We start from the raw sequence: 72089 nt of genomic DNA, 5'->3' as shown, positions 1-72089 counted from the left end.
AGGTCCGCCATGTAGAGGCGATTGACTTTTGGAAAAAGCTTTGAAGGAATTTTGGCATAATTACCAAGATTAGACCATGTCTTAATTTGTCAAATTTGATCTGCTTATACCATTCTTTAATTGAAAGTAACCTGAGGTGTTGCATTACGACTTGGAAATATGGCAACGAAGGACTTATACAAAGACTTCAAAAAATCTGTGACAAATTTCATCGTATTTTCCGTCCCAACAATGATAGTTGTAGCAAGATCCCGATATCAATTGAGCAATTGTTCAAACTGGAAATTGGTGTTTTCGTGTTTAAATTTCACAACAATTTACAACCAGATTGCTTCACCAACTTTTTTAAATATGTCAAAGCTGTAGCGCACCCAGCATGGGGCTAAGGGGGCTCAAGCCCCCCCCCCCCAAACCCGCCACTAAAAATGAAGTTTTTGTATGTTCCTCATTTATACATTTTGCTTACAGGCTAGGTATGAATAAGACACAACAATACAACAGGGCTGAGCATTATAACAATATATTTTACATATTTAAATTACAAATAGTTTTAACAGTTGAACGTTTTCGGTTTAACTTAAGCCCTCATCAGGAATCTGAAAATATTTATAAAAATGCAATATATTCCAACTTCTTGAAGGTAAAATTACATTAGGAAAAGGCAACTACATAAATAACTACGAAAAAATTTGCTCCACAGGGAAGGTGATATCCAGTAAATGTTGAAGAGAATGGACTCGCCTCCAGCAAATAATTGTTTGTTTAAATTTGAGTTATAGCGTTTGATTAACAGTGCTTCCTAAATTTTGTGTCAAATTGGAAGTTGTCTTTGCGTAGAATTTTAAATGAGTCGGCAGAGAATTTTCGATCAGAGCAAAAAGAACACTCCATGATATGGTTTTTAATGGCACTTTTCTTTAACTCCCTAAAGTTCAGATACTCCTGTACTCTTGTGGTCAAATGTCTGGTGGACATACGTACCGATGTACCGTACATCAATGCCGAATCACATGGACATGTAAAACTGTATATGACGTTTGAGCAGAGAAACGAAAGCATCTGGGACTTTAGTTGAAAATACGAACTAAATTTGAATGTTTTGTAAGTAGAAAAAACGTCCACATCAAACTTATTTTTTACAAAATTAGTGTTTTGTTTTAAATTGTTTTCGTGCTAGTTGTCGTTTTCGCACTTATTTGTGTTGGCAAACGGAAAGCTACCGTAATTCTATTTTGTCATACATGACGAAAACTTCGAGATCTATAGAAGATTGCAAGAGTGGACGCAGGGATGAGGAAGCTGATGGTGCTAGTAAACATTCAAATATCTCAGCCAGGAATTAGCAACGAAAAAACATAGAGACAGCTTTATTTTGGAAAAATGCCGAAGAAACCATGATCTTATCCTTTTGCTATGCCACCGGACAGCACCATTTTACAGGAATATTCATACCCACATTTTTGTTGAAAATGCTCTCAGAATGCACCAAATTCAAAGTAATTTTTCAAAAATTTTTGCGGGAGGCCTCCTAGACCCCTCGCCACTGGATGTCGTCTTAGGCGAACACACCATAGGGCTTTGCCCGCCGGCCGTCAAACCCCCCCTTTCAAAATTACTGGCTACGCCACTAGCTGTGAGTGCCTTTAAATATTAATCAAAGGGATGGGCATTGGCCTATTGTCACTGTCCTTATTGTCGCAAACCACTCGTACGACATTTCTGAATTAGCCCCCCAAAACTTTTTTTCTGGGTGCGCTACTGTGTCAAAGAGGTTCACAGCCAGTCTACAAGAAACCATGATAATGATTCTCTAAGCATTCCATACTTCTCAAAAACGCTTACTCAACATTCAATAGAATTCACAGGTGCAAAAACATGGAACGAATTTCCTTCTTCAATTAGAAAAACTGATACAAAGTCACTTTTTATTCACAAACTAAAACAACATTTAAGCAAAACGGACACGCAATAGAAAGACAACGTAGAAAGGCTTTCTTGCATTCTTGTGAAGATTTTAGTAGAATTATCATTTCATTGTTTCAAAAAAAGAGATCAAAACGTTAATTTTACAAAGCTACAGTGCATCGTAAATTCGTAAGTGATATGTTATGGAAACCAACTTGTCAGTTTCTTCGGAAACTTGATTATTCTCTGCTTGCTTCATGGAATTTTGTGTTTAGGCCTACGTTATCATCAATATGTTTTTTTTCTGCGTTTGTTGTTGTTGAAGCGCGGGAACGTTTCAACGTTTTATTTTTTCTCTTGTAAGCTTACTTTAAATGGCAAAATCGTAATTTCCGTAGGGTGGCAATTGACAAGTAGCCTAGACCGTATGGTCGTCTCGTTGTCTCCCTGTCGGTATGGGAACTTGTGTAAATTTTGTATTGTGCATATTGCATATTTCAAACATGTACCTATGTTCCTGTTACTGACAAATAAAACTTTGATTGATTGATTGATAGAAATCCGAAATTATTTACAAAAGATTAGGCTTAGGCTACCTAACAATAATATCGATTGCTTGTGCTGTACTTTTATGTTTGTAGATATTAACAGCAAACGCAATACTCCATAATCAACACGACACGTCGCAAAAGGGGATGAGAGCTTCATCAACACCATCAGGACATCATCATCTACCAGCTCATCCATTCCATCACCCACCAGGACAAGAAACAATAACTTAAACAGTTAAACTGGATATCAAACCTCAATCGTTTTAGGCTACTGTGTGATGTGCAGTCTAACCATAGAAAGAGCTCAACACCTGCTCTCCTGGGCCACATTGAAACGGGCTTTTGCCTGAGGATGGGTTTCTTTTATGTCCGGTTTTCTTTGTCCATCCTATTATTATTATTATGACTGCTCATCCACATCAATATTGGAACTGGCAAATTCAATTCACAACACTTTTCATTTGGCTGTCATCCATTACTACATGTGTGCTTCTCTCAGTTTTTGTTTTATTTTTTGTTACTTGTTTTTTTTGGGGGTTTTGTGGCCGTGCTAACTACTGATATATAGCCTACTACATAATTTTTCATTCAGGCACGTTTTAAACCTTTCAAGGTTTTGCCACCTTTTCCCGTTCGTTAACGTGCTGGTAGGTTTATATCAATTTTTGTAGTTAGTATCTTTTTCGTCCCGGATGCGTTAACGACGAAAAATAAAATGATTGATTGATGAAACAAGTCACGAAAATAGAAACATTTGTATTCAAAACATTTTTTTTGTGGAAACTCTGAAGGCAGGTTTTATGATAAAAGTTGAAGAATAGGGTTGCCAGATTGGGCGCTTTTACGCCCAATTGGGCTACTTTTGATTTCTCCAGGCGCCAAAAATTCGCGTTGGGCGCTTTTTTGGTTGGCGCCCAATTGGGCTACTTTTTTTACAAATATAATATAACTTTTTATGTAAAAATTGTATCATGTTTAAGATTTTTACCTAATTCATAATTATTTCATTGAGGAGTAGCGTTTTTGGAGGCCTCGGTCAGGCAGGGTTACCAATTTGGTCCGTATGATGATGATTATGTGCCTGATCTGATACAGACGTTGGCGATCATGGTCTTCCAAACTTCTCTGTCATTTGCCATTCGTATAAAATCGTTCGTTTTAACTGTTGTGTTTGTGGCCCATTGATTCAAGCTGTTTAAATAAGTTAATCTTTGTCGACCTCTGCTTCTTTTTCCCTGTATCATCCCCAATAGAGCTAATTTTTCCAAATCTCCATGTCTGTGAATATGACCTACAAATTGCATCTGACGCCTTCTAACTGTTGTTATTAATCTCCTTTCTGCATTTGCCAATTTCATAACTTCGTCATTACTCTTCTTTTCAGTCCATTTAACTTTGCTGACAGTCGCATTATGACGATCGGGTGCCACCTGTCGCACATGGCAATCCCTTCCGAGCGAGGTGTTTACCTTGTAAACCCCGTTTACGCTGTTCATTTGACTTCTTTTTATTTGTCTGACCATAATTTTCTTTGCAAAGATAGCACACAGTGGTTTGCAGTTGCCTTCTGTGTGGGCAGTGTCCTTACAGGACGAGGGTCCTAGCCATTGTACCTTGTTCAGTATCTTCTGCCTAGCACCGTGAGAAATAAAACCAGTTCTGAAACCATATCAGCTGCCTTTACTCCTCATCCGTCACCTGCTTACCATGACTTCCGTGTCCCTGATCGGGGGGCAAGGGGTTTCTCATACGTGCCCATGGTACGACCCCAGACTGCGGAAGGGAGGAGCGTCTTACACCATCCTCCATGGGTAATCCACAGGACAGTGTAGCCTACCCATGCCGCTACCCAATGCCGCTACCGCTACCCATGCCGCTAAGTGATCCAGGTTTTCATGAAAATGCAGTGGACAATTGGACATCAGTTCAGCTTGTTTTTATTTCTGACGGTCACAGCGAAAAACAATATATTTCAAACATAGCAAGGGTCTAGAAAAAGGTAGAAACAACAAAACACGGACGCTATAACGTGCATGACGCCAAAGCAGGACAATCAGTTATGGCATGGTCGCAACACCTTAATAAAGTTTTTACAAATGTAGAAAGATGAGAAAAGAAAGGCTAGTGAATTTTTTTTTAACAATTTATATGAGTAAAAAAAAGATAGTTTCTACGTTAATCGACCAAGGTGAGTTATCAAAACTGTTGATGGTCTTGAGGGGAACACTCTTGATGCGTTAGCTCATCACGAAAAGCAATTAAATCATTTTTTGTGTTGCTTGGTGTGGAACCGGTACTTGTTTGTAGTTATTTTAACAAACAGTTGAGTGAATGCATGGTTGCCAATCTGTCTGAAAGATGTGAAGAACTGGAAAAACACTTATAATTTGGGACTGATGATCAAGCGTTCTTGAAAAATTTTCTATAATAGCCTATTTCTTTGCTTGGGCTCCAATTTGGGCTCTATTTTAGAACCCCAAAAAAAAATTGGGCTACTTTTGGGCTACTTTTTGCATAAGCTTGGGCTCTTTTTTATATTAACCTCTGGCAACCCTATTGAAGAACCAAACCAGCTCAGTGGCCGAGTGGTTTCGCCTTTGGCTCTGGTGCTGGTAGATCTGAGATCGATTCCAGGTCGGGTCAAACCAAAGACTTTAAAAACGGTACCGATTGTGTTCTATCTTGCATAGCGCAGTGAGAATGAGTTGGGTAATAATGTGGTATAACATCGTAAACCTGATACAAATTAAAAATGAGCCCTGTCGCTAAAAGACCTTAGCTGTTGTAGAGCGACAATAAATAAAATCATAACATTATTATTATTGAAGAACCAAGTCTATGATCCAGTAAACTGAATAAAGAAAAAAGAGTACTGTAACCTACAGATTTTACTTTATGTTCTAGCCTCTGGTATAGCAAGCCCTGTTGTGTTGCATAGCCTAGGCCAGGGTCCCGAACTACCAAGTCGTCAGAACACTCAATCATCAGCCATAAAAGTTACTAATTACACTGAAAGTAATTGCAATCTTGCCTCTGAGGTTATTTGTTGCAGTATATCTCTCAAAGCAGTTACGGGTCCAGGGAGAGGGAATTTAGTCACATGCTCCCCAATAACAATTGAACATCAGGGGAAAACAAGTACATTTTTTTAAAATTTTCTTGCTTGCTTCCCTCGCTCTATCCACTGTCATTCGCCTCACTACTAGTGGCATTGAGAACTCAAGCTTTCGGCAATACTGTAGATTGAGGGAATAGAAGCCAACCGGTAAAGTTTTCAAGAGCCCCTTAAAAGCTAAGACACTGATAACTAAAAGTGTGTTTAAACCTCTATAAAAATTAGACTTACAAGGAGATGTCAAACTTCGTTTTTCCTTTTGCCGGTCCGCAAAGCTATTTTTATTTTAAAATTGTTCCGTGATAGAAAAAAAGGTTAGGGCCACTGGCTTAGAGTACCGTAACCTATGTTTAGAATAATGAAAGGTACTGTGCTTAAATTTGATGTATGATTTCTCATATTCTGCTCACTGTGCAAACCAGTTTAGTTCATATGAAAAACCTGAAACTAAGAGGCGATTGAGTCAATTGACTGGGCTCAGACTATTTTGTTGCAAGTAGTAATGAATCGGAATTTTCTGTGATACAGTGTGTTGTTTTTTGATTAGGACATTAAAGTGCAATTAGATATTTCTATAGCCTACAAATGTCATGTAGGTTTGGTTGGTTAAGAGAAGACTCAATTTTTTCGGTATTTGCTTAATTAACTTTATTCATTCACAATTGTTTAGGTATGTTTGAATAATTAATCATTTTGGTTGTTAACATGCTTTCTGGCAGAATTCAAGTTGTCACATTTTATAATGTACTCCTTTTCAATGCTGTGCTTTCTAAAGATTCACCAAGTCAAACTAGTCAAAATACTTTTTTATCAACTTCCTTTTATACATCGCCTGCTCTGAATATGTCACAAAAGCACAACAGTAAGCCTATGGTGGCTGAAGATTCGGCATGCACGGGAAACTGCAGTTCTTTGCCTGCATCTTGTTATGATTGTAAAATATCTGACAATTGCAAATATGGAACAATTGTACCGTTTAATTGCACTGTAATAAAAAATGCAGCTTGTAAAGGAAACAGAAGTGTGTTAATAAATTTTCAATGTCGTTATTGCTTTTTAACCAAACCAAATGAAGAGCATATCTGTAAGCAAACAAATGTCACTTGCAAAGTCAACGCTACTCCACCACAAAGAGTAAGAGGCAGTTGTTCTGTGAAACCCCATGTGTTTTGTCTTGGAAATCGCATGTTTACTAAAATGATGCCATGCAGTTGGACTTCTGGTTACAGATGGTCTGTGGCTTTCACTCTGAGTATTATGTTGGGAGGATTTGGAGTTGACAGATTTTATTTGGGTTACTGGGAGGAAGGTCTTGGAAAGTTATTTAGTTTTGGTGGATTAGGTGTGTGGACACTAATTGATGTTGTTTTAATAGGCTCAGGATATCTTGGGCCTGCTGAAGGATCTTTGTATGTTCATTAATGCTTATTACCATCACAATTATATGGTAGCTCTTACAAGTCTTGGTAGCATTGCATTGTGATAACCTACTTATATTCAAATCACAACGAATTGAATTTATGCTTATTATTGTTTTATAAGCACTGGATTAGCAAAAAAAGTTATTTTCGTACTGAGATGGAGGACGGAGGTAGTTTCATTGAATGATCAATAAAAAATGATTGTTTAACATTACTGCACTGTGCTTCTAAAGTTTGTTTACATTTTATTAAGGCAGTGGCTATTTGACCGGCGCCGGTCTTTGAATCTGAAACACTATTTAACCGGTCATGACGTCACTATATAGACACTTTTTTTCTTTTTCTCTTTCAAAGCAAAAGACGAGAAGTGCCTATATAAGTTCTAAATTCAACAACTTTATTCATCTTAATCCGTGGCGCGTATGATATTTCTCCGGTTGCTATTCCAGAGGGAATGAGTTCGATACTACCCGGAAGCGTTTCTTTTTTTTATTTTTGTTTTATTTTTTTTAACTAAATTTTGACCCAAAGTGCATTTTTTAGTCAATTTTTAATTTGAGTTGCCTGAAGCCCTATTTTTTATGTCTTTTCAAATGTGAGTAATAAAGTTAGAGTTTTTTTAATTTGCTGGAATTTGAGATTTTCTCTGGGTATGGTAATTTTCCGTTCGTCATAAGAGGATGTGACCGTGTTTGCCGAACGACGCATTACATTTTTGCTCTCAACAAGTTAGTTATATACAATGCTTCTTTTAAAAAAAATGGTAATGGTATGTAATGCGTCGCTCGGCAAACCCGGTCACATCCTCTTATGACGAACGGAAAATTACCGTACCCAGAGAAAATCTCAAATTCCAGCAAATTAAAAAAACTCTAACTTTATTACTCACATTTGAAAAGACATAAAAAATAGGGCTGTAGGCAACTCAAATTAAAATTGACTAAAAAATGCACTTCGGGTCAAAATTTAGTTAAAAAAATAAAAAAAAAGAAACGCTTCTGGGTAGTATCGTACTCATTCCCTCTGGAATAGCAACCGGAGAAATATCATACGCGCCACGGATCGAGTTGAATAAAGTTGTCGAATTTAGCACTTATATCCATAGGCGCTTCTCGTCTTTTGCTTTGAAAGAGAAAAAGAAAAATAGTGTCTATATAGTGACGTCATGACCGGTTAAATAGTGTTTCAGATTCAAAGACCGGCGCCGGTCAAATAGCCACTGCCTTTTATTAACGTATAATATATATATGTAAGTATCACAAAAGATTTAATACCATCGTCCTTGTGTGATTTGAATCTTCTATGGTAGCCTATGCCATGATACACGGGAATGGCCCGTTTCGGTGAGTCCGATTCGGTGAGTCCGATCCCTTAACGGGGGATTTTTTCAATTTTTTTTTTAAATTATTGGGTACCGCAGCCTAATTATCATTGCCATTTTTAGGGGGTTGGGGTTAGGGTTAGAGGTTAGGAACTCACCGAATCAGACTCACCGAATCGGACTCACCGAATAGTAGCAGACCCTGATACACCTACTCAGGGCTGCGATTTTTGCCTTTTTCGGTGACGAGGTCACTCGACACGCGCCATCACTATTCGACAAACGCCGTGCCTTACGAAAAAAAAAAGGAAAATAAAAAGGCAAAAAAAAACTGAGAGAGAACTAAACGTCGTCAGGTCGAGGAACAATCGGGGGGGGCATCACGTGATGCAATCATAAGAGTGCTGACTTACGTAAACTTTCTTGCGCCAGGTACTTCAAAGCAAGGTCTAAATGTGACGCTTCACACGAGAAACTCCCAAGGCGTCAGCGCCGCCATTTTGAACACTGCGGGAGAATGCTTTGATCGAAGTTCCAACGCCTGGCATCAAACATTTCGCCACACACGTTTTGTGCTATTCGACACAACGGGTTTCTTTTATAGATAAAATAACCGAAGTAGGCTACTTTAATTGTCAACGTGTTTGCAAGTTTGTATTTATGTCTGACTTATGCACTTGTTTCAAGCTTGCAGAAATGTTTTGCAATGTGTATAAGAAATAGCAGACAGATAAACACGGTTGCAACTTGACTTCCATCCACTAAAAGGTTTTCTGTGATTACATAATGGGCGATTTTGCATTTGCATTCACAAAAGCACACAACCCAGCTGGCAAAACCCGTCGTTTTTACATTGATTCAACGTCTGCAGACGTTGAATCGAAAAAACGAGAAGCGAAAAATATACTAGAGTAGTCTATCACGAGTCACGACCGCACTGTTTGATTTGTAGTGATGTACTGTACCAAAAGTAGCGATACGCACGCTGTTACGTTAAATAACTCAGGGGGAAAAGTAAGTTAATTTTGGGTTGATTCAACATTCGAGTCCGCACAAATCTATTTAATTTTCTTGGCGGGTTACATTGCGTACCCAGACAGCAAAAATCATCATTTTTACATTGATTCAACGTCTACAGACGTGAAGTCAATGCAAAAATAACGAATTTTGCTGCCTGCCTAACAATGCCCAAGAAGAAATTTACGTTTGTTTTACATTAATTCGACATCTAGCGACTTTGAATTATCATAAAATAACGTTAATTGTTCAACCAAGTACCGGTGACAAATTAATATCTCACTGCGAGATGATTGCCTCGATTTACGTTTACACTAACATAATTTCGGCACAACTGGGATACTGCGAGCAAACACGAGTCTGTTTGATAAAGAACTAGCTGTCAGAATCGGAATCATAAGACGCTGTATGGGAGGATGAAGCTGTCGCATCGTCACTGGAATACTTGAAGACGCAAAACTGCCCGTTCATGAACGCGCAATGCCATATGATCAGAAGCATTATTTTTCTTTTCTGCCGAAGAACCGTTTATCTAATTTCGTATTACTTTTTTAACTTGACCCCGTAGCTTTTCTAATTCCGATTTGTTTCCGTCATAAAATTCTTTACAAATTTTGCAAAATACCACACTAACTTTTCCTTATGTTTGATAATCTATAGCAGGTAAATTCCACTTTTTAACTGTATTTTCTTTCACGATGATTTATATTCGCAACGACACCGGTAAACAATAAGCATTCGATGAAAGAATAACATTTGCGTAACAATTAAGCCAGTATTCATAAGGTGGCAAACTTTTTACAGTTCACAAGAGCATTGTCATCACATAAAATAGCTTGCGTGATGTTCTGGGCTACCGCCGTGTGACACGCGATGAAGAAGCGCATAAAATTTCGTTTGATTAAACATTAAAGCATACGGCAATTGTCGCAGCAATCTAAGGTGTGTTGATTTGGCGACGGCAATGTTTTTGCCGTCGTAGATGGAATCACTCAACCAGCGTGCGATTAAAAACTTAAAGTAAGTGACTCTGATACCACACAACTTGTGCGGTAACTCGTGGCCAAACGCTTATAATCTGACTCTTGTGACGTCATATTACTATTCGACAAACAAGCGTAGAATTTTTGGTCGTTCGACAAGAAAGAAAAAATCGCAGCCCTGCACCTACTATTCCTTTTTCGTGGTATTCATTGTTGAGGATGTGTTTCTGCCAAGTGTTTGTTTGTTTCTTTAATTTAAAGTATAACTCGCAGTTGTGAGACGAGTGCTTATTTTTGTATCTAGTACCAAGTTTTTTTGTTTTTTTTTCACTTATTATGAATATCAACAATGATGTGAGATCTCTTATTGTGTTCAAATGCTTGGTTCATATGTATAACGCTGCATATAAAATTATGAAAAAGACTTTTAAAAGTTTTGAATAAAGTAGTATTGTAACTTGTAAGTCTTCAGTCTTCCTTTGAAAACCGATATCTAGGCTTATTTGGTATCGCACATACGAAAGTCTATTTTCTCAAGTGATATGTTTTTTTTTAAACTTAGTTTCCGCATGGTTTTAGTTAACCTCAAAATATGTTTAAGCAGCATTTACTCCAGTAAGACCTAGCCTTATTCCACCAACCCGTGCAAAAAAACTTATATTTCTTGCTGAATGCTCAACAAATATAAATACTAGAATAAAAATCATGCATTCATTTGTACACATTTAACTGTGTGCTTATTTTTATGGTTTGCATTGTTTTGCATTTGGTTTATCCTATGTATATTGATTGATTGTAGAGATGCTGAATCAATGAGAGAACCGATTTTGCTAGCTGTGTTACTGTGCGTTATAAAAAGCCACCTATGAAAGATAGTTTTGACATATTTGTACAGTGGCGGCTGGTGGCCTCCTGAATTGGGGGGGCTGCAAGGCAGCATATCCAAGAATTGTTGGAGGGCGAACCTTGCGGGCGTGTCGCCGAAGGCGACACCCACGGCGGGGGGTCTGGGGGGCCTCCCCCAGAAAATTTTTTACAATTACATTTAATTTGGTGCATTTTGAGAGCATTTTCAAAAGAAATTTGGGAGTGGAATAACAGTCAAAAATGCTGCTGTAGAGCTTGAAAAATACTAATATTTCAAATTTTTATATTCAAAATCAGTGCTAAATACAAATCAAACTATGTTCTATGCACTTCGTCGTTTTCTCAATAGTTCGCTCAGTTTGTTGTCTGCAAATATTTATTGTCGATCGCCGGCATCGGACACGATTGTCCACATACGATCCACACAAAAACATACACAGAAACAAAAGACAAACAGAAGTACATTCACAGGAATGACGCTGAAGTAAGCAATAAATTTATTAATCAATCGTCCATTTCAGATCATGCGATCCATATCACACAAATTAAACATGCGAAACAAAAATCAATATTCAAAATGAAATATCATACTTAATCTGTTCAAACACCCAACTATAAAAAGAAATTTAAACTTTATCAATCGATGAATGTTGATATCACTGCTGTGCCATAGCAGCCATCAAGGCTAGGTAACGGCATAGCCTACATAGTGGTATTATAATGAAGGAGGTAGTTTGAGTTACGATAGCAGTCATACCTTATCAGGGAATCAACAATAGAGTTTGACGATGATTCACATTACCCAACAAAAAAAGGCCCTTTTCCGTTGTAATGCATCAAATGTTATATGACATACAATGTTACACAAGACTTGATGTTCACGTAGCCTACGCTATAATGTTTGGGCAAATGGTGAATAATTCTAAATGCATTATTGAATGCAACACGCAAGCGATTAATTCACGTTGGTGATAATTTTCCCATGGTGACATGCATACATTGGGGTACAATATGAACGGAAGAGAACATTTTTAACTTCACTGGAGCTCTTGTAAAATTTTAATTTATTGGTAAAACAGTATAATGATCGTACTTGTCGGTTTATATCCTTGTCATCACACATTGCCGTGTCAAGAAATACACCCAAGTATCTGACGCTATCTACAGATTTGATTTGACTTCCGTTGAGCCGTGAAATTGGATTTAAATTTAACTTTAAGTGATTAGTTAGAAAATACATAGCAAACGACTTTTTGCAGTTAAAAACGATCTCATTACAAAGTACATAATCTTCGCACACACACAGTTTATTGCAGTATACATGTAGTATAACCGTAGCTACATCTTTTTTGGAGCACCCTGCATGTATGCACCCACTGCTCCAGAACTAAAAATGCTTGGAAGTTAACATTTTTTATTCTTTCCTACAAAAATTATCTTTTGCCAGCTGAAGCCAGCTAGCAACCCTGCATGTATCACAATACAGAAGGACAAAGACAAAATCTCAATTCTATCACAAGTATAAATGCCCACTGGATGGCAAGTATAATTCAGTTCAATTCAAATTATTTTTCTTTGACAGAATGCAAAAGAAATGATATTGTAAAAAAGAAATACAGTAACAAAACCAACAAAAGGAAAAGGTGGCAAAACCTTAATGGTTTAAGACGTGCATGAAAGGATCTAATATTGCGGTATATGCATCGATAAATATAGTTAAGCACGGCCACCAAACCTGACACTTTAAAACAAGTAGATGAATTAGTTAAGAATCAGTCGCCTCCTCATTCCAGAAACAATTGGAGCGCCAATTCTTAAAGCAATGAGAACACGACTGAACCTAACATTACAAAAACAAACAAATACACACACACATATTGTAATTATAACCATTGATCTCGCTCAAGCCATAGGTGCCACATTTACTCTTTGCTACACATTACTGAGCATCACATATAAAGGACAGCGGACCTTTATTTATAGATGAATTCCATTCGGCGACTTTTTGCCATGGCAAAATGGTCAATTACCCTCTCGTTGAAATCTTTGGTTTCAGTTATTAAGCGATTTTCTATTGACACCATGGCTAATGCAGAAAGTCTTTCAGTACACATGGTGCTGCGGGAAAAGGTTTTAATCCTTTTCAGTGATGAAAAGCAACGTTCTGGTTCTGCTGTTGACATTGGAGTGGTAAGTAGAATTTTAGCTAGCTTTATTACTTCAGAAAAAGTTGATTGCATTCCTTCCAGGTTTAGCAACGAAAGCAGCTGCACAAGTCCACTCACTGAATGCATGTCATTTCTAGAATAGAGAACAGACAGCTCCGGTTTGAGCTTGTCTTTGATTAACATAGGGTATGCTTCACAACATTTTTCTAAAGCTTTTTCTGGAAACTGTCTTGCATATTGTGAAGCATTTTTCAAATTAAATAAAGTGCTTGCTTCAAGATGATTGGTGAACTTGAACCTTTCTTGACACTGCATTAAGACAACATCACATACTTCTTTAGCATCAATGATTTGGGATTCAGGCATTCTCCGTGTGGGTGAAGGTGACTCATTGTCTGCAGCAATGCCTTCCCTTATTCTTTGTATTGCTGACAGAAAATTATCCAGAGAGCACTGCACTTTGAATGACTCAAGCTCCACAGACTGCAGCTGAGCAAACAGTATGTCAACATGAGGCATGATTTTCGAAAAGAAATCTAACCAAAACACAAATTTTGGATCTATGAGCATTCGTTTTATACCAGCAGCAGCAAAGCCAGTCACCGAAGAGTTGCTTTGTTCCAAAGTTGAGCAGCATTCTATAAGTGCGTCTTTTACCTCCGATACAGCATTCACCGTCCTGCTTTTAAAATTCCATCGTGTTGCTGATGGGCGAGGAATACGCCTTTGAGCAACTTGGTCCAAAGCAGCCATTCTTTGAGGAGATTTGGAGAAAAAACTTGGGATTCCCGAAAGACTGTTAAAAAAGACTCTGACACTGGTATTCCAGCCCTCGAAATTAGCTTCCATCTACGACGGCAAAAACATTGCCGTCGCCAAATCAACAAACCTTGAGTTGCGGCGGCAATTGCCGTATGCTTTAATCAAACGAAGTTTCATGCACTTCATCGTGTCACACGGCGGTAGCCCAGAGTATTACGCAAGCTGCTGTATTTTATGCACTGACAATGCTCTTGTGAACTGTAAAAAGTTTGCAACCTTACAAATACTGGCTTAATTGTTACGCAAAAGTTACTCTTTCATCGAATAAATGGTTCTTTGGCAGTAAAGAAAAGTAATGCTTCCGATGATATGGCATCGCGTTCATGAAAGGGCAGTTTTGCGTCTTCAAGTATTTCAGTGACGACGCGACAACCTCATCCTCCGATGATTCCGACTCTGACTAGTTCTTTATCCAACAGACTTTGTGTTGCTTGCAGTATCCTAATTGTGCCGAAAATATGTGAGTGTATACGTAAATCGAGGCAATCTTCTCGCAGAGAGCTATTGATTTGTTACCGGTACCTGATTGAGCAATTACATACCGTTATTTCATGATAATTCAACGTCGCTAGATGTCGAATTAATGTAAAACAAACGTAAATTTCTTATTGAGCATTGTTGTTACGCATTATAACCCACCGGCAAAATTAAATCGATTTGTGCTGACTCGAACGTTGAACCAACCCAAAATTAACTTACTTCCTCCCCCCCGTGACTTATTTAACGTGAATCACCGTAACAGCGTGCGTATCGCGTTGTTCGCTTTATTGCTACTTTTGGTATTATTACATCACAACAAATCAAACAGTGCGGTTGTGATAGACTATTCGAATATTTTTTTTCTCTTCTCGTTTTACATGTTTTGGTACAATTTTTTCGGTACAAATAAATTGTTTTGGTACAAATAAACGTTCACAGCAATTGCCGAGGCAATTTCAACTTTTGCCGTTTGACCTCATCAACGTTTTTGCGAAGTAAAAATATCCTAATTTCGAAGACTGCGTGAGTGCTCACAGCAAGTAAAATAGTCCGAGGTGAGGTATTGGTGCGATGTTTCTGCTGATTAAACTCACGCTGCGAGTAAATCAAATAGGAAGAAACTTTGAACAATTTTTGTCCGAATTAAATGCTTATTTTGCGACGGCAGTTTCATTGCTGTAGCAGAATGGCCATTATGACGTTTGCGGCGGCATTTACCACGGCAATTGCCGTGTGCCGCCGCTAATTTCGAGGACTGGTATTCTGCGAAGTGGCTTTTTGTATAACCAAGTTTAGCTGGTGTGCATAACAATGGACAAAGTGTGCATTGCTATATATAATACTTGCTTGATTCTTGATTGCACACCATTTCTTGCACCACTCATAGCAGCAGCACCATCATAAGTTTGTGCTACAAGTTTGGATGTATTGCTCCCAAGCAAAACTTTAAGTTCCTGAAATAGGATTGAAGACAGAGCTTCTGCTGTCTGGTTAGCAGGATTAAAAAAACCCCAAAATCTTTCAACAGGCTTCCCATGACTTTCATACCGTAGTACAATCACCATCTGTGTCTTCTCTGAGATGTCAGTAGTTTCATCACACATGATTGCTACAAATTCAGACTGTGATATTTCTTCTTTAATTTTGCTTTTGCAAAGCTCAAGAATCGTTTCCAAAAGCTCATTTTGAATAGTTTTGGATGTACCTTTGAATACCTTTGCAGAATTAAAATGATTTTGGAAGCGTGAGTCAAGATTGGAAGCAAAATCAATTAACCCCATGAACACACCAGGATTTTTTGAGCCTTGACTTTCATCATGTCCCCTTAATGGCAATTCAAATCTGCCACAAAATTTTATACAATCTATAATCTTTGACAATACTGTTCTGTTCTTCGTTACTTCTTCATTATGTTTAGTAATGGAGAGTTGATATCCAGAATCTATAAGTGTAGCAATATTAACTGCCAAGCACTGAAAGACTCAAAGTATTGTTCATGTGGAAAGTTGATCTACTATGCTTCTCTGTCTTTCTACTGAGATGTTTCAGGTCTTTCACACCTACTTTGGTCCAGGAGTGTTCTTGATCTCCACCAAACAGTAAACAGGGAAAGCAAAAGAAAGCATTTTCACTGTTGCAGCCACACAGCCAGTCATGATCATCATACACATTTCTGTTAAACTTCCTTGCATAAGGGTTACCTCTACTGGTGGATGATTGGGAAATGTCAAGGTTTGGAGTGGGTCTTCCTTGTGCTTTGATGCTAAGTTTTTCTTGCAGAGACAACTGGGAAAACCTAATTTTTTTCAATGACATTACAGAATTATCCATTGTATATAAATTGCAAAATGTTCCAATTAAAGTGTAAATTATTATAGCATAAACCTGTTAAGACAAATGAAATCATTGTCAATTTTTTTAAATGAAGGTAGATTCAGAGTCAAAATAAGAGTATCCATATATATATGATATTTTTTTTTTATTTATTTGCATCAGACTCAAGATGAAAGTAGAAACAAAGCAGATACTCAACTCCGAAGAGCTGAGTCGTAATGTACCAAATATAATACAAAGATTGAGTGTAACAGTCTGTTCGCATTAGTTCATATATCCATTGGTTGGAAGACAAGTTACAGCGGGTTACAAACTGATATAATTTTTTACAAATGAAAGCTTGAAAAATGGTGATATTGTTATCAACGAATGCAGAGGTGATGCTGCATCGTCTCTGCAGATTAAACAACATTCTGTAACAATTATTGTATCCAACACGTAAGCGATTACTACTGGATAGAAGATAGTTACACCATAGTTGACAGGCATATAAAGGCATACAATAGGAACGAAACAACACATTTTTAACAGCAATCAAACGTTTGGAAAACCTTGCTTTTAACATGTTTTCAGAACAATACAATGACCGTAATTGTCGTTTCATGTCTTTATCATCAGGTAGAAGCGTTAATTATTACTCCAATATATTTCAAGGGTCTCAAAGCAGATACGATTTTTATTTAAATACCGTATTATATATGATCGGATTATAGCCAAATTTCAACATCTAGGCTTTATATAAAACACCAACAGTTTTGTTGCAATTAAATATAATGTCATGAGAAACTACATACATTTGACAAACATTGATGAGTTTCTGGAGTCCCTTGACACTTGATGCAAAACAACACAAGCCTTCAGCATACATTAAATGATTGAAGACAGGAGTTGCCAATGCAGCAGCCAACAGAAAGACCGTTTAATTCAGAAGATAAATCATTCATGTAGATGCACTTCTGCAGCATACCGGTACTAGACCTAGAGGGCAGACACTAGTGAAGCACCTAACTTAACTATCTATCACTCCTGACGGATCACTGAGTGGAAACAATTATCGTTCCTTGCCCTAGAAAATACTATACCAACCCTCAGCAGCATGGAGTCACATGCAAAGATCAAAACTGGGCAAAGATCAAAACCCTAACCTTATTCCTAACTCTAACCCTTACCTTAATTAACCCTACCTAACTTTAATCCTAACTCTGGCAACACCTGATTGTAACTATGGCAACAAGTGTGTAAAAATAGCCACTTTGTAATAACAATAATAGGATGGATAAAGAAAACCGGACATAAAAGAAACCCATCCTCAGGCAAAAGCAGGTTTCGATGTGGCCCAGGAGAGCAGGTGTTGAGCTCTTTTTATGGTCAGACTGCACATCACAGTCACACAGTAGCCTAAGACGATTGAGGTTCGAGATCCAGTGTAAGTTATTGTTTCTTGTCCTAGCACTATTGTTTCTTGTCCTAGCACTGTTGTTTTCTTGCCCTAGTACCGGTACATCCTATAACCTGTTGAATACCCTGATCCTACAGCTATCACATTTACAGTCATGTCTCATCGCTACTCTGCGAAACAAAACTTAACTTTAAAAAGTCTGTAGAATTATTCGGTTAGGGGGGGGGGGCTGTTTTCCATGCAGCCCCAACAGATTCAAAAATTGCTGTTATGTATTCTGTAAAATACCAAAAGAGGTGGAGCTTCAAGGATATTTTTTAGCCAATCAGAGCACTTGAAATCCAAAATCTGGGGCTGCAAAGAATGTTGTCCCAAAGCCATGTTTCCAAACAAATTTTTAAATATTTTAATTTTCAATCCGCAATCCATAAGTGAAAAAAGTAATCGGGTCGGACAAACACAGAGGAAAACATATCTTCCCTTTTTTCTCTTTCTTTCAGGGGGGGCTGCAGCCCTGCAGCCCCATGGCACGAGCCGCCACTGTATTTGTAGATGTGTTTTTTTCACCCTAGTTGCCATAGTTTCGATCAAAAGGCATTGTTTCATGGCAGGTGTTCCCTGAGTTATTGTTCCAATATTTCTCGCTGCTCAGGATTTCAAAATTTTTCAAATCACAAGTTTTTGTCTTTAACAGGTTTACACTTTTCTCAAATTAGGGTGGAATTTCTTGTCTGGCAACACTGCTCCGGAAAAAATAGGCGCTGCTTATATTATTACCTCGTCTAGTAGGGAATCGCTAGTTTATACTAATTAAAATAAATTGTTTAGTTTTGAATAGTAATATTTTTTAACTGGCTTATTATTTATTTGCATCAGTTCAGTTGTTTTTTATTTCTGGCCATCATATCAAAAACAATACACGTCAACATAGCAAAGTTCGAGAAAAAGGTAGAAGCGACAAAACGCGAACGTTAAAACGTGCTTGTGACCATCAGATAACAATGTCCATATTTAAATCATACACAAAAAAGGCATAGGCTACAGTAGTATACAATACACCCTGCTGCGGCGCAAAAATTGAAGTGGTTCTGATGTCTTAAGGTGTTTATGCCTGGTGGTTAAAGATTTAAAATAAATTGACTGAAAGCCAATATTCCTGTACGTTTACACTTGCTATGAAGCATTGGTGCATACATTGCATAACTTATTAGTTGTTAAGGTCACGACTTTAAAGTTCCTGTGCAGTACTGTTATTATTTACCGGTTATCATGTGTTGATATGTCTTTGTGACAGTAAGATATTGTGATCCTTTCCAAACAAAAACATAGGCTACTGTTGTGTGTTTCTTGTTGCACTTGCCTTTGGAAAGGGCTGCATAGTGTATATAGCCTTAGTAAGCTACTGTACTGTTCCAGTTGTTTTGTATTGTTTGAAAACATTAAAAATGTTCAGAAAACTAGATGTTTTTGTTTTATGTAGCCTACGTGTAATATCGCATTGGTCATCTACTCTATCCTACTGGCAGTCAGGGCTGGTCGGAAAACAATACGAAAAATGGGCCCCAAAAAGACAATTTTATCAAAAATAGAAGCAACGAATTTGTATCACACGTTGTATCATGTTCTAAATGCTGAACTTCGTCGACTTTCCTCACTGTTAAGTTGAACTCCTTTTACGTTTCGATTTTAATAACGTTTCGAAATGAAAATACCTTTTCACGTAAAAATCACTCAACTACACTAACTTACATTGCGGCAAATGTGCCATTGTTGCTAACTATTTTGTCTAGAAACATTTGAAAACACACAATACAGGCAACAAAAGTTGCTCAACGAATCATTCAATTCAATCCTCTTTTGACCTTTTGCAATGCAGAGTTACGCATCACAGCATCAAATGATAAAGATTTTGCAAAGTTTGATGTGGTCCACAACATGCATGGGCTGTTCAATCGGTTTTGAGCATGGTTTTGAGTCATTGTGGAGCGCAATCTGTTTTTACAAACTACTTGTTTTTCTTTCACTATGTTATACTAGGGAGAAAAGTTTCCCGACTTCCCTCTTGAAGCCTCTGCTTGCAGTGCAAGGATTTGTTATGAAAGTATTGATTGATTGGTTTATTTTGTTGTGCAATATTATAACAGCAAAATCATTAAATGATGCAGCAAATGCTGATTACTCTAAAAAATGCCTTCTGAATTGCCTAACTGAAATTGTTTCACATGCCTTTGTGGAGTTTGCCTTCAAAAACTTGTTTTTTTACATTTTCATTTTACATTGATTGAAGGCCTGAATACGTTGAATCTATGTAGACGAGTCAATATAAGGTTGAACCCCAAAAAAATTGATACAAAAGGTTTTTCAACGGATTCTGTTACCTATGGGCCTACTAAATAACATACTAAAAGTCTACCAAAATCGGACCTCCAGAAAGGGGTCATTTTCAAGATGGCGTCCAAGATGGCCGCCGAGATGTTGTATTGCCTATATCTCATCCTATTGCAACTACAAGATTATCTACTGAGATACGTATGATATGTATATAATATACGACCTGGAGGAGCCCGGGGACATTTCGGACGCAGCGATAGGCCAACATCAGACAGAGCAGAGCACGATATTAGCAAATTCACTTGAGGCTTGAGATAAACCGCAAACAAAATCATCTTGACTTCCATTATGTAACACAAGCTTGAGAAAAGTGGTTTTCCAACATCCAGTTTCTATACTTTTGGCAGCTTGATAAGCCGAATAGTGGTAAAATTTTCAGAGACAACTCCTCACTTTTCATCTGAATAAATTCCATATGTATTGGTGCAAAACGGTTTCCAGTAAACTTTAAAATAAAACGTTTTTTTCGAAAACAAAACACTCGAAAATCCGTCCGTAGTATCCCCAATCTCCCCTAATAAGATGGAATTATCATAACAGCATATTACATGCGGCATAACAGGTACTATCAATACAGGCATCTAAGAAAAACTGCAACCAACAGGAGGCTCATACTTGGCCTCCTACAGCAGATGAATACAGGGGATTAATCTGTTCTAAAGAATGGCGTACCATTAAAGTCTGGACACAGACACATTCAGAAAATTATCGGAATTACAACAGTAGGCTACAAAGGTAAATCGTAAACCAGGGTGATCTACCGGTTTGTTGTCTTATTGCCTACGGCTGTCTCTATTCATCATCTTCCGACTCGTCTAGAAGAAACTTGTTATGTGGATTGTCACATTCTTGCAGTTTGCATGGTCCACATGCAGCGGTACATGGTAGTCCGTATCCTCTACAGGAGCAGCGGAGTGTCTTACAGGCAGTGGAGCAGTTGCAATGAATGACCTTCAAGAGACTGTCTGGAGCAGCCTTCATTTTTGACATAAGTGGGATGAGCCGATTCTTTTGCAGGTTCCACCCCCAATTCATGACATCCATACTCTCTGCTTTTCCTATCCAGACCATTATCTGGTAGTAAACTCGACGACATTGAAATTGGGTAGCAGATTTAGTTGGTGGCAGACTCTCGGGCGTTACAAATGATGAAGCAGAGACAACTTTCTTGCTGAAGGTGTTGTATCGCATTGTCGCAAGGGAATCTGTGCTCTGGCCATCAAAGAAGACAGCCATTACTTATTGAAACTTGGCACCCAAGGTCATCGATTATCTCTGTGGTCTGGTTTGGGGCAGTGAATGCTTTAGCACAAGACCGAAGAACAGGATCTCCATGCACAAGTTTCCGAAAAGCAGTTTTTTTGCAAACACCGAATATCCGAGACGTAGTGTCACAGCCAGTCATGGCATGGATAAATATCAACTCAGAACACATGTCATGTCCAAAGATTTTTTTCAAACGGTTGATGTTGTATACTTTGGTACTGCCATCAGCTTTGGACTTGTCTGACCTGAAATAAAGGCCCTTATACTGTCTTGTCCCCGGAGTACATGTCTATCATTGGCAGATACCTTACTAAAGACTGGCCTGGGTGTTCCTTTCCCTGATAAATGTGCGTCATCATCCTTTCCCTGATAGATGTGCATCATCCCCTGCCAGCCTGGCGTGGCCTGCTTGAAGTTGAATGACAACTCCCAAAGCAAATCAACCATGTTGGCACATGCAGTGAGAATCGGAAGTTCTCTGAATGTGATGTCTTGTCGAATATGTTTTGCAAAACGATGCTCAATTATCGCAACCTTGGACGTCTCTACAATGTTCAGTTTTAACGTTTCGTGCCTTGGGATAATCTGGCCTGTTTCTTGTCCTGGTGTCAAGGCGGCTATCACGCCCATCCCGTGAAACGTTCCTTTCCCATCAATTGTGAGAATGTAATGATCTACATTGTCTGCTGCGAATAGCAAGTTGTTGTCCAACACATCAATATCCTTACCAAGCATGTTTGGTGCAGAACAATTTGCGGCATTCATTTCAAACCTCTGCATTTCGCCATACGAAGAGCAGAACCCCATCTGACACAAGCTATCCAAAAGAAACCGCGATCGATTTAGATGGTGCAGTTGCACTGAAAGGCCAATTTGCAAAGGGGCAATAACAGCTCGTGGTCGGACTGCCTGTATGATTGCATGACCAATAATAGCAACTTTTCGCTGTGTGCCTTTACCTACAAACAAGGCATTGAACACAACGTAGAGTGATTTTGGAATATAATCAAGAGCCGCCTGGATTTTAAGTGTCTCTGTAGTCGGGTACTGGTCGTTAACGGATGGCACATTTGTCTTGATGTCACTCTTTATGAGCCTGGCAGCTGCTTCAAGTAATGCTCTCTTCTGTGACTCTTCATCACCTTCTTGGTTTGTGCTTGCGAAGTATGACCTGAGGATGCTTCCCGTTTTCTCTCTCAGCGTCACTATGTCCTCTAAACCTTTTCCTTCTGCAATAATTATGGAGTTTCCATACCGTTTCTTCAGGTGACTTTAGGTATTGATTGCCATAAGGGAGGGAACCGTCCTCAGATAAATACTCTTTCATTTTACACCTTAGATCAGAAACAGTCAGCTGTTTTTCATCATTCATGGCTAGGTACGCACACATCTTTGTGAAGGCTTGCTCTTGATCCTCATTCTTTGGCCTTCCAGCTTTCCTACGCTTTGAATCGCGATTAGTCTGAAACTGCAAGGGGACATCACGGCTACACCTGAAATGGCTGCTACATACTTTGTGATATACGCAGTCTGCAGCATGTAGATCACCACAATAGTATTCAATTCTACCTTTGACTTTCAAAGACCACTCATCATGACGGTTTTCACTGCAATCCAATATTGCCTTTGCGAAGATATCAGTTTTCACATAACTATAGTCTTCACTTCCATCATGAACATTATTTCCGCAGAAAAGGCAATCAGTCTTGGTATTGAACAGACCCTCAGAGTCCCTAGTACCGGTACTTCTTTTATAAGTGCTGGTGGAATAAATCTTTTCGACTTTAACAACGATAACTTTGCTTGCATTGTGATGCGACTATGCACGCATTCCTGTGATTATGATGTCACAAACACAAGAACAATAAAAACTTGAATACCACCATCTACCCAATACGCAAAATTATTTAGAAATATGCCATACATTTCCTTGAAAATGACCCCTTTCTGGGGGTCCGATTTTGGTAGACTTTTAGTATGTTATTTAGTATGCCCATTGGTAACAGAATCCGTTGAAAAACCTTTTGTATCAATTTTTTGGGGTTAGGTGCCTTTTTTCCGTATATTGACTCGTCTAATGTAAAAGAAGCTGATTTACTGTTTGAAGAACAAGATCTGCCATTTGAAACTCGCGCAGTAAAAACTCTTGCCCGATCAACTGATTGCTAGTCGCTTGTGACGTAGACTGTATGATCGCACGCTTCGCTGCTCAAGCCCATTCCGGTTTTGAAACCTCTGACAAAAGCACGCGCGCAATGGTGGTCAGACTGCAATGGGGCCAATTTTTTTTCAAAATCGTTTTATGGTAGCATGTTAAACACAAAGAACGTGGGAAATCGCCAAGTCAGGTTTTTCCTTTAGTATGACTTTAAGAGTAGAAAACACATTTCCGCACAAGTAACTGGATTATAATGGAAGAAGTGTGGGTATAGCCACTGCACCCACACTCTTGTAAATGTCTGTACATGTTTCACCCAGAACTCAGTTAGTGTCTGTAGCGGACGCGGCAGTTAACACGCGCGCTCATATGCAGCCGTCCATGCTGACGGCGACATTCCTGGGCAGAACTGGCGAGGAATGACCAGGACACGATAGTCTTCTCCACTGCCTTATTTATCAACTGGTTTGACAGAATAATACTTGACCACAAGATAGAATTCTTTAAGACTGCGTTATTTATTAGCTCGACTTCTAGCTTCAGAAGAACAGAATCCGCACACATCAAAATGAGAACACCGAACCACTGACAATCCCACTACCAAAACACTAGCATACTGGCGTATTACATTATAAACTCCATCACAACGAAAAGAACTTCAACTTCGGGGTAAAAGGAACTTCGTTTACGACTGCATCATCCAGAGAATGGAATTTTACATATTACCTTTTACAAAGTACATTCTAGAAGCCGCAGAAACTGTCATATTCTGTCTGTTTACTGGTGTATTATATACAGAAACAACATGCACTTCCACTTTGATTAATTACTGACAACAGAATGTACTTCCGGGATACTTGCCAGGGTTGCCAAAAGATATTCTGGTAACCGGTCATAAGCATAACATAATAATCACATTTCAATACACTACATCCCTTCCTTCTCGGATTAAAACGTAGTTTTCAAAGGCATTACTTATTTGGATACAACTCATTTTACATTAAATGATTATTAAGCTACAGGTGATGAAAACCATGAGCACTTGAACCAAACGACGCATCATCATTAGGTTTCGTTTACGTAAGCATCATTCATGCAATCTATGGTATACACAGATTAACTTTAAGTACCAACATTTACTGTCAAAAGCAATATAGCCATACACCAAAGATCATGATTAGCCTAATACGTTTGCTTCTACTTTTCACACTTTGATCTTGAAATTGTAGTGACGAACAATTAAATAGATTACCACTCAATTGACATGACATTTAAGTAAATAGACATGCGTTCCAGAGCTAGTCTTTATAACGAAAGAACAAAAGGAATCATAGGCATACAAGTCTGCATTCTAGTCACTTCAAGTTACATAATCGTTAAAGCGAGCAGGTTTACTGACATTACGTGTCGGACGAGTACGTACAGGTATTGAGGACTCATTCAAATCAGCGTTCACGGTCATGTCAGCAGGAGGTGAGTTTACATTTTCATCACTGGTGTTCAATTTCTTAAAAAACGACGAATTTCGTGTCAATTGAACCCCTTTATTGTTTTGTACTGTCACTTCCCCCCTTTCCTTCCTAACTACCTGTTGGGTAGCGCTATCAAAATTTGCAGAAAGTTTATTTGATTTTTGACTTTTAACCAAAACTTCATCTCCAACCCGAATATCTGAGTCGACAGCACGTCGCTTAAAGTCAGTATATAGTTTACCGTCTATTTTACCCTTCCAGTCTCTATCTCGAATCCCTTCATCAAAGATCTGAGGTTCTCGGCACAGTTCAGGTAATTTAGACTTCATTTCTCTGCGAAACATCATATAATAAGGAGTAGAACCTGTAGAAACTTGCGGAGTTGAACGATATGCCATTAGAAATTTGTTGATCTCATACCGCCAATCTTTCTTTTCAACTTGAGCAACTTTGATTGCCTTTAACAATGTTCGATTTTGTCGTTCCACCTCACCGTTTGCTTGAGGCCATAATGGTGTTGTTTTGCGGTGTATTACTCCATATTCTTCAAGAAAATTCTCAAAATCATTCGATACAAATTGTGGACCATTATCAGTTCGCAATGAGTAAGGTACTCCAAACCTTGAAAACATGGGCAGAATCGCTTGAATCAATTTTTCGCTTGTGATTGATTTCAAGATTGCAATTTCGTAAAAACGACTAAAGTAATCTACCACTACTAAAATGTTCTCACCACTTGGTAATGGACCAAGAATATCTGCCGCACAATCTTGCCAAGGCCCACTTGGTGGCAATACCCGAGCAATTGGTTCTGGTCTGCAAAAGTCGCTGGTGACTTGACATCCGTGACAAAGTTTACACATCTTTTCTGCATCAGCATCGATCTTTGGCCACCACACCTTTGTGCGTAATCGATTCTTTGTCTTGACAATGCCTTGGTGACCCTCGTGTGCCAAATTGAGCACTTTTTCACGCAATGTAGCAGGTATAACGAGTCTTGTCCCTCTGAGCAACAAGTTTCCATATGTACACAGTTCATTTTTTACATGCAAAAAGCTTGTGTCTGTACACTTGGACCAATTTCCTGAATGAATATAGTCCCTAATTTCTGACAACTGTGGATCAGCAGCTGATTCTTGTTCAAGTTCTTCTGTAGATAAAGCGACTGGCATACTTTGAAGAACAATAGATCTCACATAATCATAAGGTTCTTTTAAATCTCTGCTTTCTTCATAGGGCTCTTTATTTAGCCTTGACAATGCATCAGCAATGTTAGTTTTCCCTGGACGATAGATAACACTAAAATCAAACGATTGTAAACGCAATACCCAGCGTTCTATTCTTGCTGATGGTCTTGATTTCTTCGTGTAAATGTATTGCAGGGGCTTATGATCTGTTTCAAGTTCAAAATGTCTTCCAAATACATACAAATTGAATCTTTCACAAGACCAAACCAACCCTAGAGCTTCTTTTTCCGTTTGGCTGTACTTCTTTTCCACATCTGACAAACTTCGAGATGCATAAGAAATGACTCTCCACATTCCATCTTGTAACTGTGTCAACACAGCACCTAGACCAACTGGAGATGCATCTGTCACAATTCTTGTCTTGCAGTCATTCCGATAATATGCCAATGTATCAGCCTTTGTGATCACTGTTTTTAATTTCAAAAATGCATCTTGGTGTGCTTTATGCCATTGAAACTTTGCAGTCTTTTTGGTCAAGTCTAGTATAGGCCTTGCAATGGTTGCTAAATTTGGGATAAACTTAGCTGAAAACTGAACAAGACCCATGAATGATCTGACTTCACTAGCTGAAGTTGGAGGTTGTGCTTTTTGAATAGCTGCAATTTTCTCTGCACTGGGACTTACCCCTTGTTGGTGCAAGTCATGTCCAAAAAATGTAAGCTTTGACATTCTAAACTGACATTTTGTTTTATTCAAAGTCAATCCAGATTTTAACAACTTTTCCAGTACCACATGTAATCGACTGTCATGTTCTGTCCTGTCTTTTCCATAAATGACAATGTCATCTGCAATGTTAGCAACACCATCGCAGTTCTTCAATAAATCCCAAATAATTTTCTGATATTTTTCAGGAGCAGAACTCAGTCCAAACATTAGCCTTTTATATCTGTATAGACCTCGATGTGTAACAAATGTTGTAATATGGCGGCTCGTTTCATCCAACATTATTTGATGAAAGCCCCATTTTAAATCCAACTTACTGAAAACAGTACTACCATTGAGTTGATACAACAGTTCTTCAACAGTGGGAATTGGATGTCTCTCTCTAACTATAGCCTGATTGGCTTGTCGCATATCAACACAAATGCGAATGTCACCATCACTCTTAGGTATGACTACCAATGGAGAGATCCAACTTGATGGTCCTTCTGGGACTTCTTCTATAATATCAGCATCAAGCAGTTCATTTAACTTTACATCTACCTTTTCTCTCAGCGGAAATGGTATTCTTCGAACAGGTTGAGCTACTGGCTTAAGAGAATCATCAATATGCAATTTTAACTCATAATCTTTTAACAAGCCAACACCAGTAAATAAACCATCATACTTAGACACAATGTCATTATCAACTTGAGGTTCAACATTATTAGCACCAGATTTAACACCATTTACATGTATTGGACCAACATGCAACAAACCTAAAGTCTCTGCAGTGTCTTTGCCCAATAGTCTGTGTCCATCGGTATCTGCTACAACAAAGTCAGCAACACATACTTTTTGTGTAACTTTTGATTCAACTTTTGCCGTAAATGTTCCTAATGTTGGAATTGGCTTCTTACTTCCATACGCGTACAATGTTTTAGCAGATTTCCTTGTTGTTGCATTAATATTACATGTCTTCAGCCATTCCCAAGTTTGCTTGTTCACAATGTTGCATGATGCACCGGAATCAACTAACATGTCTCCCACAGACACACCACCAATGTTTAAACTTACACTGCACAGCCCATGTGTTGAACTTTTCATTGAAAAGACATTAGTTGATGCTCCAAATTCATTTTCACCCAATCCTGAATTATCTATTTGATTGGCATTAGATTTTAAAAAGGTTTTAGATTTTGCATTTCTTTGTTGATAAAACTGTGTTGTATTCCTTACTTTTGATCTGCATTTCTTTTGAAAATGTCCCAGATTTCCACATTTGTGGCACTTCTTCCCTCTTGCAGGGCACTGCCTGTCAAGTTTGAAATGACCAAATAATCCACATGCAAAACACTCTTGTGTGTCTTTTCCCTGTTTTGACTTAATGGTACTCTTTCTTTGTATAGGAACTGAATTTACTTCATGCTGCATGCTAGGTTCTAATGATTTTCTTTCCATCATCTTAACCTGTGAATTAACTGCTTCATGTGCTCTAGCAATAGCTAATATATCATTTAACTGCACATCTCCTTTTTCCAAAAACTTTCGTCGTAAATGATTGGAATGACATTTATCAATTACTTGATCACGAAGTTGGGTATCCAATGAATCACCAAATTCACACATAGCTGCCTGTTGTCGCAGTCTGCAAACAAATTTGTTCACCGGCTCATCATGTTTTTGCATCAATTGCCTAAAAACATGGCGTTCAAAAGGTACATTAGCCTTAGGAAGAAAATGATCATCCAACAATGTTAAAGTCTCTTGAAGAGTTTTACCTTCATTGTCTGGAACCAAAGAAAAATAAATTTCTTGCACATCCACACCAGCAGTATGTAGAAGCAGAGCCTGTTTTTGTTCATCACTGGTGACACCTTTTCCAGTGATATACAATGAAAATGCCCGTTTCCATCGCTTCCAACGTTGTCCCTGGTTTTGTGCATCACCATTGACATCAAATGGTAATACAGCTGACACCTCGCAGGTAACTGCAGCTCCATTCATGATGCTCACTAGTAGTTTGGACAACACGATAGGAACAATTCACTGTCTGCTTGGACCTCTTGAACTAATAGGCTACAGATTTAAATATTTTCCTCGTCGCCAAATGTCATATTCTGTCTGTTTACTGGTGTATTATATACAGAAACAACATGCACTTCCACTTTGATTAATTACTGACAACAGAATGTACTTCCGGGATACTTGCCAGGGTTGCCAAAAGATATTCTGGTAACCGGTCATAAGCATAACATAATAATCACATTTCAATACACTACAGAAACCAGCTTGGTTACAAAAGGGATAGTAGCCCGAATAGTCTGAATAATAATAATAATGTTATGGTTTTATTTATTGTCGCTCTACAACAGCTAAGGTCTTTTAGCGTCAGGGCTCATTTTTAATTTATATCAGGTTTACGATGTTATCACATTATTACCCGACTCATTCTCACTGCGCTATGCAGGATACAACACAATCGGTACCGTTTTTAAAGTCTTCGGTTTGACCCGACCTGGAATCGATCTCAGATCTACCAGAGCCGAAGGCGAAACTACTCGGCCACTGAGCTGGTTAGTCTGAATCGTGAATAGTTGCAGTTTCTTAAAAAGAACTTTAAGTTTAATTGGAGAGGCGCATCCACAGGCATTGCCAATTCTACATGCGACCATCTAACGTAATATAACGGTGGACTTACGTGTCGATGAATTACGGTGGGACTGCGATTCAGGCACAATGCAAAAATTGATTACAAGACTGCATTCCTGGAGCACGCGGTATTTGTTAATTGGAAAGGAAGGTTCTAGAATTCGACATGACGTCATGGAAATGACGCGCGCTACGTCAGAGAAAATGGCTCTCTAGCGCCACAAACAATGTTCTAGAATAGGCCTACGGCTTGACATCATGGAAGTGACGCGCGTTGCGTCAGAGAAAATTAGCTCTCGGGCGCCACAGTGTCATTGCTTTAAAGTCGTCCTTTTCAGTAGAATTTCATGTTAGCTCCAAGAATTCCTCTTGTAAATTGTCTGTGAGGTTTCTTCTCCCGAGCTATCATGTGAGCAATTCCGAAAGACGCTTCTACAACTTCCGCCGACGACGATTGGGGAAAGCACTCGCTACTTGCAATCTTTATTCTTTAAAAGAGTCTTTCTTGCATTCGAAAAAAGCTAAAGGTTTATTTTGATGGTCAAGGTGTTTTTTTTTTTCAAGATGACGCTGCGAACGAGTTGGTCTCAAAGCGTCGCTGCTCAGATTTTGAAAACACATGACGCATTGTGGTACAACTTGGTTATTTACTATGGCATCTATAAAGTCAAAATTTAGATAATGTTCGTCATACTTTCTATTTTTTTCACTCAATTTATGTCTATAGAATTGATTATTCAAAAATAAAAACCGTTGTGTTACGAGAGTTAAGGTGTCGCAGAAACATTTAGCAACGTCTAAAACATCACAAAGAATGCGAGATGTGACAACAACACGCTCTACAAACACTGGTAGGGGAAGGCGGGGCAAGTTGAGCAAGGTTTTTTTTAAATCTATTTTTTTTATTTCCTTAACTTTTTCGAAGACTCTAGTATTGCATTTCAAAAACATGCTAATAAGCCAAGTTTTAAGACAAAAACTGGTTGGTTTTATTTATTATTTTGTACTGTACCGTAGGCCCATTCAAGTTTAAGTAACGATTGCACAACTTGCCCTGGATTGTTTTTCCTGGGCAAGTTGTGCAGCACCATGGGCAGTGGTGGGCACTAGTTACTTTCAAAGTAGCCTAACTGAGTTACAGTTACTTCACTCAAAAAGTAACTAGTTTCAGTTACAGTTACCGTTTTTAAAAAAGTAACTAGTTACTAGTTACAGTTACTAGTTTTTTGTTTTTTTTTCAATTTAATTTATTTTTCTTTGTCAGAATGCAAAAGAAATGATATTGTGAAAAAGAAATACAGTAACAAAACTAACAAAAGGAAAAGGTGGCAAAACCTTAATGGTTTAAGACGTGTATGAAAGGATCTAATATTGCGGTATATGCATCAATAAATATAGTTAAGCACGGCCACCAAACCTGATACTTTAAAATAAGTTGATGAATTAGTTAAGAATCAGTCGCCTCCTCGTTCCTGGAACAACTGGAGCGCCAATTCTTAAAGCAATGAGAACACGACTGAACCCAACATCACAAAAACAAACTAATATACACAGTTACACACACATATTGAAATTACGTAACGGACTATCAAAACAAGGACTATTTACAGATTTCATACAGAAATAAAGTGTTCGCAGCAACGATATTAAGTAGCCTATATATTGCAGAACAAATACATAATATGGCAGCTCATTATCAAGATAAAATAGTTAAAAAAGCTTTGTTTTTTAAATTAATTTCCTGCGCATGTAGGCTAAGAGCATAAGAAGCATGATGATATAGCAGCGTGTTTTTGGTATTTCTAATAAGATTTGAATCATCTTTTATAGCGTCAATGAGGGATGGAGAAGAAAGAAGTTCTTTTATTTTGCATCATCAGCACATGTGAAAAAAAAAACAATACAGGATTATAATGTGTGCTAAGCATTTTGCTGATGATGATGGGAGTGGCAGAAGGACCGACTGGTCATCAAGTCTGCCACACCCGTGTGGTGTTTTAGCTTATTTGACATTGAACGGTGTCGGAGTTAAAGTATAGGCTACAACATAAAAAAAAAAAAACCAAAAAAAAAAATAGACATGCGAAATTTAACAGTACATTATGAAAATAGGAGTACAGAAATGATGTAGAAATACAAAGTGGCATATACAATATACATACAACACACAACACAGCATACTGGTAAGACAAAAGCGAATATAGGCTACAATAATTAGCGAAATACGGTGACAATACGCAGAAACAGTTTGATGGTATTATATTAGTTACTTATTCCCAGACATTAAGTGCAGTTTTAATTTTTTAGAAAACATACTAATTGTTTGAGCTTTTCTTAGCTGTTCCGGTAACTTGTTCCAAGTGTTTGTTCCAAGAAATTTAATTGAACGTTGGCCAAGCTTTGTATGCATTCTTGGTTTAAAAAGTAAATCTTTCTTAGCACCTCTGGTGTTATAGTTATGAGTTTCATTACTAGGACGAAAGTACTCAAAAAAAATTGTTGGTAGATGTCCTTTATTGCATTTATAAACAAACTTACATACTTCTATTAAAAATATGTCTTCGACTTGTAGCAAGTTGATTTTATTGAAAAGAGATTTGGTGGGAATTCTGTCCTTAATCTTGGTGAAGTTTAAACAGCGAATGATGCGATTGTGTACCAGATTTAAAGGATACAGTTCCGTTTTGGACGCACGACCCCAACAGATTATACCATACATTAGGTGAGAGTGAACTAGAGCATAGTAAACTGCTCTTAATGTCTGGGAACTTACGCACTTTCTCAATCGATATAGAGCACCACAGCTTTGAGAAAGTTTTGTTGAAATTATATTGATGTGCTGTTTCCATGATAACGACTCATCAAATGTTATTCCTAAGTATTTGTAGGTGTTTGTGCGTTGCAAACTGGTATATTGAAAAGTTATTTCTAGATTTGAATTTTCTCGGACAGACTTTGACCCAAACAACATGTATTTGGTTTTGCTTACATTAATTGTTAACTTGTTTGTATGCATCCAGTTTTGAATCATTAGGAGGTTAGAATCCACTTTTTCTTGCAATCTAGTAGGGCTTTTATCCTTAATACATAATAGTGTATCATCAGCAAACAAACGAGTCTCAAATTCTGAAGCGTGATTAAGGTCATTAATGTAGATAATGAACAACAGTGGACCAAGAACTGAGCCTTGGGGTACACCACATTTGATTTCTTCATATTTAGAGTTTGTAGTACCAATCTGCACAAACTGGTAACGGTGATTTAAGTAAGACTTTAATAATTTGTAAGCATTTCCTCTGATGCCATAATAATCTAGTTTCTTTAAAAGGATTCCATGGTCAACAGTGTCAAATGCTTTGGCAAGATCTATAAATATACTACATGTAGTAAAACCATCATCACAATTTTGTAGTAGTTGTTCATAGATATCCGTAGCAGCTAATGTGGTTGAATGTCCACCTCGGAAACCAAACTGTTGCTGGGACAAAACATTGAATTTTTCAAAAAAATTTACTAACCTTTTATGAAGGATTTTTTCAAAGATTTTAGAGAAACATGTTAAGATGGAAATAGGCCTGTATTGACCAACTTTATTTTTTGCTCCCCCTTTATGAAGGGGTATCACTCTTGCAGTTTTATAGCTATCAGGAAATTTACCAATTGTCATAGATTCATTTATTATAGAAGCTAAGATTGGGCTTATGACATACTTCAATATTTTTATTGTTTTAATAGTGATGCCATCTGGACCAGTTGCTTTTTTGTTATTTAAGTTATTGACAATGCTTAAAATTTCCATTTCATCAGTATCTTCTAGGTGCATGGAATTGAGAAGTCTGCCTCTCATCAGGGACAATGGATTAGAAGTGGTTTTTGGAACTTTAGCTGCAAGTGAAGGTCCCACTTGAGTAAAATATGTGTTAAATGCATTACTTATTTGCACCGGGTCGGTTGTAACTTCATGACCATTACTTAATGAAAAGTTGGTTGCATATTGTATATTATGTTTTTTGTTTGTACGGCCAGTAATTTCATTTGGAGTGTTTTTGGTATTGTGTTTTTGGTAGTTTTGGTATTTGGAGTGTTTTTGGTATTGCTAATGAGAGGTGGAGATTCTTTGGTAGTGCCGATGAAGGATGCAGTGTCTGAGTTGTTTCAAGCATCTTTTCCAAACCAACCTAAATAATAATTTTACGAAAAGTCAAGCGATCCTCTGAACGAACATAATAGCTTATAATAATCAGGGAGTAGTTAGATGCAAGCTGGTAGTAACATAGTGATATATTCTTATCTGGCAAATACAGTATTAAATTATACAAAATGGTATAGTAGCTTATTCATGGAAGAGTAAAGATAGTAGGCTAATCATCATCCTTATCCGGTCGGGTGTAATATATAAGATATACGTATAGTAAGATATGTTAATGTATAATATAGTAATATATGATATGTAGGATAAATTTACAAAAGTGGCATTTGGAAAGGCATGCTATACCAGGATATGGTGCAACAATCAATAATACAGTCAGATAATTAAAGAGTTACAGCATAGGTTGTTAGAGGTTAATTTTCAAAACGCAAGTGCTTTTTCAAGTTACTGCAAAATATTGAAAAGGTTTCAATTTCAGTGATGGTTTTCGGGAGATGGTTCCACACTTTAACTCCACTAAACTCAATGGATTGTTGAGTCAAGCTTTTGGAGAAGTAGGGGAGGAAAAAGTGATTGTTGCTTCTGGTTGATATTGAGTGCAAATTGTTATTAAGTTGAAATAGAGAATTAAAGCATTGGGGTAAGTGATTGTGTTTAAGTTTGAACATAAATTTTGCAGTTTCTATTGTGTATAGTTCGTCAATTGTGAAGAAATTATGGGATTCAGAGTGATTTGATTCATGTTTTGCAATCATTTTTATAAATTTGTTGCAAATCTTTTGAAGCTTTTTTAAAACAGTTACATGACCATGCTTCCATACACTTATGCAATACCGGAGATTGCTTTCAATTAAGGAATGATAAAGGCAAATCAAATTGTTGGTGTTTAGGTAGGGCTTAACCTTGCAGATAACTCCAAAGTTTTTGCGAAGTTTTTGCAGTAAAGATAGCATGTGGGGTTTCCATGACAAGTCTTCGCTCAGCAAAATGCCCAGAAAACTAATAGTGTTGACACGTTCAATGGGCTGATTGCACATAGACAGTGTGTAAGAGAGGTTTGAAAGTTTATTTGTATTATTGAATAACATGTATTTTTTTTTTTTTTACATTTAGTGATAACTTATGTGCTGCTAACCAATTTGTTACTCCTGTCATTTCCTCATTCGCCATTTCGAAAAGTTTATCATAATTTTTACTGCAAAAGAATAAATTGGTATCGTCAGCAAACATTATAGATTCAGAGTGTACTAAACATCTCGAAAAATCATTAACATAGATTAAAAATAATAGTGGTCCAAGGATCGATCCTTGTGGTACTCCATAACATATTTCTCTTTTAGCAGACATTGAGTGAGATACTTCTACAACTTGAAATCTGTTTTGTAAGTAACTTCTGAACCAGTCATGGGCTATACCCCTAATACCAAAATAGTAAAGTTTGTTTAGCAGAATGTGGTGATCGATAGTATCAAATGCTTTGGACAGGTCCAAAAATATACCTAGTGTTGTTTCTTTTCTTTCAATTGCATTTGAAATTTTATCAACAAGATGTAATGCTGCATGACTTGTTGAGTGATTTTGTCTGAAACCAAACTGCTGACCATAGAAGAAGTTATTGCCTTCTAGAAAATTGTATATTCTATTGTACATTATTTTCTCAAGTACTTTTGAAATTGATGGTAATAAACTGATAGGTCGATAATTACTGCAGTCTTCTGCTTTCCCTTTTTTAAATACAGGTATTACTTTAGATGTTTTGAATGATGATATGAATTTGCCATTGGTTAAGGATAGGTTAAATATATGTGCAAGTGCAGTAAGTATATTGTCTGGGGAAGCTTTTATAATTTTTGTTGGTATTTCATCAATGCCACAACTTAGTTTGGATTGAAAGGAAGAGAGAATTTGCTTAATTTCAAGAGTGGTGGTGGGCTGTAAAAAAATTGATTTACTAATAGGATTGGAAAGGTATTCTGAAAACTGTGAAGTTTTGTTTGGGATTTTATCAACTAGCTTTGAGGCAATTGAAGAAAAATATTCATTAAAGTAGTCAGCTTTATCTTTGTTGTGAGTTAAGATTTTATCTCCAGCAGCCAGACAGTTACTAGTTACAGTTACTTTTCAAAGAAAATGGTTGCACATGAGTACTGATCTACAACTACTCTTCTTTGCATGAAGTAGCCTACAAGTTGAAAAATACATGATAAAGGGCAAAATGATAGGCCTACTTTGTTCGTATCTGTTGCCTAACTACAAAACAGCGACCACTCTTCTAGCTGTCCACATACTATTTCTATAATGCTTGTAAGATTCCATAATCTAACCCCAAGTCGTCCGCCTACCAAATATGAAACAATAAATAATCGAAAAAATGACATGTACAGAACCAGTACCGGTCTTAGGGTATTTCGGGCCCTGTGCGGAATATGCTTTGCGGGCCCCAATGACAATTATCCAAATCATCCAATTCAGTAGCGTAGCTAGGTATTTTGAAAGGAGAGGGGGTTTGACGGCCGGCGGGCGATGGCGTGTGCACCGAAGGCGACACCCAGCGGCAGGGGGTCTGGGAGGCCTCTCGCAAAAATTTTTGAAAAATTACTTTGAATTTGGTGCATTTTGAGAGCATGTTCAACAAAAAAATTGGGTATGAATATTACCGTACTGTAAAATGGTGCTGTCCGGTGGCATGGCAAAAGGATAAGATCATGTTTTTTTGGCATTTTTCGGAAATAAAGCTGAGTATCTATGTTTTCTGCATTTTCTAAATTGTGGGCCCTCTAATTTGCTGGCCCTGTTCGATTGCACGGTTTGCACACTCTAAAGACCGGCACTGCACAGGATATTCCGAGATAAGCAGTAGGGGGTGTCAATATTTTTATACGGGTACGTATCTAAAATGAACGAAGAGGCACAACATCAATTTCTTTTCACAAACATCAGTAATTTCAAAATGTTGATTGCTAAGTCCAGCTTGCTTTGGCTTCAAAATGTCCTTTCCAAGGGAGAGCAGTCTTTCAACAGCAGCACTGGAGGGGATAGGGGTATTGTATTGCAAGAACAAACGCTTCATGGCGTCGATGTTGAAATTGCTATGGTTCTGTAATTGGTTAACAATTTTGAGATGTAGAGCCGTCTTGATTTCTTCACCCTTGTAAAGCCAAGAAAGTCGGAATTGTGGGTGAAACGCAGCAGCTAGCTGGCGGTCGCTATCATCAAAGACATGGCCAAATCTGTTTTCCAAAGATTCCAACAATCGGGTAAGTAATGGCAGGCAGACAGCCATCTTGATGCTGTTTCGAAGTTCTTATAGTCTTTTCCTCGTCATGCCCATATATGCCTTCTCTTCTGATTGCAGAATGTCCAGAGATTGGCATGTTGGTCGCATTACCAGTGGGGTTTGTTTCAGTCTCAGATACTTTCGACAGAAAATTATCCATTTCTACTTTTGACTACTGAGTAGGCTACTGACTACCTCGTCTACCTGTGCTCAAAGCCAGTGGCGGCTCGTGGCCTGTAGAAGTGAGGGTGCTGCAAGTGATATGTCCCTGCAGAGTTCGCCAGAGCCGAACGTTCCGGCGGGGGGTCTGGGGGGCCTCCCCCAGAAAATTTTGACAAATTACATTGAATTTGGTGCGTTCTGAGCGTATTTCCAGCAAAAATTGCAATCAAAATAATCGAGATTAATGTATTGATAACCTTTACAAAGAGTTTTCACACACATAAATTTCCATAATTAAGGTGCAAGTAGATTTTATATAACAAGAAGTCTCAAATACAGGTGGAGTAGCCCTACTGTTCTTTGAAAAACTCCATGGTGCTATGGGATGCTGGGTGTTATGACGGAAGTTTATTAAATTTCTTCCAGCGCATACAAACAACGACCAAGTGTAAACACACGAAAATAGCACTAGAAACAGCAGCCAAACGATGATCGTTAAAACACGCATAGGAAAGTGTGTATTACTGCAGCGAAATAATATGCATGGCTACTGCACCTGAAATGAAACAAAGGCCTTTACAAAACATATACACAGCTCGGACAGCTGTAACTTCAGCCAGGGATACTATCTGGTAGGCTACTACACCTTGCCCCAAGGAGCAACGACAATTAAGAGGTAACACCATTCTGCCTCAAAGTGAAATTTCTGCTGCTGGTTGTAGTTTATAGTAAGTACCCAAGGACCAGGACTACATCACATACGGTGATATTTAAAATAAACAATTTTTCTTTGTTTATTGGGGTAAAGTCACTTGTATTTACTTTATTTTGTTGAGCAGCCAACCATAGACTATAATAGTTTGGAAGATGTAATCAAACAGTAATGTCGAAGTGAATGAAGAGACCAAGTTCAGATAATATACTGACATAGTTCTCGTAAATTTTGCCTTGAATATTATCGTTTGACCGTGTTTTTCGATACAACCCTTTTGACGTACGAAGGAAGGCGAGGGTATTGCAGCAACAAAATTGAGAGAACAACATGGCAATGACACACACAGCTAACTCAGGCAGATAACAAACCACATAACACATTTAGAGGTGTGCTGACTTGCACATTTAGGCGATAGTATCTACAGTCGGTCCGGTGCCGTAAACCATGTTGTTACGAGGGCTAAGTACAAATAATTTTCACGCATAATAATACTAACATTTATATAGCACCACATCCACAGTGCAAACTATGCTCTTGGGCGCTGTGCATGACAATGGTGATAAATAATACGGTACTTTCAGTCATAATATTCAGTGCAATAGAACGTTTTCAAGCGATTTTTGAATTCATTTAAATTTTCAGCTTCTTTTACACAAATAGGCAAACAATTCCCGCAACTGGCAGCAACAGCTGGGAAAGTGCGATTTCCATACTGTGTCTTACATGAAGGGTTGCACAAGAGGAGCAATGTTGAGAACGCAAAGTTCTGGCAGGTTTATAATGAACAAGCAAAGTGTTCAGATAGTTCTGAGCAAAACCATGGAAAACTTTATAAATTAATAGACATATTTTGAAACGAATACGATACATTACTGGAAGCCAATGCAGGGATTTTAGTATAGGAGTAATATGCTCATGTTTACGTGTTAAAGTAATTAGTCGAGCGGCAGTATTCTGAACTCTTTGAAAACGCAAAATAGCACAATGTTATTTAACAATGGATTTGAATAATCAAGCCTGGATATGCATGAGTTAAAGTTTTACAAGCATCAATATTTATGAACTGTCTGATGGAACCAATATTTCTGAGATGAAAAAAGAAGATTTAACAGTGTCACTGACAAATTTTTCCAAACACAAATGTTGATTTAATGATACACCATTACACCAAGCACTTTAATTGAATTAGAAGAAGAAGGAATAATATTACTCAGGGCAAGGGTCATGTCGTTAAACTTTGAAATACACCGTTTTGGAGAAAATACAATAAACTCACATTTTTCTTGATTCAGTTTTAACATATTACGGTATAGTACACCCAATTTGAAATATCAACCAAACATTTTTGATTTTTAATACAACACAATGAATCTTCATCAGTAACATGCAAACACAATTGTATATCATCAGCATATGAGTGGTGTAGTAAAACTCTATGTATGAAAGCCCATGTCGCTTCATGATGTCAAACAGAGGTTTGTAGAGGCAAAACCAGACAGGGCCGAGAACAGAACTCTGAGCAACTGTACAAGAAAGGAATGTTGCAGAAGACATTGAGTTTACAATTGCTACAGATTGAGTTCGGTCATGAAGATAAGGAGAGAACCAGTCAAGTGCCATTCCTGTAATGTCAAAATCTGATTTGAGACGATTTATAAGAAGTTTGGGAGCTGGTATACAAGTCCCCCCCTCCCCTTGGTAACTCATGACAAAGAGGAATTGACGAAAACATGTGGATTGAAGTGTGTGAACAGTAAAGCAAAGGTAAAGTAGTTTCACCCTATATGTTTGGTCGCGTCCTGTCTTTGTCATGAGTTACCAAGGGGGGGGGGGGGGGACTTGTATACCAGATCCGAAGTTTGTGATCAATGGTAGCCGATCAAAAGCAGCTGAAAGATCAAGACAAAGTAGAACAATGCTATGATTACAGTCAAGTACAGTAGCAATATCATTATGGATTCTTAGTAAAGCTGTTTCTGTGGAGTGATGTTGACAATAAGCAGATTGATTGATATCAAATAAATTTTGCCCGCATAAGTCCAAATAAAACTTCCAGCATAAAACTTGAGATATAGCATTTACTAAAAATTGTATATTTAATGGTACAAAAATTCAAAAATTGCAACTAACCTCAATTGGAATACATGGACCGTTGCACCACTCATAGTAGTCACCATGCGAATGAAGCGATTTCAGAAAAATTAAAAACAGTTACGGTAATACAGCAGGCATGAACTCTCACAGAAGTAAAATCACAGCGTTGTAAGAATGAGTGCTAAATGGTAGCCTATGTAGCAATAAAAATTAGCTTAAGAATGGCTCTGAACATAATGAAAAGGTGCTTAGAAACCTAACAAGGAAAAAAACAAACTAAAACCTAAATCTTAGTGTAGCTATCACTTTGCAAGCAACTTCTTTGCAATAATGGATCGCTACCTCATCATGACCTCTGAGGGGCAACTCAAATTTTCCACACAATTTGATGCAGTTGATAATTTTTGATAAAATTTGCCGATTTTCTTTTACTTTCTCATTGTGGCGAGCAATTGATTATCTGCATCCAGAATCAAGCTGGGAAGCAATATTACCTGTACACCTAAAAGAGGTAAATTTACCATGTTGTTCAAATGAAGTTGGGATTTATCATGTCTTGCAATGTTTTTATTGATATGATTTAAATCTTTAATTCTAGACTTTGTCCATGATGTATCACCACCAAAAAGTAAGCATGGAAAGCAAAATAATGCACTTTTTGCATTGCAGCCACATAGCCACAAATTAGTTTTGTATAAATGTTGATTAAAATGCCGGGTATAACCTTTAGCCTACTACTGCTGGATGGTGCTCTTTGTGAAATTTCAAAGGGAGGCGTTGGCGTACCTTCAAGTTTAATATTGATCTTTTCTTGTAATGATAACCTATTGAAAGTTGTACTTTGCAAATATTGAACAGAGTTGTCTATGATCAGATCAAAAAAGCTTTAACATTCAGTATAATGATGATAGCACAATTTGAACAATAATCTTACATAAGCTATGTGTAGAAAAAATGAAAGATAGTCAGGCAGTGTAGCCAATTTAGCAGCTTAGTTAATACAATATGAGTTGCCGGTATGGTACTTATTTGTTCTACCTGTCTACACAATTAACAATTCAAAAGGGATAAGACAGTAGGAACTAGAAATATATCAATAGCAGTACTCAGGCTATAATACTTCAGACTGGTTCAACATCCCACAGGTTAGTCTTAAATGCCCTACCTGCCTATTGCTCTTGCAACCCTGTATGCTAAAAATTGCTCACTGCAGACTGGTAGCCTATAACAAAGTACTGATATGCTATAAGGCAAATCTAGCCAATGAACAGCTAATTATAGGCTAAGTTATGTCAAATAATAAAACTTTTCTGCGTTTCATAGTCTATCATCAATGACCGGGAAGCTGTCTAACGAAACCAGCAGTGTATATGCTGACCTGAGCAACATTGGAACACAGTCAAACTGTTGGGAGCACAGCTCCCAGAGGCTATGAAGAGTTACCGCTTTTGCCTGCGTTTGTGTTCGCGTCATTGGGGTTTTCCCAAATCGTCATAATAGAAAGAACACCCTCGTGGAGCTTCTTGGGTGCTCAGCTCCACAGAGTTTCCATTCAAATTTTAAAAAAGAATGCTAAAGAGTGAATATGTAAGAACAGCGAAGGCAAGTTGAATCATCACGAGGACGTCGAGGAAAATTTTTGTAAGGGTATTTTCATCAAGTTCTATTTGGATGTCAGATCGCAGAGGGAGCTGCAGCTCCACAGCTCCCTTTAACGAGCCGCCACTGCTCAAAGCTATATAATTACAATCTACTGTACAAAAAGAATCGCTTTACAAAAAAGGAGAACCTGAAATTTCTAAAAACAGACAGATTAGTGGGGGAACAAACAAAGGATTGTGGCGTCACAGACATCAATCTTTATAGAACACTGCGAAATCCTACCTCGCAGTTTACGCGGCCTCCTTTTTGTCGCTTGTAGGCTACACCGCAAAACCCTATGTCGCAGTTTACACAGCTCCTTTCTGTACACAACCTCGCTTCTTGTCGCGAATGCCTATAATCTCTTCCAAACAAATAATTTGACCACTACAAATAAACTGCCATAAACTGAAAAACAAACGACCAATTTTTGTTCGGGAAATCAAGTAACTGTAACTAGTAACTGTTGAAAAAAGCTAAAATAGTAGCTAGTTACTGCTTATCTTTACTTTTTCAAAAAAGTAACGAAGTTACAGTTACAGTTAACTCAAAAAGTAACTAGTTAGGCTATGTACGGTAACTAACAGTGATGTATGTGCATACAAAAAATATTGACGTCGTCAGCGTTAACGCAAACGTTCGAAAAATCATACGCCGCATGCGTCAACGCAACTTGTAAAAAAAGTTGGCGGCGTCAGCGCATACACTAGCGCAAACTCATTTTGTTTGCTAGGTGCCAAACATTCACACGGTATAAACCACTCGAAACAAACAAGTTTTATTTTGAATTTCCACGAAGAAACACAAGCATCTGAAAGTGTTTATCTGACATTTTGCTGTGTTTTGATTCCAATATGTCTTTGCCCATTGAAAACATTCTTTCAACTGCAACGCTGGAAGGTATTGGCGTGTTGTAGCGAAAAAAAGACATTAAAAAGTATGCGTTGACGCTATGCGCTAAAAAAACGCGAAGACTTTACGGCGTAGCCTCAAGCGCAAACTATCCAAAAAAATGTGGCCGCAAGCGTTAGCATAAACAAAAAGTCTACGCCGCAAGTATGCGGTGTAGAATTTGCGGCGTATACGTACATCTCTGGTAACTAGTTACTTTTTTAACTAGTTACTGCCCACCTTTGACCATGGGGCAAGCTGTGTAGCACCATGGGGTAAGTTGAGCAACATTAGGGGCAAGTTGAGTAACATATTACGGCCAGCAAAAGTAGCCTACAGACAATTTAACAAATCAGCTATTTTTACATTCATTTACTATCTCCAGACATTGAAACTATGTAAAAATGGCTAATAGGCTACAACATTTGTGAATTAACAAAGGCGGTTTACAGAAACAGTTACACAACTTGCCTCATCATCAATTGCACAACTTGCCCCAATTATTCTTTTTTAAAAGAACAAAATATTTCAAGAAAACTAACAAATGTACGAACAAATTTTACCTGCGAAAATACAACTACCTACATCATATGTCTACTGACCCCTACTGCTAAAGTTTGACTAGTTCTACATTGCGTCCAAAAAATCAAAATTTTGTTTGCATCCGAATTTGGATCCTAAGACCTAAACACCTTATATCGTTGATCAAGCCTAACCTGCCCAAAAAAACTGATAACTGCAATTCACATGCTTCGAAGGCATTATAGGTAAAATAAATAATGGCGTTAAAGATTCATTACGCTCTTTATTTTCTTTTGAACGGGGACTTGCACAACTTGCCCCGCCTTCCCCTACAGTTGTAACACAAAGTTTCATCTTCAATAATCGACTGTCCAGCGTAGTTGTGAAGACATGTTTAGTTATAATTCATGCAGAGTTTTTCAATTTCTTGCGCCCCCCCCCCCCCCCAGTTTAAGAACCACTGGTCTAGACCTCTGCTATGTTTGGCATATATTGTTTTTCGTTGGGATAATCAGATTGAGATTTGTTGAAGTGGCTTAAGAAAAATATATTTGGCAACACTGTTTGTGATGACAAGTCAACAGCTACAAATAAGTACAAGCCAACCTGCTCCCACTAAAGTCGAAAAACAAATTTCTCTCAATTCAATTTAGGCAGTGGCTATTTGACCGGCGCCGGTCTTTGAATCTGAAACACTATTTGACCGTCATTACGTCATTGTCCAGTCACTTTTTTTCTTTTTCTCTTTCAAAGCAAAAGATGAGAAGCGCACATATAAGTTCTGAATCCAACCATTTAATTCAACTCGTTATGTGGCGCGTGTGGTACGTCGCCGCTTCCTATTCTAGAGGGACTGAGTTCGATACTACCCAAAAGCATTCATTTTTTTTAACTAAATTTTGACCCAAAGTGCATTTTGTTGAGAGCAAAAATGTATTGCTTCGTTCGGCAAACACGGTCACATCAATCAATCATTTTCGTCATTAACGCGTCCGGGACGAAAAAGATACTAACTACAAAAATCGATACATATAGACCTCCCAGCACGTTAATGAACGGGAAGACGTGGCAAAACCTTGAAAAGTTTAAAACGTGCCTGAATTGAAAAATTATGTAGGCTATATACCGTATCAGTAGTTAGCACGGCCACAATCGGAAAATTACCCAGAGAAATTCTCAAATTCCAGCAAATTACAAAAACTCTAACTTTATTACTCACATTTGAAAAGACATAAAAAATAATTAAAAACTGACTACAAAAATGCACTTCGTGTCAAAATTTAGTTAAAAAAAATAAAAAAAAAGAACGCTTCCGGGTAGTATCGAACTCAGTCCCTCTAGAGTCGGAGGCGGCGACGTATCGCATGCGCCACGTTACGAGTTGAGTGAGATGGTTGGATTTAGAACTGATACGCGCTTCTCGTCTTTTGCTTTGAAAGAGAAAAAGAAAAAAGTGACTGTATAGTGACGTCATGACCGGTCAAATAGTGTTTCAGATTCAAAGACCGGCGCCGGTCAAATAGCCACTGCCTTCAATTTATTGCTTTGGGCGTAGTGCAATTCGGCTACAGTAGGCTAAGTCTTTCACTTTGCTTATTTCAAAGGAATATTTTTTATTAAGAAAATTGAATTTAGAAAAAATTATGATATTCTTGGTTTTGTATGGTAGCTACCTGAATTTAGTGTTAGGTTTCCTTTGTAGTACATTGAAGTGAGGAAGAAGCACCTCAATGCTTATAATCATCAAAAAACATATCTTTGTTTACATTTGTTACAAACACTTTCAGATGTCTGATAATGGTTTATAGCGAAAATTTTGACTGTTTAAATTATTTGTAAATATGTTTAATTATTTAATTATTTGTAATTATTATTTTAATTAATTATTTGTAAATATGTCATTTATTTTCTTATAATTAGGGCTATTTTTGTCACTATCATTACGGTACTTTTTTGGTTGGACCAATTTACAAAATAAATGTAGAACCAAAATTTCATGGTTGTTGGGTTAATATTTAAGAAGTTATAAAGTTACCAAAGTCACTTTTTGTGCTTTTAGGTTAATTTTCATTTGTTCGGTCACTTTATTTTGCATACTGTTTTGTCTAATTCCTCTATTTATTTATTTTTCATTGCTACTGGAGAAATGAATTTACATTCTATGTAATACGAATACTTTTAATATGTCTTCTACTATGGTACGGATTTTAGGTAAATTGCACAAGCCTATGCTTGTTCGTATCGCCTGTATTTCCTGCAAATTCGGGTGCTGGTTTAGGATCGGCCGCCTTGGTCAGTGACGTCACAAAAATCTGTGACGTCATGCAAAAAAACGCAACTACTTGTAGAAAGGGTGCAAAAACGCGGAATAGAAGTAAAAGCGGAAAGCCTATTGATTTTTAAATATTTGTAGGCATTATTATTGGTCTAGCACTAACTTAAACTTTACTATTTTGTACCAATTCTCAGCAATTCATTTTTACAATAAAAATACTTGCTTTATTAACGTAACAACTTTCACGTTTATATGTTATCTACAAAACGAGCAATCGTGGTTCAGTATAAGCCGCCCACAGTTTGCTGTGATCGATGAATACTGCCTCCACCAAATATGCTGTAGCTTTCTCATTTCTGCTTGGATTCTAACAATTTTACTATCGTTGGATGGCATTATGCTTCATCTACCCGAATGGATTAATTGCCAATCTAAAGTAGGCATTACATTTATGTAGTGCTAACTTAAACTTTACTATTTTGTACCAATTCTCAGCAATTCATTTTTTGCAATAAAAATACCAAACCAACACAAATTAAAAGAGTATGTCTTGCTTTAGTCAAATGTTAACTTTCACATTTATATCTAATCCACAAAACGAGCAATCGTTGTTCAAACGTAACCGCTCGAAGAAGCTTTTTACCAAAACAATGCAAACACAAAGCGATCAGTTTCCAGTGTTCATTACAAGCCGCCCACAGTTTGCTGTGATCGATGAATACTGCCTCCACCAAATGTGCTGTAGCTTTCTCATTTCTCCTCGGATTTGAGAAATTTTACCATCGTTGGAAAGCACGATACTGCATCTATCCGAATTCATTAGTTGCAAGTTTAAAGTAGGCATTATATTGATCTAGCGCTAACTTAAACTTTACTATTTTGTACCAATTCTCAGCAATTCATTTTTTACAATAAAAATACCAAACCAACACAAATTAAAAGAGTATGTCTTGGTTTATTCATATGTTAACTTTCACATTTATATCTAATCCACAAAACGAGAAATCGTTGTTCAAACGTAACCGCTCGACTAAGCTTTTTTCCAATGCATTTTTCAAGGCGATTCGATCGTGGTCCAGCATAAGCCGCCCACAGTTTGATGTGATCGGTGAATATTGCCTCCACCAAATAAGCTGTAGCTTTCTCATTTCTGCTCGGATTCTAACAATTTTCCTATCGTTGGATGGCATTATGCTTCATCTATACGAATCAGCTAACCCTAATTCACAAATAAACACTGGAGCCATTAACTGATGGTTTAAACTTTACTATTTTGTACCAATTCTCAGCAATTCATTTTTTACAATAAAAATACTAAACCAACACAAATTAAAAGAGTATGTCTTGCTTTATTCATATGTTATCTTTCACATTTATATCTAATCCACAAAACGAGCAATCGTTGTTCAAACGTAACCGCTCGACGAAACTTTTTACCAAAACAATGCAAACACAAAGCGATCAGTTTCGAGTGTTCATTACAAGCCGCCCACAGTTTGATGCGATCGGTGAATACTGCCTCCACCAAATATGCTGTAGCTTTCTCATTTCTGCTCGAATTTTAACAATTTTACTATCGTTGGATGGCATTATGCTTCATCTACCCGAATGGATTAATTGCCAATCTAAAGTAGGCACTATATTTATGTAGCGCTAACTTAAACTTTACTATATTGTAACAATTCTCAGCAATTCACTTTTTACAATAAAAATACCAAACTAACACAAATTAAAAGAGTATGTCTTGTTTTATTAACCTAACAACTTTCACGTTTATATGTTATCCACAAAACGAGAAATCGTTGTTCAAACATAACCGCTCGACGAAGGTTTTTTCCAATGCATTTTTCAAGGCGATTCGATCGTGGTTCAGTATAAGCCGCCCACAGTTTCATGTGATCGATGAATACTGCCTCCACCAAATATGCTGTAGCTTTCTCATTTCTGCTCGGATTCTAACAATTTTACTATCGTTGGATGGCATTATGCTTCATCTACCCGAATGGATTAATTGCCATTCTAAAATAGGCATTACATTTATGTAGCGCTAACTTAAACTTTACTATTTTGTACCAATTCTCAGCAATTCATTTATTACAATAAAAATACCAAACTAACACAAATTATAAGAGTATGTCTTGGTTTATTCAAATGTTAACTTTCACATTTATATCTAATCCACAAAACGAGCAATCGTTGTTCAAACGTAACCGCTCGACGAAGCTTTTTACCAAAACAATGCAAACACAAAGCGATCAGTTTCGAGTGTTCATTACAAGCCGCCCACAGTTTGCTGTGATCGATGAATACTGCCTCCACCAAATGTGCTGTAGCTTTCTCATTTCTGCTCGGATTTGAGAAATTTTACCATCGTTGGAATGCACGATACTGCATCTATCCGAATTCATTGGTTGCAAGTTTAAAATATGCATTATATTGATCTAGCGCTAACTTAAACTTTACTATTTGTACCAATTCTCAGCAATTCATTTTTTACAATAAAAATACCAAACCAACACAAATTAAAAGAGTATGTCTTGGTTTATTCATATGTTAACTTTCACATTTATATCTAATCCACAAAACGAGCAATCGTTGTTCAAACGTAACCGCTCGACCAAGCTTTTTTCCAATGCATTTTTCAAGGCGATTCGATTGTGGTCCAGTATAAGCCGCCCACAGTGTGATGTGATCGGTGAATAGTGCCTCCACCGGCTACGTTTGAACAACGATTTCTCGTTTTGTGGATTAGATATAAATGTGAAAGTTAACATTTGAATAAAGCAAGACATAGGCTACTCTTTTAATTTGTGTTGGTTTGGTATTTTTATTGTAAAAAATGAATTGCTGAGAATTGGTACAAAATAGTAAAGTTTAAGTTAGCGCTACATAAATATAATGCCTACTTTAGATTGGCAATTAATCCATTCGGGTAGATGAAGCATAATGCCATCCAACGATAGGAAAATTGTTAAAATCCGAGCAGAAATGAGAAAGCTAAAGCATATTTGGTGGAGGCAGTATTCATCGATCGCATCAAACTGTGGGCGGCTTGTAATGAACACTCGAAACTGATCGCTTTGTGTTTGCATTGTTTTGGTAAAAAGCTTCGTCGAGCGGTTACGTTTGAACAACGATTTCTCGTTTTTTAGATAACATATAAACGTGAAAGTTGTTAGGTGAATAAAGCAAGACATACTCTTTTAATTTGTGTTGATTTGGTATTTTTATTGTAAAAAATGAATTGCTGAGAATTGGTACAAAATAGTAAAGTTTAAGTTAGCGCTACATAAATATAATGCCTACTTTAGACTGGCAATTAATTCATTCGGGTAGGTGAGGCATCATGCTTTCCAACGATAGGAATATTGTCAAAATCCGAGCAGAAATGAGAAAGCTACAGCATATTTGGTGGAGGCAGTATTCATCGATCACAGCAAACTGTGGGCGGCTTATACTGAACCACGATCGAATCGCCTTAAAAATGCATTGGAAAAAAGCTTCGTCGAGCGGTTACGTTTGAACAACGATTTCTCGCTTTGTAGATAACATATAAACGTGAAAGTTGTTAGGTTAATAAAACAAGACATACTCTTTTAATTTGTGTTGGTTTGGTATTTTTATTGTAAAAATTGAATTGCTGAGAATTGGTACAAAATAGTAAAGTTTAAGTTACCGCTACATAAATATAATGCCTACTTTAGATTGGCAATTAATCCATTCGGGTAGATGAAGCATAATGCCATCCAACGATAGGAAAATTGTTAAAATCCGAGGAGAAATGAGAAAGCTACAGCATATTTGGTGGAGGCAGTATTCACCGATCGCATCAAACTGTGGGCGGCTTGTATTGAATACTCGAAACTGATCGCTTTGTGTTTGCATTGTTTTGGTAAAAAGCTTCGTCGAGCGGTTACGTTTGAACAACGATTGCTCGCTTTGTGGATTAGATATAAATGTGAAAGTTGTTAGGTGAATAAAGCAAAACATACTCTTTTAATTTGTGTTGGTTTGGTATTTTTATTGTAAAAAATGAATTGCTGAGAATTGGTACAAAATAGTAAAGTTTAAGTTAGCGCTACATAAATATAATGCCTACTTTAGATTGGAAATTAATCCATTCGAGTAGATGAAGCATAATGCCATCCAACGATAGTAAAATTGTTAGAATCCAAGCAGAAATGAGAAAGCTACAGCATATTTGGTGGAGGCAGTATTCATCGATCACAGCAAACTGTGGGCGGCTTGTATTGAATACTCGAAACTGATCGCTTTGTGTTTGCATTGTTTTGGTAAAAAGCTTCGTCGAGCGGTTACGTTTGAACAACGATTGCTCCCTTTGTGGATTAGATATAAATGTGAAAGTTGTTAGGTGAATAAAGCAAAACATACTCTTTTAATTTGTGTTGGTTTGGTATTTTTATTGTAAAAAATGAATTGCTGAGAATTGGTACAAAATAGTAAAGTTTAAGTTAGCGCTACATAAATATAATGCCTACTTTAGATTGGAAATTCATCCATTCGAGTAGATGAAGCATAATGCCATCCAACGATAGTAAAATTGTTAGAATCCGAGCAGAAATGAGAAAGCTACAGCATATTTGGTGGAGGCAGTATTCATCGATCACAGCAAACTGTGGGCGGCTTATACTGAACCACGATCGAATCACCTTGAAAAATGCATTGGAAAAAAGCTTCGTCGAGCGGTTACGTTTGAACAACGATTTCTCGTTATGTAGATAACATATAAACGTGAAAGTTGTTAGGTTAATAAAGCAAACCATACTCTTTTAATTTGTGTTGGCTTGGTATTTTTATTGTAAAAATTGAATTGCTGAGAATTGGTACAAAATAGTAAAGTTTAAGTTAGCGCTACATAAGAATAATGCCTACTTTAGATTGGCAATTAATCCATTCGGGTAGATGAAGCATAATGCCATCCAACGATAGGAAAATTGTTAAAATCCAAGCAGAAATGAGACTGTGGGCGGCTTATACTGAACCACGATTGCTCGTTTTGTAGATAACATATAAACGTGAAAGTTGTTACGTTAATAAAGCAAGTATTTTTATTGTAAAAATTCAATTGCTGAGAATTGGTACAAAATAGTAACAGTTTAAGTTAGCGCTAGATCAATAATAATGCCTACAAATATTTAAAAATCAATAGGCTTTCCGCTTTTACTTCTATTCCGTGTTTTTGCACCCTTCCTAAAAGTAGTTGCGTTTTTTTGCATGACGTCACAGATTTTAGGCGGCCGATCCTAAACCAGCACCCAAATTCGTAAACGTTAAGTAATTTTTTTCGATGAAACTGTGTTAACTATATTCAGCCACTTGCTTTCTCTTCATCAGCTAAAGTGTTTGATTGACGTTTTTCTATAGAATTGCAGCGGTACACTACATGTAATGTTTGCTTGTTTCTATCTCTTTTTTTTCTGGAATGTCAGAGAAGATTTATGAATGTTGCCAGAAATGATTTTTGTTTACTTTTGTCTGATGTGGCCAGATAGCCTACATGGTAGCTGAAGGACGTATTCTGAAAAACATATAGGATATACCATTGGTCCATTATACCCCCAACTTTTCCATGTCACTTGTGCAGCCCATCTTCTTCATAATTGCGCACTGCTTGTAAAAGCCAAGTACCCAGCAATAGACAATCGTATTGCTTGTGTAAAAGCAGCAACAATTATAAACAAAACTCGACAGGTTATGTTTGCAGCTATCGGAAAGCCACCCACCTAGAAACTATTGAAAATATTCAAATATAATTCTATTTGAATAAGATTGAAGCGATTGAAAATATTCAAATATAATTCTATTTGAATAAGATTATACTGAAGAAGCCACACATGTGTGGCAAAAGCTCTATATTTTAATAAATTGATTTTTATGATGTTGTGTGATATTGTTTATTTTAAATTGAGGTTAACCACATCATTTTTATGTCTTTGTGAAGTCATAATGGCTCTGAAGTCATAATTGTTATCCTTAACTTCACAATAGCTTAAATACAATCATTAGCTTTCAATGGGTATGCTAACAGTCAATGTGATAAAAGCACTTAGAGAAAAGTTCAGTGAAAGATTTTCAGTTTCTTGGTAACTAAACAATCACTTTACAAAATGGAGCCAATCAGAAAAAAAATTATGCAATCATGGGGGAGTGGGGGGGCCTTAAAGTTTGAGGAACTTTTTAAAATTAACATGAAGATTTTCATATCAAGCAATCGTTTTTTTGATATTTTAATAGCATAATTGAATTCCTCACCCATGAGAACATGGGAATAGACACTTTGTTCATTATAATTGGACAAGAAATGGTGACTTTAGAGCATTTTCCCAAAATGTTCTCACGCACAATGGCGCCACTAGTGGCAAAAATGTGAAATTTTAAATCGCGATAACTTGAAAACGATACAAGGTATCAAAAAAATTCCAACAGTTATGAATATTATTCTAAAATATGTACTAAATATGTAAAAATGAAGAAAATCTAAGAGGTGGTAGTGTTCACCATTTGTTGAATTATAATGGAATGACTCTGCTGTAAGAGATATTGTGTTTGGATTTGAAGGTTCTGGTCTTTTAGTTGAAAGAGCTTAGAACAGTGTCACTAAGGAAGGTCTATCTCAGGACTGGATAAAAATTAAAATAGAGTACAATTGGTTAGCTCGCTTAGTGCTAAAAATGAAAAATACAAAATACACCATCAGAGCAGTCCATAATGATTTGACAAATCTTAATTTTGGTAACGACAGCTGTGGCATTGTATCTTACATCACCAAAAGGTTGAAAAAAATGATTTGATAGACATTATGGATATGAATCGCCAGGAAATTGCTCCAGCTGTGTATGGCTTGCCCAAGAATGCCAACCAACAATGCCTTTGTTGGAACGATGCTTTTACATGCTCGACAAGCTACTAGCCAAAGACAGAAACTTCCTTCCAGAGAATATAAAACATTACATATGTACAGGGTGACCCAAAAAGATTCGTACCCATGTTTTATTCGACCTTTTCACACTTGGAACACATCTTGGGAAAGCCATAAATTGACTAAAAATTGACAGAAAAAGCTAAAACTCTAGTCAATGGTCTTCCATAAACTGAATAATGTGTGGTTGTAATTTGAAATAAATAGCTTTTCAATCAAAGTCACAATTGAAATTTTCATGGGTACGAATCTTTTTGGGTCACCCTGTATAAAGTGTATATGCATTATAACTTGAGCACAAATTGAAGCTAATTTAGATGCTTTTTATGTTGAATTGCTACTATTTCTATCGCTTTCTTGTTTTTGTTAAATAAAGTTAATTTTTGGCTACTTTTTGCAAAATTAAAGTCACCTTTTCGAGTTTTTTATATTACAAAAAAATCGCCCTATCTATAATGCTCTGTCTTGTTTTATTATTTTGCCTTTCCCGCCGGTGGACGGTGGTACACCAATACATGAAAGCTAACTCTTTCCTTAAATTATATTTTAGTTTTATAAAGCTGCAGATAAAAACGCATTGTCTTTGATTACCCTAGTTTGGATGATTTTCTGCTCTGGTTGACATGGTCTGGCAATGTACTGTCTAGTTTTTACTTTATCTTGGTTTTGATTTGCTTTTAAATTTTGGTTTGTTTGGTGCAGTGGATTGATGAAGGTGTCTGACTTGGAATCTCCACACTGTTACAATTTCATGATAAAATGTGAAAAGCTGACTGCATGACTGTGATTCTTCTCTGGTTCTTTTGTATACTTTTTATGCATCTTCTGCTGAGCTGTTAAATTATTCAGTGGGAATGCAGTTCTATGTAAGTTGTCATGATGGATATCAAATAAAACAACCATTATTTTTTATAGGTGATATCATTGCTAAGTTCTAGTTGTGATAGTTGTTTAAGCTAAAATATTATTCTCCAGTCTTTTCTGATGGAAGAAGGTTCCTCTTATAAGTTTAAATTGCTACCTAAGCAACTCCCTACTTTTTGCAATAAAGACTTCAAAGTGTACTTGGAAAAATGGTAACTTTAAGAAATTGGTGCTAAGTTTAAAAAAAGTAGTAAAATTGTATTAAGTTTATCAGAATTAAGGTATTGTTGGTTGGTAAATTTGTTATGCTTTTGTATGCACTTCATGAATCATGATACAGAAATCTAAAATGAAAAAAAAATAGTGACAAGCATTATATACATTATCTTAAAATATGCCATTCATGGATGTTTCACCTGTCCATGCAAATGAATTAAGTTGCCTTTTTTATATTAGGGGGCTATCGGCTCCCTCAACTTGTATCATCCACTGACATCACAAGGGTACATGTCCAATTGTCCATCGTCCAATTACTGAAAACATGGTGCTAGCAATGTCCACGTTGTCAACTGGCGATCCCAGCTGCTTGACTGTGGTCATGAACAGTCAGTGGTGTTCCACCATGCTGCATCATTTTCATCATCATCGAATATTATAAGATTGTATGCATACATTTTGACAGGTATTTAATTGATCGTTTGAAGTCATGGTCATTTAGTTTCGATAAACCGTTTCAACATTATGAGAAAGACAGCTTCTTCAAGGTATGGATAACTCCGCTTCATCACTATATTTGTTTTGTCTAAACTTTTATGCTAAAAATAACTAAAAAAAACATTGTATTTTGTGACCTACGTATTACAGTAATTGCAAATAATGTTAATGGTTACAAAAAGCTATAAATAAAATGATAGATCAACTGTGAGAAAGAACAAAAATATCTATAGAATGTATTCCTTATTGTTTTTACATACTTTACTTATTGCACAAATTCTGCTTTGTGCGTATGCTAGAAATTGATAACATTTTAATCCTTGCATATCAACTTTTTCAGGATTTTTTTAGTGATGAAGTTATCTTGGCAAACATACAGCAGATGAGTGAATCGGGATCATGGGGCAGAGTTGGTAAATGAAATTGCTTGTAGATACTTTGGAACTGTAGAAGTTTTACCGTAATTGATTTTTAATCTTTTGCTGTCTTTTCTGCGCATTTTTTCATATCCTGTCTTATACTTTGCATTGAAAATTTAGGTTAGGCAGATCAGAAAACAGGAAAGTCAATCTTTGTGCACACTTTCAAATATAGCTTTCCTTTAAGTGTCTCTCTGTTATTACGACTCAGTTATGCTCTTTTGATACGTTTTTTCAAACATTTTATACTTCCATCTCGTCGTATCGGTCAGTGCACCTAGAACAATACTTTTTGTTGTGGAATATACAACACTTGCTACAACAACAACACAACTTCGACTTGTTGCTTTAGTTTTTTGACGTTTTAATAAACAGGTACAATTATCCTTTTATTTCATTTGTTTGGTTTAAAGACACATTAAATTTGTGTAAAACAGTAGTAGGTCTATAACTGGGGGATAAAACCGTAGAGACACTATGCAAATGTCGTATGATGTCCTGGTCAGGTGTCAGAGCTTTCTCGTCGTACGTACTATAAAGGTTGGCGAAAATCATAGTTTGGCGTAAGAGTAAGGTGAAGAGCAGTTCCTGATGCTGATTCATCGTTATCATAAATAGTGTCCGTGTAGGCTTACATCCAAGACTGTTTACTACTGTGTAGAAAACAGTGCTAATATTAATATCACATGCATTAGGCTACTACTGTAAGTATAAACGTTCGGCAACCATACTGGAAATTAAAAAAAAAACGTAGCATCTTTTGTTTTGAGTGATGTGATAATTGATGTTTTTCCTCAGACAAACCCAAATCGGTTCAAGCACGAGAAATGAACTGCACCGTCACTTCCATGACGTTCTTCGATAAATTAACCAAAGAAGGAATAATACGAGACACTGGAAACATTAGCAAATGCTTTGATGAGTATTATGAAGGGATTACGATCTCGGATGAATTAAGAAAGGTAGTTCTTTTAAATATGTACGAACGAGTTGATGCTTTGCTCTTTCTGGCGCAAATTTCTACGGTGATTCCATTTTCAAAATAACAAAATAAAATGTCCCCATGAATATTTGGAAGCACAAAATGTCTCTAACACTCTCTGCTTGATAATGCGCTGGGAGCACCACACATCTACAATGAATACAGCGCTATGTGAAAACAAATTATTATCACTCGAGTGCTTGTGCTTCGACTAACTGTTTTTTCAATGTTGTAACTCCTTCAAAACAAACTAAAAAAAAAACTGTTCCACAATGTCACATATTTTTGGTGTTTTATTGGCTTTAACGGTTTAGCTCATGGCTTATAGGCTAACTGTTAGCAACATAACTTTTTCATGTCGCTTTTAATTTACTTTTAAATATTTCAAAGGCATCTGCAGCCTACTCCTGTAACACGAATTACTTGGCACAATTAAATTGTCCACAGATGTTGTTGCTGGAAGATTCTGACAATTTTGAGTGCTACAGTGATGAGGAAAGAGCAGAAGTGTTATTCAAATTATTCTTTCTGGTTGTCATCGGTGGCCCAATATGTCAATATGAAGACATCATTCAACCGTATTTAGACGTTACAAAATCTCTATACAAAGACCTCATAATGTGAGTAGGTAACCTATAGTTACGCTGAATTTGATGTAATGGATTAAGCTCAGTATTCTGTAGCTTAGACTAAGAGTGATTTTCGGCTAATCTACCGTGAGGTGGTTTCAGATGCGACGCAAAGAATTTGACATGAGCCGAATTGGGTAAAAACGTTGGAATAAGTTACGGTATTCTATTTAAAACGTTCAAGTGATTTCATTTGCTTTGCATATTTCATAGAGTTCAAAAAAACCCAGAAACGAAGCAATTGGTGGTTATGACGAAAGCTTATCAACTGACAACGCAAGTAAGTAGGCCTGTGGTGCTTTCTAAAAACTATTATAAGAGCAAATTTTCCTCCGGTTGATTTTTTAAAGATTGCCGGCAGCCCAGTTTGAATTTCATGAATACGAGCGAAAGGGAATCTGAAATTTTGACTTCTCCCAGCGAACTGCGATAACGTTTTAGCTTCGTTCATGCGAAAGAGACTTTTTTCGATTTTAAATCACACATCGTTTGAAAGGTCAGGTCCATACTACTGGCGGTGGAGAAACAGTTTGATCAAGCCATGATGGTTTGCGTCTGTCTTGAATTTGAGCAGCTTTCCATTCAATGACACTTTGCAGATGAAGTATGCTACTAGGCCTAATGCCTTACTGAAGACCAGCAAGATATCTGACATTGGCTACAGCTTTTGAGACATTATTTTGAATGAAAACATAATTTTTTGGGGAGAGCAATTTCTTCTTCATGGCCTACCCCGCAGCTACGTTCTTACCGAACCCCCATCTCTTCATAATGCGTGACAGCATTATATGTAGAGCGTAGGCTATTAGGTACTTACCTGTTGGTGGGATGGAAAGAAATCAGGGATATCTAGAACTACGGGTTGTCCAATTACCTGCCAAGAAGGCGTGTTAAATTTAAGAGTTGCCAGATATTGTTTAAACTTTTCGGGTTAAAGTGTTGTTTTACAGAGGTGGTAGCGCAAGTCTTGTCCATTGCAAATTATTCTAAAATAAATTTAAGGCAATTTTTTATCATTTCAATCAAACTCATCAAAGCATAATGATGCTTGCAAATTTAATCAACGCTTATAACCAGGAAGAAATTACAAGATATATTACGTGACACACGATACTTTATATCCCTTTGGCGTAGTTTTCACTTTTTTATTTTTTGAGTATTTAATAGTTTGATCAAATATTTTCAAACGTCTACCGGTAGTTTCTTTTCAGACCTTGTAAATTCAAAAATACCATTGCAAACGAGTTTATTTTAAATTATTTTGGACTAATTTTATTTAATTTCAAATTTTGAATGGATAAGGTTAGGGCTTTAAAGTATTATTTATACCTGATACTTGAAAAACATCTGGCAACACTTTTTCATAACGCACCCTCTTGTTGGCGGTTAACGTAACTTAGTTGGTAATCCCGGTCTTTCGAATCCCTGGATGAAATAAACAAAATTTTGCTGCGAACGCAATGGAGTCGGTTTCTTCACGAAGTCAACAAACTGAAAGTTGACAAAAATAATCCTGTATCCTTTGTAGGGCAGGCTACATGTCACTATTTCAACCGCAGTAGGCCTAATCGTTCAAGCTGGTTTCACTTCACCGAGTTCTTTCCACTCTACAGAGTGAATCCGGTAGAACAACATTCCCTTCTGTGGACGAACATGAGCAGACTTTCGCTTACCTCTTCATCGATCCCTTGAAGCGACATGCGACCATGCTGTACCATTGCTGGGGTAAAGGCTTGTGGTGATGATTAAGCTACATTTTCTCGTTTTGACAGATGGAATGGGATCAGCGTTCGAAGTCGCGAATGCGTTTATTTTGGAGCCTGTTGCTTCCTCAATCAGACATAGCCTACTTTTTTATAAATCCAATGCATATACACAAAAATATGAATAGTTATTGTTGAACTGTTTTTTTGTTCGTTTTGTTGCAACGTGTTGCATGAAATTATTTGTGTTCCGTACTACATTTTAACGTGTAGGCTATGCTGCAGCGTACAGAAATAAATTTTATTCATTTTGTAAGTATTAAAACTTTAATTGAGAAACAACACATGGTTTAGCGAGCACCACTATTCTGTGAAAGACTCCAGAGGAACCCAGTGGATGAAATAATTCACAGGCAATAACACGTCAACAACTGGAAACTTCACTCTGTCAATCTCTCTGATTGACACTACAACTCTACAAGCAAGCTAAACTGCTAGGGACAACCTTTCAGAGTCTTTCTCATTCCAAAAATGAAAATTCAAAGTAACCAATCCACAAAGCACCTGTTTTTTCGGCAATTTATTGGCGTTTAGAGGAATTGTGCAAATCTTTTCGTGTGGGTTGAAAAGAATATGCTACACAGTCGGCAGTAGACCAGCAGTTTGTTGCATGCACACAGCTGTTGTGAATAATGAAACCAAAACCAGATAGAAATGCAGAATACTATAGGAATAAAACTCAATAAAAAAAATAACAATTTATAACAATTAAAATTGGCATATAAATCACAGCATGTATAATAGGGTGTCCCACTTTTAGGCGACTTTTCAGGAAAATTAGGTTCGGGTCAAATTCTGAATGGATATTCGTCACTGATTTCAAAAATGACATTATTTTTTCATTATGACGTCATCTTGATGTGCCAGCTAGCGGATTTATGCTATTTTGGCCTTATCACGAATATGGTAAGAGCTAGAGACTTGGAACTTGTGCCAAAATGACCGGAAGGGACGATTTCCTATTTGTTGTCAATACAATATGAAACGCTAACTGCAACAGAAAAGGAGTTATTTTGAAAAAAACATGTTTTTGCTCATTTTGGACAAAAAAATGAGAAACACGGCAATTTTGCTACAGTGATGCTTTTATTTCGATTGTTAAGTTGCTCCACCTTGTTTAGCAATTAAGTACAGTGGTAGTAGTAGTGGTACACACTCTTGAATGTCTCTTCCATGTAAATGAGATTTATTTTACACACGCAAAAAGCTTTTTGGAAGGCAAAGTGAAATGCCCTAATGCATACGAAGATGGTGGTTTGATGAACATAATTAAGAAAATATCAAAACTTAAGCCCCAACATCTGAAAATCCGACAATATTGTAAAGTTTCATCACAGTTATAGCCGCAAATCATTTAAAAGCCAAGATCTTATAGTTTTCTGAGCACAAGAAAGAAGCTAAGATTTATCTTTTCGGAGCGACCGTAGGCCTATGTGTCTTCTTGCTATGGCAGTTCATTTAGTGACGAATGTTCCAGGAAATTTGAAACCCCTACTTTTTTATCGTCAAGAAAGGTTGTCCCATGCGCGTTGAATAACAACAGCGAGTGGTTACTTAAGATTGCTGATTTTTAGGTATTGTGTTGGGCCTCAGGATATCCCTAAACTTCAACGTATGGTTTCTTTGATTGTTTGTGTTTATTTGCCAGCATTTTTAGTCATCCTTCTTAAACCTTCCGCTGCTGAAGGTCCCTCAATTGGTACTGCTTACAAGAGATTTATTACTTGCATATAAATCTGTGGATGAACCAGTATTCAACGCTGTTCTGAAACATTTCGTTAAGCATGCATCCCAATGGTTGAGCCCTAAAACGTTGCTTTAAGTTCTCCACTCTGAAGTTCCGCCTTTTGCTGCTGATGTGGCAAGACAGAAAAGTTTTCCAAGAAACGTTGATATCGAGCAGACGCTTTTGAAGCGTGACAACTTAAGTGATTTTTTTCTCCGAAGAAAGTAAGACGGCTCCACGCATTGCATGTTTTTCATCTCCATCAGTGTTTTTGCGTATGATCAACAACAACAATCGAGGAACAGAGCGCTTTATTGGCAGACTGAAACGAGTTGTGAACGGCTTGATTCGAGATGACCAAGATGATTTGGCCAAAACAGACTTGCGCATTTGTGCTGCTTTGCACAGTATGGTGTGATAAATAACCCCATTGAACTGTGTTGTGTTGTTGAATGGTGGTTTTGTTTGATAGATCTTTGAACGAAATGATCAAGGGTTTAAAGCTAGCTAGTATTAGTAATTGCAATATGCATGTAAAAATCAATGCTGAGGTATATAATCAATTGTAAATACAATATGCTAGACTAACTACCACTGTACTTAATTGTTAAACAATGTGGCGCAGCACAGCAACTTACCGAAATAAACCGAAACAACCGAAATAAAAGCGTCACTGTAGTAAAATTGCCATGTTTCTCATACTTTTGTCCAAAATGAGCAAAAACATGTTTTTTTCAAAATAACTTCTTTTCTGTTGCAGTTAGCGTTTCATATTGTATTGACAACAAATAGGAAATCGTCCCTTCCGGTCATTTTGGCGCAAGTTCCAAGTCTCTAGCTCTTGCCATATTCGTGATAAGGCCAAAATAGCATAAATCCGCTAGCTGGCACATCAAGATGACGTCATAATGAAAAAATAATGTCATTTTTGAAATCAGTGACGAAAATCCATTCAGAATTTGACCCGAACCTAATTTTCCTGAAAAGTCGCCTAAAAGTGGGACACCCTAATGTATAATAAGTATTAAAGCAGCTTTTAAAACATAGCAAAACTACAAAATTATGTAGGTAAAAATCAAATTTAAAATCTTTGTTGTAGTAAAAAGTTGTTCATAGCCTGTGACTACATATAAAAATACAGTGGGTTGACAAAATCCAAATGACAATTCTGTTTCGCATGCTAAGCTACCGGTTGTGTGGCAAACAGCGAGCGCTGTTGATGGCGGCGCATTTGAGCTTGAAGTTGCAATTTGTTTGTGAAGAATACCTGCAAGAAGGTATTAAGCTTTAACTGCAGGTAGCACCTGACTACCATATTATCAAATATAAAAATGTTATTTTTATTTTTTGTAAACTGAACGAGAAAACTCCTTTGGCCTCCAAATTTAAATACGACAGTTTGACATTTTTACATTCAATCGCCATCTCCGCTTGAAGCAGATTGCGGTTGAACATGGGTTAGCCAATCTGTTTACACGAGTCACGGCTGTTAGCTAACTCGACCAGTGCCGTCAGATTTGAGTTCGGTCCACGCCCAGATGTTGTCATGCCATCGCCTTGATGGTCTGCTTCTTTTTATCTTTCCATTAACCGACTTGCTGACTCCGTATTTTGATCTTCTTGTATGGCCAAACAGTTTTAAAATTTTTGATTTTATTGTAAAGGGCTTAAATCATTGCTGCAGACACGATGACCAAAGTTGAAAGCTTATTAGTATGAGTTTGAATTTGTTGCTCTATACCTTATCCACAATACGGCATCCAACTCTAGTTCTTCCTACACGTGGAATTGAGCAATGAAATAGTCCGCCCCGTTAGCTCAGTGGTTACGCGCCAGGCTCAAGATCATGCGGCGCCGGTTCGACTCTCGGGGTGTGCGCTTGAGCAACGCACTTTCTGCTCTCCATTCAGCGGCACCTTATGAATGGAATAATTCCCAGGCAACAACACTTCACCAATCGGTAAACTTCACTTCGCCAATCTCGATAACCGACCCTGCGTGAAGAGCCTCTACAAGTATGCGAAACTACCAGGAATCAAGGCTTTGTCAGTCCGAAGATAAAGATTCAAAACAAAATAAATGCAAGTATTTATTATATACAAAAATATGAATTAAAAGTTATTATAGAATGTTTGATATCACGCAGATTAATTGTTGATTACTCTTCTTCACCGCAACAAAATACTGGCTGCCAACAAATTAATTGCATTTTAATCATAAAACGCTGCTCAACAGCGCGTCCACACCAAATCGGGCCATTCCGCATTGGTGAACCCTAGAACCTAGATGCAATCTTACGTGTTTCCAGCCGACTTCCATGGCAAACTGCTTCATTTCCTCCGTCACAGTATCGCAATGCCGCTCGACGATATGTTCCCATAATTGTTCAGAGTTGCACAACTAAATGTAAAAGTTCATGTTTAATAAACTAAGCAATTGCAAATTTCTGTCAGCGGTACACTTAAGCAAAGAACAAACTCTTCATGCAGTAGACTACATTCCTTCTGCTACTGTAGATAACACATCTGCATTAGACTCGTTCAAAATTCAGAAATTTTCAACAATTTTAGACCCTTGCATTGTTTTGACCACAACAAACCCGACAATGACAACCATTTTGCTCTAAGATGATGGCATACCCTGCTTCAAGAGGTCTAAACGTTTCCATTCTTGATAAAATAACCCATTTTTGACCTGTTTGGCCATGATCCTAAGGGTGGAACTCTATTTCAATTGCCATCCAATGCCTTACTGAAAGCTCACAAGCGAAAATCAACTTTTGGATATTTGGCATGATTTTGAGAAGTTTTTTTTTCATTCTCGAATTTCACATAGTCAAAACCATGGGAAACAATGCAAGTTGATAAAAAATTAAAATGTTTGAATTTTGAACAGGTTTAATATGCTTATCTGGAGAATCAGGTCGGTTGAACAGAAATATAAGAAAGTTTGATGTACAGTAGAACTGGTATACAACGAACAAGTCGGGTCTACCAATTTTCATGCTGATACGGTTGGGTTGGTTTTGAATCTTTATCCTCGAACTGACAAAGCCTTGATAGGTTATTCCTGGTAGTTTCGCATACTTGTAGAGGCTTTTGACGCAGGGCTCTTCCCTGACAAGCTCGCTGAGTCCGTAGGCTACGTCTGAAAGTTAATTAAAAAATATTATTGAATCAAAAACAACAGTCTATAATATGTTTCTGTGTACCAACCCTGAAAAGATCCAGTCCGAGCAAAAACGTTTCTTATGCGACAATAGCAATCGGACTGGCAACAATCGACTTCTTGCAATGATGAATGAATCGGTTACATAGGCTACAAGGTATTTCGCAATGTTATTTTGTTTTTTCTCAAAGGGTCACAAGACTTTATCCTCTACATACGATAGCCTATACCAGATGAGTTACAACGCACTGTAAAATCAGAAAACTATTCAGACTAAAATCTGCAACCGATAGACACAGCCATATAAGCATGCCAGTTTTTTAAGAAAATGTCTCAAACCTCATGGAAATGCTTGCTAGTAGTCGCAAGATGAGCGATATCTTCCAGCCCCAGGAATGACATAATGTATATTTGTAAGGCGCTAGAAATGCGAGCGAGATAGTCGAAATGACCTTGACATAACCTTTTCACATATTCCACCATGTCCTCGCCAAATACACGCTTCACTTCCACTACAATAAAAACAATCAACAATCATTTTAAAGCATAGGGTTATTGGAAAATCAGACAAGGTAAAGTAAACCGTTATCTGATATAGCCTACTAAAGTTGGTTTCACGTATGTCCAGTACGAGTAAAACTTGAATATAATATATATACGCTATTGTGCAGTATAATGAGGATTACTGCTTTTTTGTATAAACGCTTATGTCCGGTAGTTGAAAGTTTCGATAAAGTGTACGGGAAGGTAAGGAAGCCAATCTTCATGTCCACCTTTAGGCATCTCTCGAAGTATCGTGCCGATGACTCAGCAACATGCTCTTGAGCGCTGTCGAACCAACGCCCTTTCGAGTGCCATACCAGGGCTCTTACCACTTGGTTATGCAGCCGACAGGATTATTGTTGAAGTGTATATAATATCATATCCCAGTGTGTACAGTATTCATTTATATCCTTTTCAAATTAATCTCTTATAACAATGCAAAAAAACATTGTTTCTTCTCTAATTCTAGCAAAAAGTAAAATAAGTATGCCTCACAGTTGTGAATACAATATATGATTTAACTAAATAAATTTTGGCATCAGGACGTTCTGTTGCAGCCGACCAGGCGCTAGACACTGTAGACAGTTGATCGAAGCCGAGTCATGTCGCAATCCCAAAGTTGAAAATCACCAGTCTAGACGTTGCATGAAATGCAAAAGGCAAGAATACAGTACAATAAAACCAGAATTTGTGACAAGTACGGTAGTCGTCTAGCGGTGAGATGTCCCTGCAACAAGTCGGCCACGACAGAATGTCAGGTACTGATCAATTTTATCTGACTTAACATTTATATATCTCACTTTGCATATCCATATCATTAATGAAATCTTCATGGCTTTCTTTCCTTTCACTTGGTGCCACTTTCACATCAGGCTTCATGCAGTAAGGATTGATTTTCCAATACCGCCACACCACCTCAAAATAATAAATTTTGTGGCTTTATAAATAAAAAGCGATGAAAAAGTACACAAAGCTATAGGAAGTGGCTAAACTTATGACCCACTTCCAAAAAGCATAAAATTTGATAAATTCATAAAAAAAGACTGTTCTCTTTAAAATTGATGCACTTCTGCATTCGGCTCTTCCATCCAAGAAATGTTTTGACAAACTCCTCTTCTTTAAGCTACACAAATCTTCAGCTAACACATCACTGGAGCCTGATTTTATTAAGATGCAAATTGAGTTTCTTTCAATTTCATCACAATCTTCAGCCTTAGAAAAAGTCAAATTTTCACCAAATCTAAAAAATACCAAGAAAGTTGCAGAAACCAAGTGCATTGTTAACAAAAACTTCCACATCTCCACATCCCAAGTGCTGCAAACTGATGCAATTTGTTTACACTGGCATCTGTTAAGGCTGAAGTTTTTTGTTATCATTTGCAATGTGATTACTGTGAGTTTTGCACCAGCTACTGCACTCAATGGTGATTTGCATTTTGCAACCTCATTTCCAAACAGCTCTGGGTGCTAAAACCCGCAAAAATTTAACTCTGACAAGCATTACTAACACTGCGCTACATAAAAGCCTGAAGTATAAGAAGACAACTTTTTACTCACTGCGACACAATAGCGCTATGAAGTTATGCCACATATATATGGAAAAAGGGAGTTTGCTGATTTGTATTCAGCCAAGAGATTGATAGAATGATAGATAGGCTACAACATTTTCTCTTTCAGGCAACACATCATATAGAAAACATGTTAAATGAGAATAAACAATAAACACTATAAAAAGTGCTCAATGCTAAGCAAAAAAGTCAAGCAAAGCAAATTACATTAAATATGGTTATTTTTTCTAAAACCTTTACAGCCTGTTTCACCCTAAAAGTGGGATCATCAGAAGATCCTTATTCAAATAGACTTACTCTATTTGATTATTATAATAGACTTAGATTAGACAAAATATATAGTTACGGTAAATTCTATTTAAATAAGGACCTTCTAATGATCCCCTTTTATGCTGAAACAGGCTGTAGTAGAGGTGTTAAAAGATAATAACAATATTTGGTGTTAAATGATAATGGTTCAGGGGTTAATAATTCTTACCTCAGTTAAAGTTACAACCAAGTTGACAAAATCTTTACTAGGAGATGGAGTTTGCTGACTGGTATCCAAAAGAACTCCTTTTTTTGCAAGAGGAAGCATATTTTGCAATTGTATATGAAAATGTGTCTATGCTACGACTAAAATACTAGGTATTATAATGTAAAATAAAACAATAAAAATTAGTTCAGAGCTCACTCACAGTATAACTTTGGATGCTAACAAGCCCAAAATTGGATGTTATCTGCATTAGGCTATCCAAATCTTCTAACAAGTTTTCAACACAAGAAATAGGTTTGATGTTCAATCATGAGTCAAACAGTACCTGCTGCACCACTGAGTGGTAAAAACACTTGCACAGGACTCAAAAGGATGATGGTTCAACAGCATTTAAGAATACATGACTGTGCCTTGGCAAGTGAAAATGAGAGCAGCAAACTGATCGGCTAGTCGTCCACTTCATATAGTTATATGTTGTTATTTTTTTTATTTATTTATTTGTATCAGACAAGGTTGTCCATATTAAAGCCAAAACATAAAAAACAAGACGTAAGGACTTAAGGAGTCACTTGGATGACATGTGCAACATATCATTGTAGTGCTTAAAATATGTCGTTTTATAGAAAGCGTCTGAGGACATTAATGCTATAAGAGTTATGCACCGGTAATTACATTGTACTGTACTACCATATATGTTGTTGTAATGGACACAAAATAAAACATTTAATTGTTGTTATTCATCCTCACTAAGCACAATTACATTCCAATAAAAATGTGTGACCTATTTCACGCATAAAATAAAAGTTGCTATATAGAACACTTTTCTCTGCCATCAAAGCAAATTCATTCATACTACAGCTTAGCCTACAGAAAACAAATGTCATAACTAATATATATGACTGTCTAAATATGTTCAAAAGAGATAATTAATGCATGTCGCCTTCTGTGAGCCAATAAAAAATGTCTTGAGCATTAACAACTACCCTACTAGGCTACACTCCAGTTCAGTAGCGTTCAGCCTCTCCTGGACAGAATAGTTTGCAACTAACCTGGCATCGAATTACCCATAACTTACACCGATGCTCTCTGTAAGTGTAATGTTATCAACTTTGACTTGCAGGCTACTGTGCTGACTGCTGTACTAATATCCTACATTCCTACCACTGCTAAACCTAAGATGTAGCCTGGCTGGCCTAACCGCCTGCCTTAATCTAATGATTTTGATCGCGCCGCGCAAATGCTGCGCAACAGACCAAAACAAACATGTTTCGCCAGTGGCGAGGGAACTATTTTTCTCTAGGGATGCTCCATTGCTCAAGCAGTGGCGTAGCTAGGGGCGGGGGGCGGACCGCCTGGGGCGGCACGTCTTGGGGCGGCACTTTCAGACTACGGTTTTTGATTTTGATTATAGTCTGATAAAAAAACGCATTTCATTTTCACATGCTTTTTTGAAGGAATCCAAAAGACTATTAATTATTATTGAAATGCAACTTTAATTTGTATTAAATAGTTATTTTATCTTTAAATTGCCACTACAATTAACTGTTGACTGGTAGCCTAACCTGTATTTCTAAAAGCAGTGCTGCCAGACCTTATCGGATATTTGAATTAAAATTCGTATTATTACAAAACTGCTTCATTTATGTGGCTTAATTTATTATACAAATTGTTGCAATTATAATTTTCTTTTAAATATATTTTTTGAAACTATTTTTATTAAGTCTACCTTACTGTGAAATTATAAATGCATTTAAATCGCCAAATTTTTTTTTTCGTTTTTAATTTTTGTGAAATCTTGATAAATTTCAACTAAAGTTGATTAATCACTCCTTATCTAAAAAAATAAATAGTGCGTAGCCTATGATCCCTGGTATTTGATTGTACTTAATTGTATCTCACGTTGGACTTAGTTTTTTTCCCTGAATTCATTTGGTCACACTAAGCCGGTTTCCTTAACTTTTCACTTTGCTAAATCTTTATTTTGTGACGTCATAATTTCGTTAAACTTTCAAAGTGAAAAGTTTTGGAAACTTGTCACTATTTTTATTGTGTGTAGTACTGTAAAGCTTGAATCGCCCTTGTTGCAAGTGTTCATTGTACAATAAGATTCGGCCTATTTTTTCTTTTGTTAAAGAGAGGGTTTAGGCTTGTTTTGTTTAACTTCAGCACGTGTTTAAAATCGCAAAATCGTCATTTCCGTAGGGTGGCAATTGACTAGTAGACCGTATGGTCGTCTCGTTGTCTCCCTGTCGGTATGGGAACTTGTGTAACTTTTGCATTGTGTATATTGCATATTTCAAACATGTAGCCTACGTATGTTCCTGTTACTGACAAATAAAACATTGATTGATTGATTGATTGATTGATTGATTGAAGGAGCGGCAAAATCTGAATCCGCCCCAGACGGCACATTCCCTAGCTACGCCACTGGGCTCAAGCTGCCGTAGTGTTGTCAGCTTCTGGGGGGCGATTCCCCCCAGACACCCCTTATGTGCGAGAACATTTAAATGCTTTGGATGGGCATCCGGGCACCTCCTAAGTAAAAAATACAACGCCAAAACACACACATTGTAAATTGTAACAAAAAAAGAACGGCAAACAGCAAAAAAGCTGTTCAAGAAATCAAAATAAAAACGAACAAATTAGAAAGTGATATGAAAACGACAGTTTGTGGAAATAAGCTCTCACACCATAGTTAATAAATATACCTTATATTTATTATTAACTATTCATTAACTATGATCCAACAGACTTTGTGTTGCTTGCAGTAGCCTATCATAATTGTGCAGAAATTATGTTAGTGTACTGTAGGCTATACGTAAATCGAGGCAGTCTTCTCGCAGGGAGCTATTGATTTGTTATCAGTACCTGATTGAGCAATTAACGTTATTTCATGATAATTTAACGTCGCTAGATGTCGAATTATTGTAAACCAAACGTAAATTTCTTTTTAGCATTGTTGTTACGCGATATAACTCGCCGGGAAAATTAAATCGATTTGTGCTGACTCAAACGTTGAATCAACCCAAAACTAACTTACTTTCCCCTCCCCCCCAATGATCCTGTATCAAACGATGGTAGGCTAAATGTTGTAAAGATTTTGACCAGTCATTCACTTCCACAATTTTGGTAAAAATTGAACATAAACTATAAGCTACAAACGTTTTCGGCCATACACACGTTAGCCCTTATCAAGTAGCTTATAGTTTATGTTCAATTTTAATGGATTATGTTAAATGCCGTGTGGTTGTTTGGTTGTATATGTCTGTCATTCACTTCCATCATAGATATTTAGCATCGAAGCAACTAACTTGACTGATAACAAAGGGTTTCGTAATACAGTACCTGGTTTCTATGCAACGCTTCAACCTCTCAGTGCGCATTGAAGCGTAACATGGAATCCCTCTATTTCAACTTTTGCCGTTTGGCCTCGTCAACGTTTTTGCGAAGTAAAAATATGATAACTTCGAAGACTGTCTGAGTGTTCACAGCAAGTAAACTAGTCCGAGGTGAGGTCTTGGTGCGATGTTTCTGCTGATTAAACTCACACTGCGAGTAATCAAACAGGAAGAAATTTTGAACAATTTTTGTCCGAATTAAATGCTCATTTTTCGACGGCATTTTTATTGCCGTAGCACGGGGGTTCTCAACCTTTTTACGATTTCGTACCACTTGGACGGTCTGTAATGCCAAGCGTACCACTTCTTGCAGAATAACTAATTTGGTCGAATCATATTTTATTCAGAAGAATAATATATTGGCCAACTAAAATAACACTAAAGCACCACAACTAAATTTAATGAAATTTATTAATGAGAGATTTGCCAAATGCCAACAGCGCATCGAAAGTCATGGCCGAGTGGTTAGCGCGTTGGACTCGCAGTCGAGAGCCTGCATGTTCGACTCCAGCCACTCGCACTTGCTGTTGTTTCTCTGGGCAAGAAACTTTACGATAATTGCCTCTACCCAGTGATCGATTTCGAGTAATGGGTAATACCAAATTTAAGTCATAAGTAGAGTACATAGGCGTAGCCAGGGGGGGGGGGGCGAAAGGGGCCATGGCCCCCCCCCCCAATTTTCAAAGTTTGGATTCCGAAGTTAAACCCTTTGTTGAAAATATAATATAATTTGTATAAATTTATATTGTTTTTCAAGACATCTGGCTATTAACACCCTCCAGGACTTGTTTTAGACACACAGAAAGACACCAATGAGTTTTGCAAATCGTAAATCGCGCAAAGTTTACACGATTTACGCTTCTTTTAACTAATCTGTGGAAGCAACTTCAGGATCGCTTACTCTGTTGGGTTTTTTTTGTAGTTTTTGTGTAGCTAAGTTTTTTTGTGTTCTCTAATTTTAGTCGCAATTTTTGCCCGTTTGTGTTTGTTTGTTTGTTTGTTTATCTTTATCCTGCATTGCGGGAAAGCGGACTTGAGCGCTATGCATCGGTGTACGCCTTCCGACATACACCTGACCCACGCTGCAGCCGACTGCAATGTCTGTTTCCGGTTGTCTACTATACTTATGACTTAAAATTGGTACTACCCATTACTCGAAATCGATCACTAGGTAGAGGCAAATACTTAATACATTCGAACACTGATGTAACACCATAACAATATAAGGGTTAGCTCAGCTTAAAGTAGGCTAAGTAATAAACAACAAACAGCCGCAAAAAACAACTTATAAAGTTATATGCTTTTTAATTATAATTTCACATGAGGCATTTCAACTTTTTTATGTTCTCTCAGTGGTGTTATTTTTGCAAGCAGTACCGTAATATGCAACTAAATATTTTAATAATATGTTGATATAAATATTTTGACATTACAATTTACTTTTGTCTTTAGACACTATGTAGTCTAATGTAGGGTTGCCATACCGTCCGGAAAATTCCGGACATGTCCGGAATTTAGGGTGAAATTTTGCGTCCGGGAGGAATTTTAAAAAATGCTCAAATGTCCGGAATTTTATGATGGGTGTTTTGGGGGAATTAAAATTGCGGGAATAATCCTGTAAATTAAGGGTGTCCTAGAAAATTCGCTCAGCCAGCTCATTTTACTGCATCTGCAATCGTACTGTGCACACTGCCAATCCAGAACATTGTTATTTCGTATCTTGTGCATTTTTTTTACTACGAGGTTGTACGGAATTATGATGTAACAGAGCGTTTTCCTTATCAATGATGTTTACCACTTAGAAGTCAGTGTTACCATTTTAGTCTTTTTAAAACCAAATCTGGTTTATTTTGCAACCGTTTGGTTTATTATTTTTCGATTTGGTTTATTTTTTTTTTTTGGTTTATAATTTGTTTTTTTAACATACTTTATCGGTTCGTTGCAGTGATTATTTCACTCCAACAAATTTTTTAGTTTATTTCTGCTTCAATTTGGCTTATTCTGGTCTTTTTTGTTTAGCTTTATGTGTCGTAATGCGATTTATCAGTATTGTATGTTGCGGTCTATTTTTTTAGTGTACTTCTGCTTCAATTTGGTTTATTCTGGTCTTTTTTTTTAGCTTCATCTAAGCGTCATCAAGTTGAGCGTCGTGATTATGAAAGGCATATTGACTCTTTAATATAATTTCAAAGATATGTGCTGTAGTGAATTTTTCTCATTTTTGAAATCACATAAGGCCCTATTGAAGAGAATTAGATCTTCAGAAAAATATGCATGGTCAGAAGAATAAATTTGTAGTGACTTGACTTACAAGCGTGTCTTTAATTTGTTTTAAGCATGCAATTGCTTTTCTTCTATTTTCGGCACAACCTAATTCTCATTATTATTTTTCACTCTAAAGTTGAGATTTTTTCAGTGACGGTCCGTAGCTATATTTAGAGAGTGCTTACCCTGCCTGGTTTGAAATTCTGCTCGTGACAGAAGACAATACTTTTCACTTCGGTAGCTGGCGCTTTAGCATGAGTATCGTACAACGTTTGCAGCTTTAGCATTTCGGTAGCGAATATATATGGTCTCATGAAAATAGTAATGCACTGTCCGGAATTTTGCTTTTTCAAATATGGTAACCCTAGTCTAATGGCTACTCATTCAAAGAAATTTATACAAATGGCTAAATTTCATTTAAGAGTATCCAATGTTTTGTTATTTTTAAAGCGTAAATTTTACCAATTTAATACCGATTCTCAGCAATTTATGAGCCCTCCGTCCCAAAGCATTATTAGCTTTAATAGTTACACAAACATCACCATATTATCAGGGGTCAGTAAGTTGTTTTTAATAATAAAGGCAACAAACCAACATAAATACAAAGAATCTTTTCATTTATAAAATCTGTTTATCTCAGGGTTGAGAAAAACCTGGGTTTTTTTAAAAAAGCCCAACCTCCATGGGTTTTTTGGGTTTTATTTAAAAAAAGATGCAAAAAAGGTAGATTCATGCTTATTTCACCTCAAATACTACTTTTTACCAATGAAGTGTCTCTCACTCACAGTACATGCTGGCATAACTAAATAAAATAATGCACTAGGGCAGTTTAACTATGAGGCCTTCTTGCATAAATGAGTTTAGTGTAGTACAAAGTGGCATTACTTGATTTTTGTGTACAGAAATATCCACTGTGTTTTCAATTTATCCTTGGAAATTTCTTTCACAATCGCATCTTCAAGTCCTAATTTGAAGTTTGTTTTAAGTATCTTGTAGTACTTTAGTTCATTTCTTCAATTTTCTGATAAAAATTGGACAATTATGATGCTCTGGGTTTTTTTAAGTTGGTTTTTTGAAAAAAAACACCCAAGTTTTTTTTTTGATTTGGGTAAAATACCTACAACCCTGGTTTATCTTGACCTGAGTTGTAAGACATGGAAAATATGCTGTTACTTTTGATGGCTGGGTGTTTCATGGCCAT

The 72089-nt window shown here is 37.0% G+C and overlaps 3 protein-coding genes across 3 annotated transcripts; 2 read left to right on the top strand and 1 right to left on the bottom strand.

Moving 5' to 3' along the window:
* The first annotated feature begins 6318 nt into the window (after positions 1-6318).
* LOC145765352 (TM2 domain-containing protein 3-like) lies at positions 6319-7636 on the top strand. The gene has a single exon (XM_082577157.1). The coding sequence runs from the start codon at positions 6415-6417 to the stop codon at positions 6991-6993; it is 579 nt and encodes a 192-aa protein (XP_082433283.1). The 5' UTR covers positions 6319-6414; the 3' UTR covers positions 6994-7636.
* A 45657-nt stretch (positions 7637-53293) lies between these two features.
* LOC145764792 (cilia- and flagella-associated protein 300-like) lies at positions 53294-58021 on the top strand. Its single transcript, XM_082576469.1, has 7 exons — positions 53294-53450; positions 53921-54002; positions 54293-54365; positions 55170-55333; positions 55801-55973; positions 56196-56262; positions 57596-58021. The coding sequence occupies exons 1-7, from the start codon at positions 53359-53361 to the stop codon at positions 57722-57724; spliced, it is 780 nt and encodes a 259-aa protein (XP_082432595.1). The 5' UTR covers positions 53294-53358; the 3' UTR covers positions 57725-58021.
* Positions 58022-58256: 235 nt separating this feature from the next.
* Positions 58257-65366, bottom strand: LOC145764793 (F-box only protein 36-like). The gene is made up of 5 exons (XM_082576470.1): positions 65229-65366; positions 63983-64097; positions 62979-63151; positions 61770-61871; positions 58257-60738 (listed from the first exon to the last, which is right to left on the bottom strand). The coding sequence occupies exons 1-5, from the start codon at positions 65325-65327 to the stop codon at positions 60652-60654; spliced, it is 576 nt and encodes a 191-aa protein (XP_082432596.1). The 5' UTR covers positions 65328-65366; the 3' UTR covers positions 58257-60651.
* Positions 65367-72089: the final 6723 nt, after the last annotated feature.

This window comes from Aplidium turbinatum, chromosome 2, assembly GCF_918807975.1.
Source record: "Aplidium turbinatum chromosome 2, kaAplTurb1.1, whole genome shotgun sequence".
Classification (NCBI taxonomy): Eukaryota; Metazoa; Chordata; class Ascidiacea; order Aplousobranchia; family Polyclinidae; genus Aplidium; species Aplidium turbinatum.
Note: the sequence above shows the minus strand (reverse complement) of the source record. Positions and strands in the feature narration are given on the sequence as shown.

Coding starts and splice junctions, on each gene's coding strand:
- LOC145764793 (XM_082576470.1), bottom strand. CDS start 65,327: ATGCTTCCTCTTGCAAAAAAAGGAGTTCTTTTGGATACCAGTCAGCAA. Junction 63,152..63,982: donor TAATGATATGGATATGCAAA/GTGAGATATATA, acceptor TTTTTATTGTAG/TGGAAGTGAAGCGTGTATTT. Junction 60,739..61,769: donor TGGAAGTCGGCTGGAAACAC/GTAAGATTGCAT, acceptor ACCTTCTTGCAG/GTATTCTTCACAAACAAATT.
- LOC145764792 (XM_082576469.1), top strand. CDS start 53,359: ATGGAAGAAGGTTCCTCTTATAAGTTTAAATTGCTACCTAAGCAACTC. Junction 53,451..53,920: donor AAAGTGTACTTGGAAAAATG/GTAACTTTAAGA, acceptor ACATTTTGACAG/GTATTTAATTGATCGTTTGA. Junction 55,334..55,800: donor TCTCGGATGAATTAAGAAAG/GTAGTTCTTTTA, acceptor AATTGTCCACAG/ATGTTGTTGCTGGAAGATTC.
- LOC145765352 (XM_082577157.1), top strand. CDS start 6,415: ATGTCACAAAAGCACAACAGTAAGCCTATGGTGGCTGAAGATTCGGCA.